At 43.3% G+C, this 60,948-nt stretch overlaps 1 protein-coding gene across 1 annotated transcript; it reads left to right on the forward strand.

The window, feature by feature from the left end:
• The first annotated feature begins 18,080 nt into the window (after nucleotides 1-18,080).
• On the forward strand, nucleotides 18,081-60,609 carry SLC26A9 (solute carrier family 26 member 9). The gene is made up of 21 exons (XM_072648029.1): nucleotides 18,081-18,134; nucleotides 29,699-29,843; nucleotides 33,640-33,779; nucleotides 34,225-34,335; nucleotides 35,514-35,689; nucleotides 37,081-37,245; nucleotides 38,124-38,276; nucleotides 39,312-39,394; nucleotides 40,199-40,346; nucleotides 41,419-41,532; nucleotides 41,800-41,877; nucleotides 43,098-43,193; nucleotides 44,099-44,205; nucleotides 45,090-45,159; nucleotides 45,286-45,378; nucleotides 45,483-45,596; nucleotides 46,075-46,356; nucleotides 47,664-47,718; nucleotides 49,647-49,792; nucleotides 52,709-52,780; nucleotides 54,051-60,609. Exons 2-21 carry the CDS (start codon nucleotides 29,719-29,721, stop codon nucleotides 54,096-54,098), a joined length of 2,376 nt encoding a protein of 791 aa, XP_072504130.1. The 5' UTR covers nucleotides 18,081-18,134; nucleotides 29,699-29,718; the 3' UTR covers nucleotides 54,099-60,609.
• The last annotated feature ends 339 nt before the right edge of the window (nucleotides 60,610-60,948 follow it).

Below are 60,948 nucleotides of genomic sequence, written 5' to 3' on the forward strand. Positions count from 1 at the left end.
GAGTTTTTTCTGGTAGACTTGGAATTTTGTAATAACGCAAAAACTTCTTATAAAAAAAAAAATCCCAAAGGTGATTCTCAAGGCAAAATGCCTTCCACACTCAGAGAAAGAAATATGGAAGTCACTCACAAAATGTAGCAGATCATGTTTGTATATGTGTATGTGTTTGTGTATCATGTTCTGATTTATTATACGATTTCTTTCATTTATTTTAGTCTGACTACATAGCATGAGTATAGTGAAAATATACTCAATAGGAAAGTAAAAAAAAATTAAAATTAAAATTAAAAAAAAAAAGAGGGACAATGTTAACAGAAGGAAAGAATCTCCTTAGTTTTGGTTGATTCCAGGAATAAGCTATTATCTGACATGCAATCATGAGGTTACCAGGTGCTGAAAGCAGGGCTTAGAGGTAATCAGGTGGGGAATTTCCTTTTTCAGAAAGGAAATAGCACATTTGGAAAATAAAGTTAGGAAGATCCTACCTAGACCATGTCCAAGGTCGTCTTCAAAACCTTTCCAAGCATCCACCATTAGCCTGCAGCACATGTCAATTGGCTTTATGATAACTTAGACAAGTATTCCTGTAATCAGAACTTCAAACAATAGTAAATTGTAGTCCCAGTCTTATATAGCAAATCAATATTGGCTGGTATCCCTCAGATAAAATACTTCCTCACACTTTAAACCATGTAAAACTGACATGAAAGTATCCAGAACAACTATCTGGGAGCAAGAGGGGTTTAGATAACCCATATTTATTCCCAAATCTTTTCTACCTTTCATAGTTTCAAACAGAACTTAATTTATCCTTCCAAATCTCTCAATCCTATTCTTCCACTTGCTTTTACATTTTAACCATAAGACAAGATAGCTCCTAAGTTATTACTTTTTACTAGCATAACTGTACTGAAATCTCATTCCAGCTTAAACAAAACAAAGAGGTTAATGACTAAATTTATAGTTTGATGGAATTATGTCTTTGTTTCACAAATTGTTATTCTTCCCTAATTATACTCACTCTGGAAGAATGAGATACTTCAGGAATTAAAACTATTGGATATAATAAATTCAAACGCAAACTTTAACTCTGACTTAGGCCATAGAATGACTACATATTCAGATCAAAACAGCTTAATTTAACAATATATTATTTTGAAGCTTTAGTAGGCCTTCTAAGAATCACACATGATTTTTTAAAACATTTCTTCTAAAAGTATTTCCCTTCTTTAAAAACAGTTTAAAATTTACTCTGATGTTCCCTAAACTCTTATGAAAAAAACTAGTTGGAAACCTTTAAAATGCTTGATATCTCTTTCTTTTGTTCTTAAGCAAAAATAAACCTTTAAAACTGGAATTCATTAAAGCTGAGTTGTTACAAAAATGTTCTTAAGTAATATGAATTTCCAAAGTATTATAACAAACTGAATTCTTAATTATTGCAGTATTCCTAGATAGAAGAGACTGACTCACAGAAAAACACTGTTGCTTTTTAAATCCTTTTTTAAACAATGGGAACATCTTAAAGTGAGTCTTAAGTAGTTTACATAAATTTCTGCATATGTTCTAATTTCAGATAAAAATAATATTAGATTTTCCAGTAAGATTATACAAAAGACTCACATATTTTGCTGGTCACTTGTTACTGACCACAGAAATTTGCTATAGAAGGAAAAAGCAGGGACATGTGACATACCAAATATGACAGGATAAAACATCCTTTACTCTGTTTGAATTCAGATGGGAGTGAAATTCTCCAATCATGCAGTATCTGTTTCATAGCCAGACTCAGGAATAGACAGGTGAAAAACATTCCTTTTTAAAGGAACACAATAGGGAAACTGAGCCAGGGGGATCCCATCCTAGACTGAGTCTAGAATTGTCCCCTCAGTGTTTAGTCAGGTGAGAAATATTCCTTTGTGGCATGTGTCTCAGATACTGATTTAATGCAGACAACTATACTCAAATTCAAACTCAAAACAAAAATAGTTATGGTCCCAAATGCCTTTTACCTAAACAGCAAGTCTCACTAATCCCAGCTTGGAGTCAGATAACAGTTATCTCCACTCTCTTGGAGTTACAATAAACAATAAAGATTTACCAGGACACACACACATAAGGGATTCCATTTAACATCTTTCCTTCTCAGATTTAAAACTTGTCCTGATGTAAAAGCCAATTATTAAAAATTCTCTCTATATATTACAACTTCTGCGCAAGTAATATTCATTGTTTAGAATTTGAATTAACCAACCAAATTCCTTTACTAGGACTGATGATCTTACCCACAGGAATGGGAGGACTGTTCTGAATGAACAGAAGGAATTTAAATAAAGTTTTCACTCCATTCCCTCCTTTTCATACACAGGAATCACTTAACAATTTTAGGTTTCAGCATTCAGACAGTAATCCCAAATAACTTAGTTAACAATCCTACAACTTCATAGAAGATAGCCAAATTGTTAAGCTTTAACTTTTTTTTTAACAGATAAAGGTGAAAATACCTGATTTTCTAAATGGCAATTACAAAACGTTATAAGACAAAGTTAGCAGGACTGATAAAGTAACATAACTGGTGTTACACAATTTTTCCAACATCTTTAACAAAATTCAGATTAAAAATTGCTTTGTCCAACACTATTTCTAGATTACAGCGGTCACTCAATTTTCACAATCTAAGAGAAATTCAGAAATACAATCCTAGAAATACAGTTTTAACACAACAATAACTGCAGATGGTATAATGTGCATTTCCAGAAATTATTGATCTTATTACTTTTAGCAATTAAAACCACTTCGAAGGTAACAATTACATTAGAGAGAGATAATAATGTTGTATGTAACATATACCAGTCATTACGTTAAGCATTTTACAATCATTTTATCATTTTGATCCCATAACAAGCATAATTATTTACAAATCAGAAAATGGGTCAAACAGAGATAAAATACTTTTTTTGCAACTGGAACAAAGAAGTGAAGCTTACCAAGAGCAGAGAAACCGACGTCCCAGTGGTGATTTTTGTAGGCAGAGTTTAGAGAATGCTCATTACAGGCCTGATTCTTCCACGTTTTCCCCCAACCTCCCACTGCAGCAGAATTTACTGAGCCCCTAAGGCTATGCAGCTGCTGAGACAGGGTGGGCGGAATGTCTAGGACCTAGGTGGCATTTCCAAGCTTTACCTAGAAAAGTGGGCTGCCCACAATCTTAGGAGTTATTTCAAATGATCAGTTCCCGAAATATTTATGATTAATTTCACAACATACAAATCTGCTAAAGTGATTTTCCCTAAGATGATCTGCCTTTCCATTGTAATTCCAGGTTGGCCAGACCAGAATGACAAGGAAAAGTCTCAAAGTTTTGTTTGTTTATTTTCCTAGCTGCAGCCCTTGAAGTCTGGCTGCTTGAACTTAAATCTTACAAGATAACACACTCATTCATAGCACACATGATACGGACAGGGACATACACCAACAGACAAACTGACAACAGGACAAATACAAACGTAGCTCACAAAAAACAACCCAGAGAGAGAAGGCAATTAGAAGCTTGCTAGAAATCCCCATCATGAATTGGCTATTATCATTCTGAGGAAAGGATGTTGCAAGAATCCAAGGTCTGATAATAAAGGGAAATCCTGCAGCCTTTGCTCAGAGCACTCCTGCGGTCTTTAGAGGGTTGGGGAGCCTTGGTGCCCCAAAGTTTCTGACTGTCTTAAAGGAACAGGCCCCATGGGAATAGGTTCAGGCCTTTAGTTCTTAGGTGGATTGTAACTGTCCTCTTCAGGACCAGAGCCCTTTCGGGAAAGTGAGGAGGGGGAATGGGGAGGAGGGAGGCAACAGAGGCTTGAACAGAGGCTGCCTTCCTCAGGTCTAAGGTAGGGGAAAGAGAGGGGGAAAGATTGCATCTAGGTGCCATCAGTTTCCCCAGATCAGAGGCCTTCAAGGGGAAGGGGAGAGAAGAAAAGGGGCAAGGAATAGGGTGGAGGGAGTGAAGGGAAGGACATACCAGAACCCCTGAAGAAGAAAGGATTTTTGCCAGGAGACAGCTAGGTGCTGAAGCAGTTCCCAGCCCTACAGGGAAGAGGCTACCTGTCTTTTGTTCTCATTCAGCCAAGTCAGCAAGCCCAGGATGAAACGTCCTCGCTGCTGGCTAGTTGTTTTGTTGCCCTTTCTTAATTTGGTTGTTAAGATAAAGTAACTTTGACCGATCCAAAAAGAGCCCTGTGGTGGCCAACATCATTTAGGGCTATCTTTAGTTGATTGACACTAGTGCTAGTAATACCTGTGATCATCAGGTTGGTAACGGCAGTTTTTGACTGACCCATAGCTAGCTGATTTCCCAAGATCGATCTTCAGAGAAGACCTAATTAATACAGAGGCGAGTTAATGCAGAGTGGTCTCTGTCCTGAGGTTATCTTTAAAGGGAATTTTTTGAGTCCTTTGGAAGCTGGGAATGGAAGAACTTACCCTGACCCCATCAAGGCCCAGGACTCTAGGAAAAACGGTTCCTATTGGTGCTGGAGTCCTGGTGTTGGCGAGATGAGGCAATGTCCGTCCTGTTCCTCAGTTCCAATCCACTTTTGGGTGCCATAACTGTTGACCTGAAAACTTTGTTAAAGAAAAGGCAACAGGCTAAATGCATACATTTTATGATTTAATTAATTAATTGATCGATTCCCTATTAAAGACAACAGTAATATAATGCATTATGGAGCCAGAAATGCTCTGGCTCCCCAGTGCAGAAATCTTCTGGCTTATATACATTTTGCTGTGAGAAAGGAACTCTCCTAGTTGAACAAATCATAAATTTAGTAAGACAAGACAATTAACAAAGTAACGTTGGTCAGGCCTTGCGATTCCAGGCTGGGTAAACATATGTCTCAGTGACAAGGAAGGAAATCCCACCACTAGTGAGTGGCAGGCTCCCTGCCCTAAACAGATAACTGACATAGGAAAGGGTAAACAAAGTTCAATAGAAATTAGGACCTAAGATGTCTATATTTTCTTTACCATTAATATGCCATAACATAGTATATGTCTATAGATAATAAGATATAAAGGAAAGTCCCATTATTCAAGATAGTGTCTTAGGTTAAAAGTCTCCTAAGGAATGTAGAGTCAGCCTTGGCTGGCTTTGGTGACATAGGAAGAGGTACCCTCTGAGTTTGCTTCAGAGAGAACAAAGAGTTTATTCCAAAATTTTATATTAAACATTATCAGAAGCAACAGGGCAGCATGGAGAAAAAAAAAACATCAAGTCAACCAGTCCTGGATTTGAAATCGAGTCACTGCTCTACCTCTTATTAGAAGATCCCCCATTCTAGTTCTAAATCCTATGATCCCACTGAAGAACCCTACAGACTTTTCTCTTGCCCCTTTAAAACACTGTCTTCTAATCCACAGAGTAGGAAATAAAGAACCAGACTGGTTGAAAAGCAGAGAACTGAATCAGAGAAGAGATTAGCAGGCTCTAACACAACCAGCGCCAATTGCCCTTAGTTCATCCCCCACCCTTTTTCTGTAGTCTCAAGGAGGGCCATGGTGTTTAGGGCTGGGAGTGACAGTGGCCTCCAGGTTTAAGGACCTTGCAGAGGACACAGAAACAGCAGGTTGATACTGGGGTTGGATCTGGGGCTAGGACAGAGACAAGACAGAGAATAGAGAAAAGGTAAGTTTGGATTGGGTGCGGAAAGTAGAGAAAAAATGGAGCCATTCCTTTGTACCTGCATTGACACTGCACCTTGTACAGTCATCATCATATCAATAGTAAAATCTGGCCTTTATATATAGCATCTTAAGATTTACAAAACATTTTCCACAAATTGTCTTATTTGATCCTCACCATAAACATAACCCTGGGAGGTAAAGGTGCTATTATTAGCCCCATTTTTTTTACAGGTGAGGAAAGTGAGGCTCTTAAAGGAGAAATGATTTGCCCATGGCCATACAACCAGTAAAAGTCTAAGGTAAGATTCAAACTCAGGTCCCCCTAACTCCAGTACTTCACACACTGTGCCACCTATTCAAGAAATGGGATTGATCCTGAGACTGGGGCTGGAACCATCCAAGAGAGTCAATGAAATCCTGTGACTCAGAGGCACGGCCCCTAGCAGAAAAGCATCTTTGCTTCCTCTCCTGCCTTGAGCCCAGCATCTGCCTCAAGACAGCCCCTGAACAGGATTCTGTCTCTGCCCAGGAAGTCACAAGCTCACAGTTATGATTCTGATCCTGAGGTGGATAGTTCAGTTCCTCTAGGAAAGATCCATAAATCTCTATCGAGGAAGGACGTTCATCCCAAATAGTAAAGACAATCCATGAACCAAATCCAGGGGTAGGTACATCGCAGAATCCATCCCAGTGACTGGGGGCTGATAGATGGATTCATAAAAGAGGAGGGGGACTGAAGCATTACCATCCCCCTAGATGTCCCAGGTCTCCCTACTTATTTTACAAGGAGGTAAAAACTCTTTCCCATCCCCATCCTATCCTCTTCCAAAACATACACACATTGTCCATTCTGATCCTGCCAGAGATACATTGGTTGTTCCACTGCTGAGTAGACTGGCTTGGAGTCCACACCAAGTAAGAGGATTGCTATCATCCAGAAGGGGCCATGACTGGGGGGTGGGGGGAGGATTAGGTTTAGATAATGCTAGTGAGTTTTCTCCCTGCTGAATATGCTTGGGAAAAGAGGCTTTACAAAGCATTTTTCTGGTCTCTGGGCAGAGTGCCAACACTAAGTGGAGGAGAAGCAGTCAGTAATAGAGATTCAGTTCAACACGTTTCCAAACAGCTCCAGTGACCCACACTTAGCAAGTCAAGTATAAGAAGGATCATAGATTGTCAAGAGCTAGAAGTTCCCTTAAAATTCATCTAGTCCAACCCCCTCATTTTACAAGTAAGGAAAGTGAGGCCCATAGAGATTAAGTGACTTGCTTAGGGTCACACCAGAAGCCTCAGAGCCAGGATTTGAGTCCAGTCTCCAAAGCGAATACTCTTTCCTTTATACCAACTGGATCTCCTAGCACTGAAAAATGGCCAGCATGTGACTGGAGGGTTTTCAACCCTCCGGAGGCAACAAGAAGTCAGAAAAATGAGTAAGGGGACAAATGAAGAATCAAACACATGTATTTTTTTAGGCATCTATGGCTTGGGCAGTACTATGCTAGGCACTATGGCCACAGACACGTGCAACATGGTCTCTACCTCTGAGGAACTAATAGTCTTAGCAGAATGGAGACAAACAAAGGGCAGTACATGACAGTCTTTAAGTACTAAACTGGGTTATTCAGACTCTCACATCTTTTGGAAGTCAAGAAAAGGGAAGTAGAAGGTTTAGTAGGAACTAAAATGGCTAGCATTATATATATGTGTGTGTGTATACAATACATATACACATATACATATACATGCAATTATATTACATATCTATAGGGGGCAGGGGGTAGAGAGGGGATGCAGGGTCCACACATGTAAACACACATGCAAACACACCTATGTGTACACACACACACCACACACACACACACACACCACACACACATCCATTTACCTCAAGCTGATACACCAAGCAATCAAGGGAACAAGTGTACATCCTGACCACCTACCCACACCAACACCATGTCTGACAACTCTATAGTCCTGAAGAAGGCGACTGGGCAATTCCAACCTGGGGCTGGTTTCAACCGGTATGAAAGGTTCTCAAGATGCTAAAGATTCTGCTTCTCCTGCCTAATGCCTAAAGATCCCCTGCTGACTGAAGTATCTTTAAGTACAAATCCTTTTAGACCCCCAAAAGTCAGTTCGTTCCTGTAGTAAGATATTATTTAAACTATTTCAAAAGCTCTTTTAATCTAGTTTTCATATGGAGATTTTTAGTGAAATGTGATATGAGTTATGACTATTCAAAGGAAAGAAACAATTGAAGCCAGCACAAAAATTTAACTGTATGACAATGTGCCAAATTAATCAACATTTCTATTTTTGTGAGACCCTCTCATCTACCCTTCTGAATTTTCATTGATTTCTGTTGTGTTCACTGGCAAGAACACAGTAATAAAAACTACTCCATTTATTAAAAATTAATAGATAAATGATAAAATGGCCAGGGAAAGCTTTGGAGCAAAGATGGGACTTGGCCTGGTTCCTGAAAGATGGATAGGATTTAGGAAGGCAGAGTGAAGAGGTAGGGAGAAGAGAAAACTTGCTAAGTCTTGGATGCTATTGAGGAAGATAAAATATGGGGTAAAGAGATAGGCAGACAGAATCTTTCCTGTTTCTAGAAGGCCCAAACAAGAAATATGTTAACTTAAGGTGACACAATGAGTCAATAGCTGAACAGAATTAGAGTTATGCCTCTTGTACACTCTAGACCAGGGCTTCTTAAACTTTTTTCACTTGGGGATCCACTTTCTTTAACATTAAAGCAGGGTTAGTTGGCTGTTGCATGACCTGAGGGTATGTGCAGCGCAAGGTGCACATGCTTTGTGCTCTGAACCAAGGCTTCCAGGAAGTTACTGGATGCATCACCAGCAAGTACTGCCAGAAACACCTCAGATTCCTTATGAATTTGATTTTAAATTAATTTTTGGTCATTGCCCATTCAGAAACCTTTTATTGTTGCCAAATTTTCGTAACACCATGCAGGGTTTAAGAAGTACTCATCTAGGCCATGAAGGGATATCGTGGGCCATGGAAGCTGTACCAGAATATAGCCAGGGAACAGAGGATGGAGCTTCAGAGTCCTACAGGACTATTATGGACCACCTTAGAAATGGAAGACTCAGATTTCCCCTTTTTTCCCATAGTAAAAAGTCCTCCCTGTACCCCAGTTATTTTCCATAATATTCAAAACACCAAAATCAGAATTTGAGCAAGGAGGAAAATAGTCATATTAATAATCCGTAACTAACTCCCCTCCCCCACCTACGTCCCCATTCTTGACATTTTCTAGGCAAGGTACATTGCCACGTGGCACCCACACCCATTCCACCAAATTTCTGGTTCTGAGCAGAATAGTACTTCCTCTTTCTAGAGATTTCATGTGCCCACATAACTCGTGTCTTCCATGCCCCACATTCCTGGACCCCCTTCCCACCACGTGCTCCCAGAACTGGGCAAAGACAAGAAACCGCATGATCCATGGCACATTCCTACCTCTAAGAAGCGATGTTTGGCCCGGGGAAAACAATTTCAACAATAAACTTTTCTCAAATACTTACAAATATGAAAATGGCCAAGTTCCTGCCCTAAAGGAGCTTACAATCTAACAGGGAGGAGATGAGACACGCACAATTAGGTAAAACACAAGGTAAAATATATTGAATGCAAAGGGGATAGTGAAATAGCATGCTCTAGGAAAATCTAAGCCAAGTGATATTAAAACTAGGGAATGATGAATAACTTGCCCTCTTGCCTACAGGCAGAAACCAGCTATTACAGAACTAAGGGAAATGTGAATATTGTTCTGATCAGGATTCTTTCCTAGAGACTAAAAATATGCATATGCTCTGCATGTTCCTGAAATCCTGAGGCTCCACTCCCCTGGACCCCCTTTGCCTCATACTTACCTGGAATAGTGAGACAGCCACAGCAGATTGAAAAGCATAATTCTAAGGTCCAACACCTGGGTTCAATTTCCAGCTTGACCATAACGTCTCTAGGCATTAGTTTTCTCATCTGTAAAAAGATGAAGCTAGACTAGATGACCTTTGAGATCCTTTCTAGCTCTTGACAATTTAGGGGTAATACAAAACAATCTTTAGGGGCTAAACCATGTGATTCAGACTCTCAATTCTTTAGGATGTCAGGAAAGTGTGTGTGAGGGTGCATGGGTAGGGGAGTTTCAGTGAAGGCAAAAATGATCAGAGAAACTCCAGAGAGAAGGAGATTTGCTTTTACCCTTAAAGGATGGGTTAAATTTGGAAAGGTGGAGTATGTATCAGGAAAACTGGGGAGAGGGGGACCTGATGAGTCTTGGATACTTCAAGATGTATGATCACAGGAAAGTCACTTAGTTGCTCTAAGTCTTGGTTTCCTCATCAGTAAAATGGGGAATAATAATATTAGCCCTCTTGTTTATCAAATTGTTGGAAGGAAGTGTTTTTTGAACCTTAGTATGATGATAGTGGTGTTTGTTGTGATCATTCCCACCTGGGATTCCTGATCTCCAGAAACTCATTGCTAAGGAAGATGAAATCACCTCGGAAACTCTCATCTCCTCAGACCATTTCCCTCCCTGACAGCAGGGCTAAATCATGACACCCTCGAGAACCTTTTCTGCTTCATTTCATGCATTGTCTTCCCCTATTTTCTTTGTATCCCCAGCACTGGGCACAGCGCCTGCTTAAATAAATGATACCCCATTCTGACGCTGATTAGTAACCGAGCAAAACCAAGTCTACTTCTGGGGAGCCATATTTTCTCTGTTTAAATTATAATTTACTTCTATTTCACTGTATGTATGTATATATGTTTTGTGTATGTATATCTATGTACATAGTTGTTTGCATGTTGTCTCACCTATTAGAATGCAGATTCCTTGAAGATAAGAACCATGTTTTTGCCTTTCTTTTTATCTTTGGTACTTAGCAGTGTCTGGCACATAGTAAGGGCTTAAGAAGTTCTTGCTGTCTATGGACTGACTATATGCACTAGAGATCCTCATGACTGTGATGGCAAGCCCTAATTTGTTTTAGTATTGTGTCCTGATGTAAAATATATTGTGACATCTCCTTTTGGTCAGCTGCCTTTTTAGTGCCCCCACTGTAGAGCATCACAGTGCCAGGGCGTAGAAGGACAGGAAAAAAAGTTGCACGCTTAACAGATTTTATCCTATGTCCCCTAATATCCTATGCCTAATAGGGCATAGCTTCCTTGTTCCTTGAGGCATAGTGAAGGCTGAAGGAGCCAACCCCCACAGTTGACACTGTCTTACCCACTTTGATCTTCCTCTCCCCAGATTGGAGCAGAAAGCCCACAACTGGCGCCCCAAGTGCCTGGGTCTCATAGGGATAGGGACTTTGCCTGAGTTAGCTACCTTGGTTGGCTCCTCAACCAGGTCATTCAGCCAGACTCCTATGTCCTCCTGAAACCCACACCCCAGGGCCAGATTGTATTCTATTGCCACAGGACAGAGTGGCAGAGGCTACGTTGTCTTCAGGCTAGAGGTGTTTGCCCAAGTCACCAGGCTGCTAAGCCTGAGACATGATATCTGCCCATGCCCACACCCTTGGCAGGGGCCCCAGACAAAGGCACATGCAGGAAGCAAACAGGTAATGGTCAAGCCAGAAAGCCCCAGGGGAGCCAGGCAAGTGGCAAGGTTAATCACCTTCTTAGTGATATATCCCTTAGTTTTCTCAACTCTCTGCTTCGATTTCCCTATTGGTACTCAGGTCTCTAAGCAGAAATGTGTCAGCAGGTTACCTAGAAATGACATGACTTCATCTCTGTAATCTGCAGAATCCCGAAACACATGGTCAGCATTGGCAAGAGGGTTTCAGGGGAGCATTAGATATTAAGGGCCTTAGAGATCGACCAGGTAGATCATTTTACATATGAAGAAACTCAGGCCAGGTAACAACCACTGACATTTATAGAACCTTCAAAAAAGCACTTGAGACACATTATCTCATCTGATCCCAGAAACAACTCTGTGAGGTAGAGACTGTAGGGACTATTATCCTGGTTTTACGGATGAAGAAACGGAGGCTCAAAGAAGGTACTTAACCTATCTATGGTTACACACGTTAATTAGAAGCAAGGCTGGGATTTGAACCTCAGTTCTCTGACTCCAAATCCAGTCACCACTTTTCTGTTATACCAAGCTGGAACTCTAAGCATGTGAAATTCCTAAGTCCCCCTCTATCTTCTCCATACAGTCATTTCCAAGTCTTTGGTAGTTGTCATATTCTGTGCAGATTTGCTTGGTGCAATGGAAAGTGTTGGCTTTGGAGCTTGAGGACCTACATTCAAATCCCAGCTCTGTGATTTATTCAAGACCTATGTGATCTGAAGTAAGTCACTTACTTCACCTCCCTGACTCAGTTTTCCTCATCCGTAAAATGAAGAGTTTGGACTAAATGATCTTCAAGGTCCCTTCCAGACTTCAAGCTATAAACTTGTGATGCTGTGACTTCTAAGGTCCTTTGCAGACTCTATGACCGACTCTGTTACTACCATGCCATCCTCTTTAAAGATGCTGTGAGGAAAAAGCTTCATTACTTTTCCAGACTGGTATGAACTAACACTTTGGCTCTGATGCTCACTGTGATAAGCAAAGACTGTTTCCTTTGTAGACAGTCACTCTGCATTGTGACAACAAGGATCTCAGTTCAAATGCGAGTCATGGCAAGTAAGTTCTTCATTTTAGGAGGCAATGAGGCATGGGGAAAAGGCTAGATTTGGGATCCAAGGCCCCGGGTTCTTATCCCAGATGTTCCATTTACTAGCTGTGTGACTTTAGGGAAGTCAACTAATCTATCTGTTAATTTCTTCATCTATAAATGAGAGGCTTGGATTAGATCAGAGTGGTTGAACACTGGGTCAATAGACTACATAAGGTCCTCAACATGAATATAATTGGGAAATATTTAACAAGATAAATAAAAAAATACAATAAAATAGATACTATTCATGTGTGGTTTTCTAAGTCAATGTGCAGCTACCAGGGATACTTATCTACAGTACGGTGTCTCCATTCCCTTTCTATTTGAACATCAGACTAGAGGACACCTAAAGTTCCTTTCACCTCTAAATCTGTGATCTTACTGATCCCTGTGGAGAATCTGAAACCACTGTTATAAAGTCTGTCTCCACCTGGCTGGAGGTCAGAGGACAAGTATGTAATTCCTCCACCCCCTCCGTAATGGAGTGGAGGGAGTGTGGCTGGATAGGTGGCAGAGAGTAATGAAAGACAACCAAAAAAAACCATTGTAAAAGAAGCCCAGAGAAGGTCTAGGAAGAGCCTAGATAGAAAAAAGTACCTGGAGTAATTCTGGAGGGGTAGGTAGAAGTGTCTGGGGTTTATGGCTCGGAGCACTCACTAGTCTTTCAGGCCCTTTTCTGACCTTGGAAGCAGGGAAATTAACCAAATAGGACCTTATCAGGGCATGAGGTAGGGAAGGAGAACACTGTCTCTTTGTGTGTCTGTGTCTGTGTCTGTGTCTGTGTGTATGTGTCTGTGTCTGTGTCTGTGTCTGTGTCTGTGTGTTTGTGTATCTCTGGGCAGCTAACAATATTAATAATGATAATAAGAGCTGGCAATTAACCAACCCTTTATTTTTAGACCAGACATGTGATTTCACCAGTTGAAGGAAAGCCTGGTGAGGGAACTCCTTCTTCTAATGCAGAACAGCTGCTGCCCTGTAACTTATACTCTTAGACAATTACCTGGGCTCCTGAGAATTTAGATGACTGACCCAAGGTCACATAGTCATTGTGTGTCTGATACAAAATGTGATCCTACTTCTCCCTGACTCCTTGGCCACCTCTCCAGACGCTACACAATGCTACCTCTCATTGTAACACTTGCAAAGAGTTTTACATACATTATCTCATTTGATCTCCACAACTGCCCCGTAAAGGTCAGAACTACTGACCTCATTATCTCCACTTTGCAGATGATGAAACTGAGACTGACAAGTTAAATGACTTGCCCATGGCCACCTGGTAAATAAATGTCAGAGTCAGGATTAGACCCTCAGTGTTTAGGCTTCCAAGTTCAGAACTCTCTGAGCATTTTTTTTTGCCTGGATTAATAGTGAAAAATAGAGGATAAATCAGAACTTTCATCCTGTCTCTACTGAGCACCTACCGTGCATGAGGAGACATGCTAATCTGAAGGGGATACAAAGAAAAGTAAGAAAACTTCTACCCTCAAAGATGGGCAGTTAGGTGTCACAGTGAATAAAGTCCCAGACCTGGATAGACTCATCTTCCTGACTTCAAATCCAGTCTCAGGCAGTTAGTAGCTGTGCAACCTTAGGCAAGTCACTTAACCCTGTTTGCCTCAGTTTCCTCATCTGTAAAATGAGCTGGAGAAAGAAATAACAAACCACTCCAGTATCTCTGCCAAGAAAACTCCAAATGGGTCACAAAAAGTCAGACATGAGTGAAACAACTGAACAATACCACCCTCAAAGAGCTTACGATTCAGTAAAGGGATAAGATATACACATAGAATTTTTTTAAATGACTATGATTAAAAATTAAAAGGTGATAAGCTATAAGAAAGGTGCAAAGTACTAGAACAGAAAGTACTAGCATTGGAGGTTTGGACTTCTCCTCTGCTGCTTACTGCCTGTATGACCTTGAGCAAGTCACTTAACAACCTCCTCCTCTGCAATGCAAGGGGACTGAACCAGATGGATTCCGTGTTCCCTTCTGGTTCTGGTTCTGGTTCTATGATCCTAATATGAGGACTGGGGTGTGGAGTTCAACATGACCAGGGAGTTTCATTCATGGTTTCCATGACACAGCACTCTCCTCCTTTTATTTTTCCTCATTCTCTTCCTCCTTCCTCCCTAAATGTAAATAATTTCAATCCTTGACCATCATTTCTTTTCCTTCTAAAATCTGTCCCTTGTTGATCTAATTCATGCTTCATGGCTTTAATCATCAATTATAAGGTTGTCATGCAATTGTTTCAGCTGTATCCATCTCTCCATGACCCCATTCAAGGTTTTCTTGGCAGAGATACTGGAGTGGTTTACCATTTCTCTTCTAGCTCATTTTACACATGAGGAAACTAAGGCCAATAGGGTTAAGTGACTTGCCCAGGGTCACACAGCTAGAATGTGCCTGAGGTCAGATTTGAACTCATGAGGATGCCTTTCTGACTTCTGACCTGGCAATCTATCCACTGCTCCACCTCGCCACCCCTCTATACATATAACACCCAAGGTGTTATTTTAAACTCCACTCACACTCCAGTCCCACATGTTTATCTCCTTGCTGGGCAGGATTGGATATTCCATCTAAATGTCCTGCCAAACTCAACGTATTCTAAACAAATCATCTTCTCTTCAAAAAAATAAAAACAAAACAAGATCTTCCCCTCCTAACTTCCCTGTGTAATTCTGACCTCTCCCATGTGCCTAATTAAATTCTAATTCATAATTATTTGTACACGTTTCTTCTCCCACCTACACATTATAAGTTTCTTGAGAGCAGTAAATGTGTTCTTTTTATTTTCATCTTTGTATCCTTAGTATCTAATTCATTGTTAATCATTTTCAGTCATGTCTGACTCTTCATGACCCCTTTTACGGTTTTCTTGGCAAAAATACCGGAGTAGTTTCCCATTTCCTTCTCCAGATCATTTTGTGATGAGGAAAATGAGGCAAACAGGGTAAAGTGACTTGCCCAGGATCATACAGCTAGTAAGTGAGGGCCCGATTTGAACTCATGAAGAGGAGTCTTTCTACCTCCAGGTTTGGAGATTTATCCACTGCACCACCTAACTGCCCTAGGGTCTAAGACACAATGCTTAATAAATGTATATTGAAACCAATTCAATTGAATAGGACCAAGGACAGAGCCCTTCAGACTCCCACTAAGTACCTCAGTCCAGATCCCTACTTTGAAGGTCATTCAATCCATTTACTATCTATCTATTCTCCATTTTATTTACAAAGATAGTATAAATCAATAAGCAAAATTTATTAGACATTTAATATGGTCCAGACACTCAGCTTATCTCTGGAAACAAAAATACAAAAGTGAGACCATCTTTGCCTTCAGGAAGTTTACATTCTACCAGGAGGAGACATGTTCACAGATAAGTAAAAGACAAAGTGATTTCAGGAGATGAGGTACTAACAGCTGGGACATTAGATAAGGCCTCTTGAAAAAGATGGCACTTAAACTGGGTTTTGAAGGTGTAGTGAGAAGTAGGAGGAAGAAGAATGAGCCTTCTAGGCATGGGAGGCAGTCTGTGCAAAGGAGCTCAGGTGAGAGATGGAGGATTAATTATATCCCAGAGACAGCAAGGTGATCTGTTTGGCTGGAAAGGTGAGCTCATGAAAGGGAGTAATGTATTATGAACCTAGAAAAGGTAGGCTGGAGACAGGTAGGGAAGTGTTTTAAAGGCCAAATAAAAGATTTTTACTTGATGCTAGATACATTAGGGAGCCACTGGAGTTTATTGCATCAGGAGTTTGATGCCAGGACTTCAGCTTTAGGAATTTCACTTTGACAGCTAGGTGTAGGATGTGCTAGAGAAGAGATAAGTTGGATCAGAGAGAGTCTGTCAAGTGCCTAGCTGAATACAGATATTATTCTACATCTTCTGGCATCTTCCTTATGTTTCTGTCAAGAAAAAGAAAAAAATTAAGCCAGGTTAAGCCTGGGGTCCCTTTCTTTAGTCTGCATCTATTTCTAGTGAATTTCCTCTCCCTCTTCACCCCCATTACCTAAATTTAGACTCCTATCATAACTTTGTAGGAAGCAAATCCTATGCTGAGATCTTTCCAGGTATCTGTTCTCCATCTACTTCTCTCTTAAAATTTCACCCTAGACCCCCACCCAGTAATCAGGCAGTGGGATGAGGTCTAGAGGGTCCTCTGGTGTTCCATGACATCCATCAAGAGCCTTCCCCCTTCTACCAACAGCCAGTCTAGTTTCTAAGGACATGGTGGAACAAGAGTGGTACCTTATCATTCTGCTGGGATCAGGAGACATGACTTGGGTTTGAGTGTCAATCTATGTATCTCTCACCTAAGAAGTAGAGATGGTATCACCTGTACCTTCTCCTCCTCCCTCCCCCCCCCCCACCTGAGTCCCTCAGAATATGTGCCTTCCTCTAGAGTCTTCTAACACTCCAAATCAGGGATTTAATGCTAATAATAACTCACAACTTGGTGGTATAATGGATAGCACGCTGAATGCGGAATCAGGAAGGTCTGAATTCAAATCCTCCCTCAATCCTTTACTAGGTATGTTACTCTGGGCAAATCAATTAATCTCTCTAGGCCTCAGTTTTTGCATCTATAAAATGAGGGGTCAGATGCAAAGGCTTCTGGGGTCCCTTCTAGCACTAAATCTATGATTCTATATAATATCTTAAGGTTACACAAAGCTTTCCTCACAGCTCTCTAAACTAAATGATAGTAAGCAACACTAGCTACGGTGAGGAAAATGCATTCCCCTGACTAACGCTGTGGCTCAGAGGGTCATTAATTCCTAAGCCCCTTACAGGACAGCAGAGTCCAGAGGCTCCACGTTAGGAGGTCAATTTACCTCAAGAAGATTCTCTATATAATAATTTGCATTTCTTTAAATCCTCATGTCTCAATTCCATTCTCATTATAACTTCATCTTCCATTTTGAACTCCTCTGGGAAAATCAAGGGGGACAAAGATAATTCTATCCATTGTACCAATGGAAAAATTAAGACCAGATAGTTTGAGGCTAGCTTAAAGTCAGAAGCAAAATGAACCTGGAATCCTGGTCTCCAAACTCTTCAGCTCAGAGTTCTCAGCTAAGCTCCAAAGCTTCCCCAGGGCTCTCTTGGGGCCTCCTAGGGTTTTTTTCTTTCCTTTTCTTCTGGATACCGGGAAACCCAAAGCAAACTCTCTTCCTCTCGGCTCCCCCCATCTTCAAAGCAGACCAGCGGAGGGACCCCCCTCCCTTACACACACGTACACCCTCTGGCCTCAATGGGCCCCATTGTCCAAGAGGCCCTTCTGGTCTGGTGACCCCAGCCCCAGGGCAGGAGGGGGGGCTCTCCAAGGAGCCTGCCTCAGTCACCCTCCCTCTCCTAGGCCTGCCGCCCTGGGGGAGCCTCCGGGGCGGGCCCCCCAGCTGAATGTGACCTATTGTCTCTGGGGTGGATTTAGGAAGTGCCAAGCTCCCATCAAACAGGCCTTCTCCCCAGGTGAAACAACAACAGGGTTGTTCACTTGGGACCTTCTCTGCTTATCTCGTTTTCCTATCTCCTCGGGCTGAGCTGTGGTATTCTGTTCGTAACCACTTTCCCTCAGAGCCAATCAGGTGTTGAGGTTGGCTCTCCTGGCTGGGGGCGAGGTTATTTATAAATCGCCTCCCTGGAATATTTGAGCAGAGTCCTTTCACACACCTCCTGGAACACCTCTCTGCTGCCTGGAGCCCTGCCCCATTCTGCTCCCTCACTAGTAAGTAACCCTCATCCCAACCCTTCTCTGATGGGGGGCAGGGGGTATCCTCCAAGGGCCTGTACAAAAGGCACTGGAAATGGGAGGGAGACAGGACACCAAGCAATGGGGGGGGGGGGGCTGAGAAAGGTTGGGCATGGTCTGGCAGACCATGCCAACTTGAACTCAGGTAGGAGGGATAACAGTAGTTTGTAGTCACTGTCACTGTCCCAGATTCAGCTTCCCTATCCCCTCCCACCATTCTCTGGGGGTGCTGTGCCCGTCTTCTCTGGCAGTGCCCTCTACTATAATCAGCACTCGGGTTACTCAGCAGAGGTCGGCAAACGTATTTCATTGCTCTGGGCCAAGGACCCCCTTTCTACAGTAACTCTGTTTATATTACATTATAGCCATTTGGGTAAAACAGGGTGAGTCTCCTATGAATGAAGACAGTGTGGAGCAGATAGTAGGTGGTTAATAAATGCTTGTTGCCTGGTAGGTCAGTTGATAGGAAGGATAATGGAAAGAACATTTGAGGAAGAACCAGGGTTTAGCTCTAATTTAACTAATTGAGTGATGCTGAACAAGGTATTTCCCTTCTGAGGGGAGAAGTTTCCTTTCTCAGTTTCCTTCTCTGTAGTCATAGAATCGTAGACATATAGAGCTGGAAAGAGCTTTAGAGGTCATCCAGTCCAACTCTTTCATTTCCAGATAAAAGAACTGAGGACCAAACATGAAGTGACTTACCCAAGGTCACACAGATGGTAAAGGGCAGAGCAGGAAACAAACTGAGGTCCTGTGATTCTCAAGTTCAATGTCCCAAGTTCCAACGATCTTCCACCATACATACTATACTATAGTAGAATGGGCTAGACAACTATGATTTCTTCCCAGTCCTAACACTCTACATGATGCTTAAGCTAGAAATGTGTGAAGGGCTTCATCCCCCGTGGAGAAAGAAGAGCTACCAGCTTATTTTCTGAAAACTTCTTGGAGAGAAGAGAAAGGGAAGGACAAAACTATTGGGTCATTCTCAGGGATTTCTGCCTTGTGCCTAGACTTCTTTCCTTTTTCTTGGGAGCATTCAACTCAGAATCAGCAAGACCCAAGTTCTAATCCAACCGAAGAAACAGGAACTTACTAGCTGTATGGCTCTGGCCAAGTCTTCTAAATTGTCTGCTTCAGTTTCCTCATCTGTAAAATGGGGATGATAATACCACCTACCTCTCAGAGCTGTTGTGAGGAATAAAATGTTATGAGGAATAAAGTGATTTGTGAACCTCAAAGTTCTATATAAATGCTAGCTGTTATTATTATTAACCTCTGACCAACCCAAATGATCCCAGCATCTTTCCTCTCCAACTTTCTCCCCACCCCCACAATCTTTCCCATTGCAAGCAGATGTTTTCTAACTCATGCAGATGATTTCTGAGAAGTCAGGGCAGACAAGGAAATGCCCGATCCACTCCCCCATTAGAAGGAGAAATCCAGGGGTCCAGACATCAGTCAATAGCCTACACAGTCAGGAGTAGAAGCCAAGGGTTCTGAATTCCAGTTGGGGGCCTCAGCAAGGCAGGATCTTCGAAAGGAACAATTGCTTGAGGGCTTCCAAGAGCTAGTGAAGAATGTGTAGTAGAGAACAGATGTAGTGGAAAGAGCACAGAACTAAGAGACATGAAGAGGCTTGGGTCCATATCCCAGTTCTTCTTTAGGCCAGTCATATGACGTTGGTCAAGCCACTTTCTGTCTCCTGAGCTTTTTCACAAATTGTAAAATTAGGTGATTGTATTCCAGAAGACAACTGTCCCTTCTAGATCCTCAAACAGAGGTTGGCAGAGTGACTACTGTACTGGACTGCTCTTGGATGCTCTGGTGACCCATTAATTAGAAGCTGGAGAGGCAAGCCCTTTGAGGTCAGAGGTTAACAGCCAGGAGCTTGCTAGAGCCAAACCTCTGAGGAATGGCATAGCCAGAGAAACAAGGCTTTGTCCCTCCTTGGACACTTCCTTTGCTAAAGCACTGGACCCTGTTCCCCAAATGTATCATACCCCAATGGCATGACCAGACTTCAGTGCTTCCTGATATCAGGACTAGTGCTATTTGTTCTTACCAGACTCCAACTCCTACTCCCCCTTTTTGAGAGAAAGAGATCTTCAATAGCTGGTTCATATTGCAGGCAATGGGCACTCCTTGTCCTCTGACTTTTTGGTTTAGTTTTTTGGGGCTGCAGACTAATTCTGAGGTCATCCATACCCCTGACTCTGGATAGAATTAGTTTGAAACTATCAAAGACACAGTTGAGACCCCTGTTCACAAAATTCTTCAGGAAACAAGATGAGGAAAGAGATATATTTTTTGGATGAGGCCAATGCAAAAATTTGTTTTCCTTGACTATTGAAATTTGTTATAAGGGGTTTTTTTATCCTTTCTTTCCAGTTGGGGGAAGGAGGGAATAGAAAGGAAAATAATAGATTTCATGGAAAAAAATTTAATTTAATTTTAAAAGAAAGTCTTCAGGAAAAAATATTCTAACAACAATTCCTTTGATCTCAGGTTGGAGAAGCCAGGGTGGGGTAGAGGTAAGAGGAAGATGGCAAAGACAGGATAACTCAAATTCTATAGGTATAAAGAATCAATCTCTAAAAATTCAACATGAAACAAAAATCAGAAGGGCATGATGAAGAGACAAAAGGAGGCAGGAGAAATCATTAGAAAAATTCCAGTTACCTCTACCCTCCCACTCATCTAGTGGGATGAGAACTTTATCTCAAACCAGCCCCTCACCCTAAATCTCCCCTGTCCCGGCCTACCCCTGATTAGCTGGATCTTCCAGGTCCCTCATTCTGTAGAGGAGTCTCCCAACAACCAGGGCCAAGGGGAAACCTCTAAGTGACTTTTCCTCTTCCCAAAACATAGCTACTGCCAGAGGAACAAGTGATAAGGGACAAAGATTGATAAAGAGAAACCCACCTGACTGGGTTATGGGTGGGGAGGTTGTAAGGGTCTAAATTCCATAGTAAGTCTCAGATTTGACCTCCATAACTGACTCTATACACTCCATAAGGGTACCTGACTCATCTTCCATTCTGCCTTGTTACATATCTCCCAAGCAGATCACATCCTTCCCCCACTTGTCCTGAGAAACTGGGGGAGAGGCTTGCATGAAATAAGGGGAAGTGGACAGTTTTTTCCAAATTACACATAAGGTGGAAGGAGGGGAGGGAAGGGAGGTTGGGTAGCTTATCCAAGGTCATACAGCAGTCAGGACAGAGCCAAGAAGAGAGCCTGGAAGTCCTATCCCACGTCAGACTACTCTGTACCCCAGAGCAAACCAGATAAGCCCGTGGCTGACCAAAGCTTCCAATGAACAAAGCTCTAAAATGAGAACAAGAAGTCAAGTAGGTTTTCTCCTCCGCTAAAAACAACTTAGCTTTTTTTCAGTCCAGAGATGACTTCATGGGTATAAGGAACTCCCAGTGTGAAAAGTCTCTTCACTGATACAGATGGTCAACTTACCTATAATTTATAATCTTAGAGAGTTGCCCAGGGCACTGTCTGGGTAAGTGATTTGCCCATGACCATGCTATAGTCTTGCTTCATTCCTCTGGCCCCCTTCCCCTACCAAGTTGTGGCTTATACAGGTTAAGTGACTTGACTGCTGTCACACAGCTTATTAGTCTCAAGCTTCTTGCTTGTAAAGACAGCCTTCTGTCCATGGTTACTTCTCCATAATGACCTTGGTTTCACAACCTCTCTGGGTCTCAATTTCCTCATCTGCAAAAGGCAGGAGTTTGGACTACATACCCTCAAAGGAGGCTTGTAGTTCTAAACCAATGGTCCTATGAATGCTCTGGTTTGATCCCCAAGGAATTTGGAAGTCCAGGTGAGAAATCTGGGACTTTAAACAGTTAAAGGGGATCTGGGTGGAGAAGAATGGGAGTCAGTGAAGAGATATTCAGTGAGAATAGGAGTAGATTCCACAGCCTGCCTCCATTCAATAATGGCCATTTCTCATTTACCCCTCTCCTTATATCCAATCATTCACCTGGTATAAAGAATCTGGAACAGGTTTGTCCCAATCCTAGACTCCTTTCCCCACCAAGTTTTGCAAGCCCATTCTGACGTCTGCTCCCTCTGAGTGAAGGAGGGGCTGAGGGCGTGGAAGACTCATGTTCCCAGAGGCCTCCACTTCCCTATCCATTGCTGGGAGTTCTTGAGCCCTTCTCCCTCCACTCTTCCCCGTCTGAAATTCTCCCCCACACCCTTTGTTTTTTAACTCCCACAAGCCTTGGGGAGCCTCAGTTCCATTCCCCAAGGCTCAGGTGGGTGAGGGGATCTCCCCTTTGTTCCTGGCACCTGGGTGCTGGGGGACCTTATAGGGACCTGAGACTGTTTGATCTACGCCAGGTCTCATTGATACACACCAATTATAATAGAGCACTTGACTTTTTTTCAGAGATCCTGACATCACCCTTCCAGGCTGCATGTTTGTTTAACTAAGGATTGAGTCCTCACGTTTCCTACAGCTCTCTACCTCCCTTATTTCCTCCCTCCTAAGGTTCCCCACCCACAGCTTGACTTTTTAAGGACCTTATCCCAAAGGCCCATGCAGCAACCCTGCACCCACCCTGAGAGGACCCTTTCTGGGACCCATATCTCCCAAGAAACAATGCCTTTCCCTCCTAGCATGGCCTGAAATGTCCTCCCTCCTAAACCCCACCCCGTTTCAAACCCTGCTCTTGTAATTAGGAAGTATGACAGGTTCTCTCTCCACTAGATTCTTGGGGCAGGTCCCAGAATTGGGGGTTTGGGACTTAGTCATAGATCCAGAGTGCCATGATTGGAGGGATGGGGACAGAATCCATGCCCAAGCCTACCCAGGACTAGAACCAGAAGCCAAATGCGGGAAGTCTAACTCTTCTGCTGGGATAAAGGTATCACATGGTTCCTATAAACCATAGAAATTCCACCAGCCAGTCAAAGACATTGATTAAGTACCTACAATGTGCTTCCCAATGCAGGCAGCACTGGACCTCTGTTTGCCAGCAGGAAGAGGCATAGCATCATAGATCTGGAGAGGGAAAGGACTTTATGTAGAATACAACCCCTTCTTTATGTAAACGAGAAAATGAAAACCAAAGAGGAAGCGAGGAAAACAGAAAGGAAATGAATGTCTATTAAGCACCTACTGTGTGCTAGACACAGTGCTAAATGCTTTAGAATATTATCTCATTTGATCCTCACAATAATTCTGAGAAGTACATGTCCCATTTTTCACTTGAAGAAACCAAGGCAGACAGAGGTTAAGTGACTTGCCCAGGGTCACACAGTTATTATGTGCCTGAGATCAGAGTTGAACTCAGGTCTTCCTGATTCCAGGCCCAGCACTCCATACTACCACTAGTCCATACTACTCCACATACATACTACTCCACACTACCACTGCCTCTAGATGTTAAGTGTTTTGACCAAGGTTACATAGCTAAGAAATACCAAAGCTGGGATTTGAACCCAGGTCTTGTGACTACAAATTAAGCATGCTTTCCACCTTACCACACCATTCTCCACATCATCTTCCTACCACATCATCTTCTTTCACTTTCTATTACAAACTGAACTTATAAAAGGACTCTCATACTTCCCTCCTATACCAACCTGATTGAAGAAGCAGAATTCAGGCAAATTACATGTGGCAAGGCATAGAAGCATGTTTTCCAGTCCCTATAATGCTAGAAAAACCTGCCACTGTTGCCATTTGGGCATATGCTTTCTCTGTGTCCTCAAAGGGAGCTCATAGAAGGAGAATTCAACAGTGAGTCATTCTTTTTTTAAAATAAATTTATTTTTAACATTCTTTTTTATTTTGAATTTTTAATTCTCTCTCTCTCCTCCTACCCCATTGAGAAGATAAGTAATATGATATCAATTACACGTGTAAGATTATGTACAACATATTTCCAAATGTTGCCACATTACTCAAAAAAAGTGAAAAAAATTATACTTCAATCTGTACTCAGAGTTCTTCAGTTTTCTCCCTGGAAGTGGATAGCATCTCTCATCATGGGTCCTTTGGAATTGTCTTAGATTATTCCATTGACTAGAGTAGCTGTCATTCACAGCTGATCCTCATTACAATAGTACTGTTACTGTGTACAGTCTTCTCCTGGTTCTTCTCACTTCACTTTGCATCTGTTCATAGGAGTCTTCTCAGGTTTTTCCGAAATCATCCTGCATCATTTCTTATAACAACACAAACAGTATTCCATCACAGTCATATACCACAACTTGAATGAGTCATTCTACTGTTACTCTCTTGAATGCTTTTCCATTATGACTCTCCTCCTTTTCACATCCCTAAAACCCACCCAGGAGCCAGAATGGTAATCAGAACAGGCCAAGGCCAAGAAAGCAACAGCCAGGGTTGGAACATGATGCTGAGAAGCCTAATGGCTGAGGAACAGGGCAGAACTTTGGTTCACTGAACTGAGCCAATAATAAGAGTATCAACAGCTAGCATTTATACAGCAAGACAATTTCTTCAGGTCAATCCCAGTGAACTAAGAAATATAACTATTTTTGTCCCCATTTTACAGATGAGAGGGAATGAAGTTATAGACTTTTGAACTGGAAGGAACTTTAGAGACAAGCTCCATCATTTTACATTAGGAAACTAAGGTCCAGAAATTACTTTCCTAAGGATACCCAAGTGGTAAGTGTAAAACCAGGCCTCAAAAGCAGGTCTTTTTGACTCCCAAGTCTAGTATTCATTCCTCTATTACCATCCTGCCTCAGGACTGAAACTGAGCTGTTTACCCATGGGGAAAATAGCCAAACTTGCTCAATCAACAAGTACATATTAAGCATATTCTTAGGAAGGCAGAATGGTATTGGGGAAAGAGTCCTAGACTTAAAACCAGAAAACCTAAATTAGAATGCTAGCTCTGCTACTTTTTACCAATATGACATTAGGACAATCCTTTACCATTCCTGAGCCTCAGTTTCCCCATCTGTAAAATGAAGGGTTTGGAGATGGCCTCTAGGTTCTCTTTCAGCTCTAAATCTTATGATTCTCTGTGCAGGATAATGGGCACTGAAGAATCATACGATTATGGATTTAGAATCGGAAGGGACCACAAGGGTCATCTGATCCAATCCCCTATTTTACAGATGAGGAAAATGACTTTCCCAAGGCCATACATAAAGGAAGAACTTGAACTTAGGTCTTCATGTTGCCAAGTCTATGCTCTATCTCATTACTTTTCAATACAAAGTATAACACAATCTCTACCTTTAAAGAACTTAAAGTCTAGTCAGGGAGATGAGATGTGGACAGATAAAAAGAAAACGAATAACATAATAGAAGTTAAAAACCAAATGAGTGCTACAGTTAGAAAGGACTCTATATGTCACTCCAGAGGAAGGGAGATTACTGTGGTCTGGGGAGGTCAGAGGAAGCTCCAAAGAAGTAGCTGAATCTGAGGTGGGCTTTGAAGGAAGAGCCAGATCCAAAAAAGCAGAGAGGAAGAAGAACGTGAGCACTCAGTGAGTGAGGGTTGGGAGGAAGGAATGCATTCACAAGCTATTTGGGGGCAATGGTGAGTGTGGTTAGACTGGAAGGCTCCAGATAGGGAACAGATAAGGCTGAGAAGGTAGGTTGGGACTAGACCATGAAGGATTTTGCCAAACTAAAGAGTCCAGACTTGATCCTGTAGGCAACAAGAAGATATTTTGAGGGGGTGAGTTATGTGTACAAAGTGGTGCTCTATGATTGATCTGGCAGCAGTGACTTGAACCCAAAGAGACTGAAGGCAGACAGGCCAGTTAGGAGGTGATTATAGTAATCTGGGTGAGAGGTGATGAGGACCTGGATGAGGGTGGTAGTGGGAATGGAAAGGAAGGGACACATGCATGAAAGGTATTACGAAGGAACTATTGACAGGTCTTGGTGACTGTTTGGATGTGGGGGTGAGGACAGGGTGGGGTCAGTGATGACTCTAAGGTTTCGAGGCTGAGTGACAGGGAGGATGATGGTGTTGTCATCGAAATAAATAGGAACTCTGGAGGAGGAGTTTGATTGGGGAAGGGGAAGGTTTGATTTTAATGATGACTAGAACTTCTAGTTTTTAAATAAAGACTAGTTTTTATTGCAAGCAAAGAAAAACCAGTTTTCTGGTCTTTCAATAAAGACTAGGAAGGTTTCTTCCAAGAGACAGTCACCTGTCATTGAAGCATCTTGGCAGGTAAATCCAAACACCTCTTAATGTTCATATAGCAATTTAAAGTTGACAAAGATACCCTGTTTTGTGTGAACTGCACAGCAACCCTACAGGGACAACTGCTCCTGCCCCCATTTTTGTAGGAACAGACACAGAAAGGTCAAGGAACTTTCTCAATCACATCAGGATTTAAGCCAAATCCTTTCTGACTCTAACTCCAACCCTTAACAGTATATCATATAGCTGCTCTATTTTCAGCTCATCATCATTGAGCCCCTTTGGGGATGTCACTGTGAGAGTGACTGGTTAGAACCACCAGAGTAGCCCCCCTATAACTTAATCTATTCTCAATAGCATGGGAGTAAATTCAAAGACCAGTAAGTTACTATGGGGTCTCAGGGAAAATAGCCTTACTTCTTGTAAACTATACTATTCCTCTTGGTTCTTTAGGAAATCAAAACATTCTGAGATCTAGGAGGATAGGACAAAGAGACTGAGTGGGAAAAGTACCCCTATGTTTTCTCAGAAGGATTTCAGACTACTCTAATAGCTTTTCAAGTTACCACTATTCATCACTCAACCAACCTCCCCTTGAACGACTAGGCCTATGAAGTCATCCTCCTACCTCCTCATTTCTCTCAAGTGAATGGATACATAGGACATCCCACTTCCATTTTCCCCCTCTCACTTCGATTTCTGCCCCCTTCCCCTACCTAGAAGGAAGATGCAGCCAATAAAAGTAGCCAGCTCTGTACCTTACTATGTGACCTTGGCCCAAATAATTTCCCCTCCCTAGGCTTCATTTTCCTCCTCTGAAAAAGAGGAAATTGGACCAGAATGTCCTCCAAAGTTTATTACAGTTCTAAATCTATGATCCTGGGTGGTTTAGTGGATAGAGTACTAGACTTTGAATCAGGAAGATCTTAATTCTATCTTAATCCTACCTCATGCATTTATTATCTCTTGGACACTAGGCTAGTCACTGAACCTATGCCAGCCTTGTTTTCCTCATCTGTAAAATGGGAATAATAACCAAACCTACCTCCCAGGATTTTTGTGAGGATAAAATGAGATATTTATAAAGCATTTTGCAAACCATAAAATGCATCTATGTCATTGATGTTCCATTGTTTCAGTCATGTTTGACTCTTTGTGACCCCATTTGGGGTTTTCTTGGCAGGGATAGTGGAGTGGTTTGCATGTCCTTTTCCAGATCATTTTACAGATGAAGAAACCGAGGGAAACAAAATTAAATGACTTGCCCAGAGTCACACAACTAGTATCTGAGGCCAGATTTTAACTCAGGTCTTCCTGACTCCAGACCTGGTGCTCTATGCACTGAATCACCTCACTGCTCTCCATGAAGGTTAGCTGTTATTATTAATGGTATGGTCTGGGTTGTTACCTTCTTGTTTCTTCTTGCCCCACAAAAAACTTCAGTATGAATTCTTTCACTCGGTCTGTGGAGAACACTTTGATTACCGGATTCCTAGTGGTAAGGGAGTGTGGTACAAAGTAAAGACCGTTGGCCAGGTTCAAACTCTGGTATTTACTACCTGTATGACCTTGGGCAAGTAATTTCCCTTCTCTAGGATCCATCCACAAAATAAGGGGGTTGGAGCCCCCCAGTTGTAAGGTCCCTTCCAGTTTGGACTTCTGTGATCCAAAGTATAGATTCCAGGGATGAAAAAAGAAACATGTGGCTTTGGGGTCTGAGGATTACATGCTTTGCAAGCAGCAGCCATCCTTGACATCAGAGAAAATTGGACCTAAAAAGGACCTTAGAAACCTTTGGGTTTCACAACCCAAACCATACCGTGGCCTGGCAAAATAATTAATTCTCCTTCATCCACTGGTACTTTTACCTTCTGAAGCTTCAATCAGTAGTTGAGAAAAAGAAGGGAATCAGGGGCAAGAAGAAGAGAAGACAGACCTACTTTTTTTCTCCCAAGTTTATAAGGTTTTTAAAAGTGGGGATATATGAAGACTGGTCAAAAAAATATGGCATAGATAAGCTACTAAGAAACATTGATTTAATTCTACCGCCTCATCATAAATACAAGGAAATCGAATTCCAAAATAGTAAAATGCCTTGGCTGGGATCATATAGTGAGTTAGCACTACAGCTAGGGCTATAGTCCAGATTTTTTGGACTTACAGTTCAGTGCTAACCATGCAATCCCAACCAACTCATTCACTTTTGACAATCATCACCACCTCCAAACAGAGAACTGATCGTGAACAAAAAATAAAAAATCACAAAACAAAAACAAAAAACCAGTCTCACCTGGCGTTACTTCAATATTCACCATGGGTAAATGGACAAGTGGCTCTTAGCCAAGGAGGGAGAGGCAACCCCCGCCTTCTATGTAGCTACTCGGTTTCAGCCCCAAATCAAATGATTTTCCAAACCAGCCACTCCTACTCCCAACCTCCTCAGCTCCCCCCTCCCCAACACCCAACTTATCCCCTTGTGGCTTCCTCATAGCATTAACCCCACCTTGCCCTTACCCCTTCCCCCTACTCCCCCCCACACACATCTTGCTCATCTCTTCAAGTCTCCACCACCCCCACCACCACCCCCATAGCCATCTGGTCTGTGCATGATCAGGGACTAAGGAGAGGAAGCACCCCCAAAGGCACCTCCTCTAGCATGTACCCATGGAGTATCAAAAGATCAAGGAGATAAAGAGGTGGTACAGAAGGGAGTGGAAAGGGTTAGGCTCGGGGAACTGTAGGAGTGAGAACTGGTGGCATGCCCCATCCAGATTTCCCCAAACAAGCTATTGTCCCAGGAAAACCTGTTGGTAGAGTCCTAGATGCCTAGTTCTGAGACCTCAGGCTGGTAGGGTCCTCCCGAGGTCACATCGGAAGGCATATTAGAAACTGCCTCCAGGCAGTTTATTTGCACAATTTCTTTTCCACTTAGTGACCGAGTGTGATCCTTCCCTCGTACATGAGAAGGGAAACAAGATTCAGAGAGAGGTAGTAACTTGGGAGTTCATTGGGAGGCAGGTGAGTTGGAAATCAGAGACTGAGGAGTAAGGAACCCAGATCTGTCCTGGCTCCCACCCTCCTGCCCTTGTCTTTACTGAAGGCTACGATTTCACAAGTGTGGAGTGCCACATATCTACTAGGCTCCGTGTTTCCTTCATCAGTCACTGGGAGGGAAGTCCGAGTCAAAGTGAGTCCTATGGAAACGTCTGAAAGAGAAGAGGGAGGCACCTTCCTGAATGGGAGGTAGTCCCAAGTTCAGGGGGTGGGGGAAACCCAGAAGACAAATCTGCAGCTAAAAAGCAAGAGGAGAGAGAAGACCACAACTGGCACTGAGGGGAAATGCCTGCTCATCATCTCCTCTGTCTCCACCAGGGCTTGTAGAGGTTCCAGACATGAACCAGCCCAGGCCTCGATACGTGATAGACAGGGCTGCATATTCCCTCCCCCTTTTCGATGAGGAATTTGAGAAGAAGGACAGATCCTACCCAGTGGGCAAAAAACTTCGTGATACTTTCAGGTAAGATGCCAAGCTCTCAACCTCTGCTTCTCTAATCGTCTCCTGCCAGCCCTCTTGCCAACAGAAATCTATGGTCCGCTGACCAGCATTCTTAGGAATGGGAGCAAGGAGGGGCAAAGAGAAAAGAACCTGGGCAGGTAAGAGCCTCAATCTTGATTTAGGATCCAAAAACCATGGGCCATGTGGAGGGTCATCCCCTCACTAGTTACTGAGTCAAAATCCCAGACAGCTGCCTGGAAGAAAAGCAGAAAGGGTTGGGACACTCTACCACCTTGGGATTCTAGTATCTCCAAACTCGCTTTATGGAATTCTCATTCCACCTCAGCTTTCTTAGGCTCTTTTCAGTTATTCCCTTGTGGAATGCTATCAGGAATGTCTTGAATTGGGATTTGCAGAATCAGTAATGGGGGAATCCCACCTCATTCCTACAACTTTCTCTAGCCGAGGGAACCCTTCACCCTCTGAGCTCCCATTCATATATTCCTCTCCTCTTGCTCCCTTCCTTCCCCCAAAAACAGATATCAAGCAATGGGCAGGAGGGTTGGATAAAAAGGGTGACAGCAAGGATCTCACTGTTCCTCATCCACTTTTTCCTCCTGGCTGACCCATCCCCATTCTTCCTTTATCTAACCTGTGGCTATCAATAAGTAGAAGTGGGTCCTAGACGCAAGGAACTGGGTGGAAAAAAAAAAAACCTCATATAGGCAGCCCCAGGAGTCTCATCTTGGAAGTATTCTAAAGTACTAAGGACCCAAATCCCTGTCCTCTCCCCACCCAGATGGCGGGCAGTCCTCAATACCTGTCATGGTTGGCTCTTTCTACTCCCTCCCCCCCCCCCAAGACAGAGAACAGCTGATTCAGTTTCTTGGATTGAGGTCACTGGCAATGACTGGGGCTGTGATGCAGGTGGAACTGGTTCAGGCTGGGAGGATCATCCCCTTGAATCTCTGCCTAAAATCCCTGGCCCAACCCTGCTTTTCAAAGGAGGCTCAGCCATTGTGGTTCTAAGCTTTGACACCAGTGCTGCAGTTGGTTCCTAGTTGAGAGCTCCTTCAGCCTGATGAGCCCTGTCAGCTTATGTATCCAAAGAAATAGGAAATCCTATACCCTGTTCTGTTCTGGACCTGATCAGAAGGAACAAAAGGAAGGCTATTGTCCTGAAAGGTGGGAAGCAGGGTGGGGAAATGAAGAGGGCTGATGAATCCAATCCCACTCCTTACCCTTTCCCACATGGATGCAGTGAATGAACTTTAGAGCATTCCCTCTACCTCCTCTCTAACTGCTACCCTCTTTTCTTACCCTGTCAGTACTCAGAAGGATCTATGTTCTAGATTTTCTGTCTTCAATTTTCTGCCTTCAGTATTTTCTATCTTCAGTATTTAATATCAATTTCTAGCCCTTTTTAGGATTCATAGGGATTAGCCTGTATGAAAGCAGACTTGCAAATAAGGCTAGCCATTTACCAGCCCTGAAGTATACCTTTAGCATATGCTCACCAAACTTGTTAAATTTTCAGTAATCAGCAAACACTACAAATCAGGGCTTGATTTATTGTTTTGTTAATCATCTTGGCCTAAGAAAGTGATGGAGAAAATGTCAATAATGCAGATTCAACTTTAAGATGTATCCATTTTTCTTTTTCTTCTTCTTTTTTTTTAAGAACCAGTTATTAAACATCTACCAGCATACTGATAGCTTTAGTTCTTCCCAGGAGAGGTCAAATAAAAATAGTATCTAAGGACACCTGGCACAAGCCTATTGACACCATAGCTGGGTGAAATTTCCAGAGAAGCTTCAAGGTTTGCTCTGCATTATTTGACCCATCTCTTTGTCTTCCCACAGTAAGCGGGGCTATCTGCTCCAGGAGAGGTAGGCGATCCAGGCAGGACTCTTTTGTTGACCAATGATACCACTGGTCTTCCACACTTCCATACTTCTGTCAACAGCACCACCATCTTTCCAGACTTTGACATTATCTTTAACTTTTTACTCTCCCTCACAAATCAAATCTCACCATTTCTCTCCCTGCCGTAACACACCTTGTATTCATCTTCTCACTAATCACACTGCCACCATCTTAGTTCCTCATTATTTCTTGTCTGGATTATTACTCCCCCTAGCTTGTCTCTCTCCATTCTAATCCATTTTCCACACAGCTACCAAGATGATTTTCCTTAAGCATGTGTCTAACCATGTCATTCCTTTATTCAATAAACTCCAACGGCTCCCTATTTAAAATTTAAGTTCATCTACTTGGCTATTAAAGCCCTTCCAAACCTGGCTCCAACCTACCCTTCTAGGTTCATTATTTACTAATATTACTATCATCTGTGGTTCTTTCTTCTATCTCCCTGGCTTTTCATTGGCTATCCTGAAGCCTTACAATGCATTCTTTCCTCCCCTGGCTGAGAGAATCCCTTAATTACTTCAGAAGTACACTTTGATAAGAAGTTTTTTCCTATTCCCTCTAATTTCCTGGTACTGTACCTTCCCTCCTTAAACTACCTTGTATTTATTCCGTATACACTAAAAAGCATACCTACTATCTCCCTCCAGAGCAGGGACTGTTTCGTTGTGTCCCTTTGTATCCCTAACGCTAGCACACAGTTTGGCACATAGTAACCACTTAATAGAGATACGTTATTGTGTACTGGATAGAGTTCCAGACTTGAAATCAGGAAGACTTGGATTCAAATCCCACTTTTAATATGTGCTTATTAGTTGTGTAAAACCCGGGGTATATCCCTTTAACTCTCTGAGCCTCAATTTCTTCGTCTGTAAAATGAGGAGTTTGAATTAGATGATCTCCAGGGCCTAAATTCTAAGCTCCTACAAATCAATACCTGCCAATTGACTGATTCCTAGATGGGAGAATCAAGTTATAAAAACCAATTTCTCCCAGTTTCTGGGGCTTTAAGAGACTTCCAAGATTTAGCAAGATACAAAGCATTTGCTGTGTTGGCTTAGGTTTTGGGTGACATCCAGAGGACCTAATATCGGGGAAACTATGTTAAGCAATACCAAAGAGTCAGAGTCGGTGATGATAAAAAAAAAGAAGCAGGTGGATGAGTCACCAGACTGAGCCTTGATTTCATCCCCAAGTATGTGATTGCATTGAACTGGAACTTGGAAAGCAAATTGTTCCCCCCTCAAATACACATGCCTCCACCCCCACCCATCAATCCACCTTCTGTCAGCCTCCATTCTCAAGTCCTTGTTCCCCAGCCAGGGGAGTTCCTGTGAAAAGTTCTCAAGGCCTTGCACAAACAGGGAAGGGATCAACTCTCCCCACCCTATGCTGATCAATGAAAAGTTTCCCCACCCACCCCTCAATGTAAGTTAGTATATTAACTAGGAAAAGAATCCAGGTGTGTGTGTGTGTGTCTGTGTGTCTGTCCCCAAATTTTCACAACTTAAAGGTTGTATAAGTCAGCAAAGGTCCAGTACTGGACAGGCAGTGGAGTCTCCTCCAGGGCTGATATCTAAGGAATGATCAGGTGACTCAAATACAATCCTGCCTAGAAATATGTACAAGGAGAAAAAGAGGACTATGTATCAGGCTACAACAAAACTCAAAAGTTTTAAACCCAAATACTGCAAGAATGTTGGTATAGGTTAAAGAATTCCCCTTCTGTCCACCATGAATCAATTATTTACATACTCAGTGCCCATAGATGAGCAGGGACAGTAATGTGCTAGACTTCTCAGCCCAGTCCTTGAAGATGTTCCTGATGGACAAGGGCAACACTGTTCCCTACTAGTCCCTCTCGTGACATGCTCATCTCTTTCCTTCTAGATGTTCCTCTGCCAGGGTCAAAACTGTGGTCTTTGGGCTTCTCCCTATCTTCTCCTGGCTCCCCAAATACAAGATCAAGAACTACATCCTGCCTGATCTGCTTGGGGGATTGAGTGGGGGGTGCATCCAGGTTCCACAAGGTAAGAGATTCCCCCTGCACTAGATTGATGTATCACATCCTCTGTTTAAAAATAATTTAAAAACCTTCTATGACCCCAAACCTTAAGGTGTGCCTTCCTTAGACTTCAGGGCCCTAAACTAGGGAGCATTGGCTAGGATTCCCCTCAGGGTTGGGGTAAAGAGTTATTACTTTCTGTACTGTATGTTCCCTGGCTTGAATCAGTATCCCTTTGAAGTTACAAGACTGTTCTTCATTGTCAAAAATCATCATGGAGCAGTAGGTCTAAGTCTAGCCTTATAGCCAGAGCTCCAGGCTTCAAATCCAAGATCTTTTACTGACTTCTTGTGTGACCTTGTTCTCCTCTCTGGGCTTTAGCATCCTCAACTGTAAAGTGAGGAAATTGGATGAGATAATTCCTTAAGGTCCTTTACAGCTTTATATTTATGATCTCATAACTTCTTCAGGCATGGCTTTTGCACTGTTGGCCAACCTTCCTGCAGTCAATGGCCTCTACTCATCCTTCTTCCCTCTCCTGACCTACTTCTTCTTGGGAGGTGTGCATCAGATGGTGCCAGGTAAGAGGCTTCCTGACTCTCAATTCCCCCTCCCCACCCTCCTTGTGGGTAAGTGCAAGGATCTAAAAGATGGTGGTATGTCCCATGTCATCCAAAAGAGGGAAACTCACCAGGTTGGTTGGTTGGTTGTTGTCCTTCGATCTTGAAGAGGACCAAAATGACATCACCATGATAAAGTGAAGTTTCAGTGTGTCCGACTGTGGCTGATCAGACCAATAGGAGCTCGGAATGCTCTACCACAGATTGGGCACAGATAGTCAGTGTGAATATTTAGGGTGGTATGTCCCATGTCACCCAAAAAAGGGAAGCTCACCAGGGTGGTAAAAAGTTTGGAAATCATCATTTAAGGACTGGTTCAAAGAACTGGGAAACCTGAGACCAGAAAAGATATTTTAATGATCTTGAATTAGCTTAAGGGCTACCATAGGGAATGAGATGACTTCTGAAGTTCCTTGTGGCTCTAGCTCTCTAGGCTCCCATGATCCCATGAGGGAAATTCTGTATCTTCTGCTTGACCTAGACAGCAGAACTGGGAACAATGGGTAGATGTTGCTGGGAGAGAGATATAGGGGGAAATTTCTGACAATTAGAGAAATTTGAAAATGAAATTGGTAACTTTCCTCACAACTTAGCAATGAGTTAATGGAGAATGAGTTCTCCATCACTGGGGTAGGGATGGGAGTGGGGAATTCTTCAAATGGAGGTCCAGGCTTTGGATTGGGATTAAATGATCTCTGAAGTCCCTTCCAGTCCAGTCCAGTTTCATTCATTTACTGCATGACCCTAAAGGCTTCTCAGTGAGCCTTTCTGTCTGATTCTCATTTTCTATAAAATGAAGAATATAATGATGCTGCCAACTTCAAGAGGTTGTACCAAGGCTAACATGATACAGTATACATGGAAGTATTTGGCTAAACATGAAGAGCTGTACAAATGTGAAGGAATTTTCTTTATTAGCTGGAGAGGAAACTGAAGCATGGTGAGGTAGAGGTGGAGGGAGAGAAGAATGTGGAGTCATAGGGAGCTAAAGCTCTATCCAAGTCTATCTTTCCCAGTAGAATTATTCAACTGTTCCATTGGCCCCTTGAGGGTTGGGGAGCCATCCTGGGGCCACTGTTGGTTATGGTGGGTATTGGTCCAAACCTCTGTCTTTTGCCGGGCTGGGTGGGGCACCACAGGTACCTTTGCTGTTATCAGCGTCCTGGTGGGTAACATCTGTCTGCAGCTGGCTCCAGAGTCCAAATTTCAAGTCTTTAACAATGTCACCAACACAAGCTACGTGGATGTAGCAGCCATGGAAGAGGAGAGACTCCATGTGTCAGCAACGCTGGCTTGTCTAACAGCCATCTTCCAGGTGAGCATGCAGGGCAGAAGTAACCCAGTGAGACTGTGCTTCTCCTGGATCTAGGAAGTAAGGGCCCAAGGAGACTGCTGACAGATATCCAGGGTATTCAATCCCTCAGGGGAGGCAGAACAAGTTGCCTCTTCAAACCAAAAACCCTTAAGCTTTCTAGAGGCTTGTTCCACCTTCCTTCTGCACCAAACCCAATTCCTATAGATGAAAGGGCAAGGGGGAAGGATGACTAAGCTATTAAAGCAGATTTAGCAATTTGCTTTCTCCTATGGGGCTGGAAGGTACCTTGAGAAGTCATTTCATTCATATCCCACTAAATGAGAATGTTTTCTGAGATTGGAGGCTGAGAATTCTAGTTCTAAGAACCTTAGAAGTTACCTAGTCCAGTCTGCTATCTATAGCATAGATATATACTCCTCTAACATTCCCCACAAGGGTTTGTCCAGAGACCTCTGGAAAAGGTCCCCAAATCTCAACCTGTCACTCAACCCAATGTCTGACTACCTCCTCTGCCAAGATAATGAAAGTCTCACAGAAATCCTTTCTATTTCTTCATATACTTAGAGGCTCCTAGGAAAAGTCCCTCCTCCACTCCCAACCCCCTCCCAGCTCCTATCATCTATATTGTATTGAGGGTGTACCTGAGCCAGAGATAGCACAGAAAGCCTCAAGAAACACTTTTTTATATGATTTTTTTTCTAAATGAATATTTTTATTATAGAAAGTTCACTTCTCATAAATATGCCAGTGCCTGTGTGTGATAAGTGACAATCTAGGATCACAGAATTTTAGAACTAGAAACTTTGAGGTTCATAGGTTTTAGAATTGAAAATAACTTTGTACATTACCCACATGGCCTCTCCTATGTATTGGATAAGAAAACCAAGTCTCTAGAGAAAGAGTGACTGGCCCAAAGGTTATACAGGTGATAGCAGAGCTAGCATTCAAAACCATGTTTTCTAAGTCCAAATTAAACATACATTCAGCTAAACTCTCCCAGTATAAAGATTACAGGGAAGGCCTGAAGCTTTTTGTAGACAATGGCTCACAGAATGGGGGAAGAGGTGAGAGAACGGCAGGTGAAATCTTCAAACCTCACTTAGGCTGTACAAAATGCCTCATCTCAGTTCCAGGCCTACCCTGTGCAAGGAACTGTGCTAGTAACCTTAAGAAATACAATACAGTCTCTACCCTCAAGGAATTTACAGTCTAGTTGGGGAGACTGGATATGTGCATTAAAAGATCACTAACCACTCAAGGATGCATCTGTGACATTCTGGGTGAGCCTCTGTTGTCCTTGGCAGTGGGACTGTGGAAGGATGCTGCTGGTCTAGGCATGGCTCCAAGCAGACATCTGCCTTTCTCTCCCCTGCCCCTTTGCCTCATCCCAGATGAGCCTAGGCTTTGTGCAGTTTGGTTTTGTGGCCATCTACCTGTCTGAGTCCTTCATCAGAGGTTTCATGACCGCTGCTGGGCTGCAGATCCTGATCTCTGTGCTCAAGTACATCTTCGGGCTGACCGTCCCATCCTACACTGGCCCTGGGGCCATTGTCTTGGTGAGTCTGGACACACAATCCAAAGGGCTGAGGGAGACACCTGAGAATCTTTCCTTCTCTTTCAGATTTGTTCTTTTTAAAAAGTAATGAGTTCCCTTCATGCATTCATTTAATAAGTATTCCTTAAATGTCCACAATACATGAGGCACTTTGCTAGAAGCTAGGATTACAGGATGTAACAATTCTTATCCTGGAAAGTAGTCTGAACTGGGGTAGGGAACCTGCATCGTGGAGGGCACATGTGGCCTTCTATGTTCTTGGGTGTGGCCTTTTGACTGAGGCCAAGTTTTGCAGAACAAATGCTTTTATTAAGGGATTTATCTGTGAAGTTTGGATTCAGTCAAAGGGCCACACTTGAGGACCTAGAGGGCCTCACGTGGCCTTGAGGCCACAGGTGCCCCACGCTGGTCTGAACTAAGGCTGGTTGATCACCTATCAGGAATTCTTATGCTAGAAGGGTCTTGTGCTCAGTGGAAAGTTAGGCTGGATGGACTCTAAGATTCCTTCCATATCTGTAATTCTAATTCTTGTTGCCTTCCTTGGTTCCTCCTTTCAGTGCCTGTCAGAGAAGTTCCTTAAAGCTAATCTTGTCCCCTCTAGTTGTAACTTAAAATCTGTTTCCTCTTGTTCCTCTCAGGGACAGAGAAAGAGACCTGATCTTCTATTCCAGAGAGTCTGTCAGATCTGGGTTGAGGAGGGAGGTGGGTATGAGCTGAATTTTGTTTCACTTGGGCCTCTCTCAAGCATTGTTGTGACCTCAGGACCGTGGCCCTGGGTGTCCAGAAGTGGACACATAGAAGGGAGAGGGAGGGGGCCAGTGAAGGCAATGACCTCTTCATCCTGACTGTTCAGCTCTTGTTTCCCTGCTCTCCCTCTAGACCTTCATCGACATCTGCAAAAACCTGCCCCATACAAACATTGCTTCACTTGTCTTTGCCCTGATCAGTGCTGTCTTTCTGGTGCTGGTGAAAGAGCTCAACGCCCGCTACATGCACAAGATCCGTGTCCCCATCCCCTCGGAACTGATTGTGGTAAGGACCTCCATTGGAAATTGAGTTTGGGGTTGGAAGCCTGGACTGATGGCCATTGGGGAAGGAGGGCATTGTGGCACTGGATTCAGAGGAAGTCAACTTGTGGGCAAAGGCCTGGATCTACTATTTCCTACCTATGTGACCTGTGAAAAGCCATTCTACTTCTCTGGGCCTCAGTTTCCTTATCTGTAAAATAAAAGGATTAGGTTAAATTAGCTCTAAGATCTCTTAGAGCTTTAAATTATGTGATACTAAGAGATCCCCATGAGGTGAGAGTATTAGATTTAGACTGAAGGTGCCTGAATTCCAACCCTGGCTTTCTCACTTGTCCTGGGGAAATCTCTTCCCTTCTCTGGGCTTCAAATATAAAATAATGGGGTTCAGCTAGATAGCAGTATCAGTCACGTGGTCCAAAGGTAACCTGTGACCCACCACCCTCCTGCATGTGGCGTGACCCAGATTAAAACATAATTGGGAACTATTTAACAAAATAAATAGAAAAGACAGTAAAACAGATAATATTTCATTTTAAAACTGACTCAGTATATGACCCACAGGGAGCCTCATGTACAGATTAGTGGTTCTCTTTTCTATTTAGATGATCTTTAAGGTTCTTTCTGAGTCTAATCCTATGATTTATCATCTCTTTTTTTTTGGAATTATTCTTTTTTAACTGTATTTGTTTTTAGTTTTCAACATTCACATCTATAAGATTCTGAGTTCTAAATTTTTTCCCTCTGCTCTCCCCCTCCCCAAGACAGCATGCAATCTAATGTAGGTTATACATGTACAATATGATCTATCATCTTAAGATCTCCTGGTTACAGGGACATTAAAGCTGTCCTCCGGGCAGTGAGTGAGAAAGGAAATCAGGCAGTGAAAGTCAATCTTGGTCCATGTCTAGCCCTCCCAGGGGAGTCTCTGTCAGGCAGTTGGGAATGGAAAGGCCTGGGTTCTTTTTATGAGAGAAAGAAGACTGATAGAGACTCAATGCCCTGGCCTTGACCCAGGTGCCATCTTTCCCTTCCTCAATAGGTGGTGGTGGCAACGGCTATCTCTGGGGGTTGTAAGATGCCCAAGAAGTACCATATGCAGATTGTGGGAGAGATCCAACAGGGGTGAGTGGAAACTGGCTGGAAGTTTGACTCTTCCACCCAGACCCAGGCCCAGCCCCAATCTAGAACCTTGGTTTTGCAGCATGGGCCAGAGCTGTATCCATGAGTCAGTTCCAGTGGGATCCTCTGTAGGACATTCACACCCCCAAGCCTAGCCCAGCTCAGCTCAGCTCTCAGTCTGTGTCTCTAAATGACAATTTTATTGGAACACATTTACATACAGTTTTATATTTATATGCAATTTTCTACACAACTTTACTAGAGAGAAAATCGGATAAAGGCTAGTCTGTTAAGAGGAAATTTCTCTGCTTTGCCTCTATCCCAGGATAACACCTTTTTAATCACTCTACACATAGATTGAGTGCCTACTACAAGCAAGGCTGTGGAGAATTAAAAGTTCATCAATTACATTCCCATAGTCCTGGGAAGCAGAGTGTGAGAGGAGGACAAAGGAAACGTTTGAATACGCTCCAGATTGTAATCCCACCTTTGTAACCTAGTGATGGTGTGACCTTGAGCAGCTCTCTAAAGACTCTCTGATCCCACAGCTTTCTCATCTTTAAATGAGAATAAAAATATTGGCTTCAGATGAGATGACAGATATAAAGGAGTTCTCTTCTTCCCCAAAATGGCGGGTTTGGCCCAAATAATCTCTAAAGTCCCCATAATTTCTCAAATTCTGAGTCTGTGTTTCTAATTTGACCATGCCTTACCCCACTCCTGATTCCCACATTCCTGCTTCCTTTTCCTCCCATACACAAGTACACACTGGCTCCTGATCCTCCCTTCCCTCTGACTCCATGACAGATTCCCCACCCCAGTCTCCCCCATGGTCTCCCAGTGGAAGGACATGATCGGCACAGCTTTCTCCCTGGCCATCGTGGGGTATGTCATCAACCTGGCTGTTGGCAGGACTCTGGGAGCCAAACATGGCTATAATGTGGATTCTAACCAGGTAATACAAGGAGAGGTGAGGAAATGAAATATGTCTTGGGCAAAGGGAGAGAAGAAGAGGACATGGGCAAAATATTGGAGATGCTATACAAAGACAACAGCTGGTGAGGGTGTCCCCCAGCAACCAGCTGTCACTATGTAGATACTGGGGAAATATGGGCTTGATTAACACTATCATTGTTTGTAGAAACACTGAGACTCATCAGATTTAATGATAAAAGGGACCCTAGAAATCTAGACTGAAGCCCTTATTTTACAAGTCATAGGATAACAACTTACAGCTGTAAGGGGCCTTAGAGGTCAAGTCCAACCCCCTTTACTTTACTGATGAGGAAAATGAAGCTCACAATTAGTAAATGTCTGAGGCAGGGTTGGAGCCTAGGTCTTTCTGACCCCAAGTCCAACATTCTACCCATTACACCATGTTGCCTCTAAGGAAACTGATGCTCAAATAAGCAATATAACTTATCCAAGATGACACTGGTAGTATGCCTCTGAGGCATAGAACCTACAGGACAGGATAAAATGGGGATGATAATTGCCCTACTCAGCAGAGTTGTTGTGAGGATAAATTTGGGTAACATAAAGGAAGTGCTTTACAAACTTTGGAGCAATAGATAAATGTTACCTATTATTAGCTATATTTTTGGTGTCCCTGGGTTATGACTCGCCATCTTACATTTTCTAGCTTCTACTCTTGGTGCTGGGATCATGAAATCATTGTGCTAGAGCTAGAAGGGACCTCAAGAGTCATCTAGTCCAAACCTATAATTTTACAGATGAGGAAACTGAGGCCCAAGGAGGTTAAGTGACTTGCCCAAAGTCAAGAGATATTAAGTATCTGAGTCAAGATTTGAACTCAAAGTCTTCTGAGTCCATTATTTATGTTCTTTCCAGTGTTGGGAATAGGTGCTGCAGTTAAGTAGCCAGATCTCAGAGTCAGCAGTTGAGTCTCTCTGCCTCACGTTCTCCCAATTCCTCACCCCACCCATGCTCTAACTCTACCCAGCCTGACTCCCCTCTGCAGGGAAGATGGGCTCCCAAATTTCTAAGCACTCCTTCTTCCCCCACAGGAAATGATTGCTCTGGGCTGCAGCAACTTTTTTGGCTCTTTCTTTAAAATTCATGTCATTTGCTGTGCTCTCTCAGTCACCCTGGCTGTGGATGGAGCAGGGGGCAAATCCCAGGTGAGCTGGGGGGATGCTGGGCAATACATCTCTCTGAAGTCAATTGGAAAGACCCTCAGATGGACTAGGTGCCAAATTGGTCTCTAGACACTTTCTCCATAGTTCCCCATATTGTCCACTGCCACCTTCCTCCACCACTTCTGACTGAGGCACTGAAGGGCAAGGACAGATTCACACAGGAGACCCAGTTATCCCCTAGAGAGAAAACCCTGACCCTCACCTCACCCTCCGCCCTCTCAGTGTTCAGAATTTTTTTACTCTTCACAGGTATCAAGTCTGTGTGTGTCTCTGGTGGTGATGATCACAATGCTGGTATTGGGGGTCTATCTATACCCCTTACCCAAGGTAAGAGCACAATTGGGGAAGGCTGAGAGAAAGGAGGAGAAAATCACATGATCACAAAGTATTAGAGATAGAAGGGACCATAGAAATGACCCAGACCAAACCCCTGTCTGAAGCATGAATCAAGGAGTCATTTTTTGGAGGAGAAAGGCACATAAAACCAAGACAGGGACAGGCATGGAACTATTCAGGGGCAGGTGCCAGCCTACAACTTGACGTGCCTCTAGGCCTACAACACCCATGGTGTTCTCACCCTCAAAGGGACACAGCTATAGGGCATTTGCCTATAATAGGATCATAGAGCTGAAAGGAAGCTTAGACATCTCTGGTTGACCCTCCTCATCTTACAAAGATGGTAACAGTTACACAGATAGGGTTTGAACCTCAGTTCCTAGGGGAATATCTTGCATCTCTGTCTCCCTGTCTCTCTGTCTCTCTGTCTCTCTGTCTCTCTCTGTCTCTCTCTCTCCCCCTCTCTCTCCCCCCTGCTCTGTCTCTCTCTCCCCCCTCTCTTTCTCTGTCTCTCTCTCTCTGTCTCTCTCTCTGTTTCTCTCTCTCTCTCTCTCTCTCCCCCTCTCTCTCCCCCCTCTCTTTCTCTGTCTCTCTCTCTCCCTCTCTCTCTCTCCCCCTCTCTCTCCCCCCTTCTCTGTCTCTCTCTCTGTCTCTCTCTCTGTCTCTCTCTCTCTCCCCCTCTCTCTCCCCTCTGCTCTGTCTCTCTCTCACCCCCTCATCTCTTTCTCTGTCTCTTCTGTCTCTCTGTCTGTCTGTCTCTATCTGCCTCTCTCTCTTTTTTTCTCTTCCCCCCTCTGTCTTTCTCTGTCTCTGTCTCTCATCTCTCTGTCTCTCTGTTTCTTCTGTCTCTCTCTGTCTGTCTCTCCCTCTCTGCCTCTCTCCCCCTCTCTTTCTCTCTCTCTCCCACTCTTTCTCTGTCTCTCTCACCCCCTCATCTTTCTCTGTCTCTTCTGTCTCTTCCTTCTCTCTGTCTGTCTGTCTATTTGTCTCTGTCTGCCTCTCTCTTTTTTCTCTTCCCCCACTCTGTCTCTCTGTCCCTCTCTGTCTCTGTCTCTGTCTCTCTGTCTCTGTCTCTCTCTCTCTCTCTCTTCCCCCCCATCTCTGTCTCTCTATCTCTGTCTCTCTCTGTCTCTCATTCTTGACCAGAGGGTTAAAAGAAGAGAAAGAGACCCTGTCCTACTGATGTGAGTCCTTGTTTGCTCTCCTTACAGTCTGTGCTGGGGGCCCTAATTGCTGTCAACCTCAAGACCTCTCTTAAGCAGCTCACTGACCCCTATTACTTGTGGAAGAAAAGCAAATTGGATTGTGTGAGTGTGTCCTCCTAGCCCCTCCTTGGCCTTCTCAGTCATCAAAGCCCATTTCTTGCTGATCATCCCGTCCCTAATTTCGCTTTCTAGTCAATGTCCAAATCTGCCCTCTCTAGAACTTTTCATCCTCCAGAGGCTCATGGGAAACTCTACTGTTCAAAGAGAGCATTTTTAGGCCAGGGCACAGCAAGACAAAGTGAAGGCAGGAAAATCAGGAGTCCCAACAAACTCCCTGCCTCCCCTGTAACAGTTATAGCCTACAATTTATAGAGCATTTTACATTCCCCCTCTCATTTGACCTTTGAAACAACCCTGAGAAACAGATTCTATAAGTCGCCATTTCACAAATGAGAAGATGCACTGAGGTTCAGTAACGCTAGTAGTGAGTAAATGGAAAAGATGGGAACCAGAGGCAGGCTCTGTGTCTCCAGATCCAATGCCCTTTTAGCCATGCTGCTTTTCATGATGATTTCTGGGCTCATCCTAACCCTTTAAATTTGTCCACCATGTTACGCTTTTCAAAATCACAGTCTTATTGGATTTACATAAGACCTCCATCAGAGAAATAGAACAGGTAGTAAGTAATACAATGAGCTCCAAGAACTCGAAAGAGTCTTCATCAAGAAACCGCAGGAATCCATATCCCAACATCTTTCCTCAGTAGCCAGTCCTTTGATTTGACAAGTATTGACCAGGTGCCATCAAGGACACATAGCCTGTAGAACTTAGGATTCATACTTCAAATACACATTTTTGGTCCCTGGAGAGCTTCTATCCAGCCTAATAGAAGAATGAAGGGAAGGGGTAGGTTTGACCCTAGGAAGTCTCCCTAGAAGAAGGGGTCTTCTCCCTGGAGTGGCCTCAGAACCCTAGACTTAGGGCAACTTTGTTATCTCTCCTCACAGTGTGTCTGGGTTGTGAGTTTCCTCTCCTCCTTTTTCCTCGGACTGCCTTATGGTGTAGCAGTGGGTGTCTCCTTCTCCATCCTAGTGGTTGTCTTCCAGACCCAATTGTGAGTATTCTACTACCCACCCTGAACCATCCCTCAAACTAACCTCGTCTTAAGGAGAATCTTGGGGTAACTGATGCCAAGCCTCTATGATGTCCATCACTCATGCCTGTATTGGACACAGCCCATTCCTTTCCTCTTACCAAGGGCAGGTACGTCCATGGCTCAAGGGGTTACCCAGGGCCATTGCAAGATGTGATCTAGCATATGTTAGCAAAAGGTGTTGACACAGGGTGCATGAGGAGCCCTATCTCTCGGGAAAATATGTTAACCACTGAACATCCCAGAGAACACAGTTAATAGCCCTCTATCTTCACAAAAGTAGAAAAAATCTGGCAAGCATCAGAGATAAGAAGAGGAGTCTGGCAGATAGGATTACCTTTCCACCACAGCCCAGACACACCCTGAGGACAAACCATAACACTTATTGGAGGGCCCAGAGGCTCAGGCTTCTTTCCTACCCCTAAAAAAGTTACAAGCACTTGACTTGCCCTACCTCGCCCCCAAGCAATGTTGTACCAGCTAGCATCACTCCCAGAGACTGAGTAGGGAAGAGTAGATATTAAAACTCAAGAAAACCTTCCCTTCTCTAGCAACTCAGAAGCAGAAATTTCTAATGCTGGTACCACATACATGTTATGACTTCATGCATGTCCCCATATCTTCAACCCCTCTTTGAGAACCTGTCTGGAGTAAATGGCTCCCTGCCTGCACCCCCTAGTTACTCTCTTCTAGACTATACATCACCATGTAATTCCACCTAGACAGAACCCCCACCTCAAGACCAGGAAGGAGGGAGTTTCCTCTCTCACCCTCCTGCTGGTCTTAGCAGCATCCTTTGAATTCTATATTGAGCATTTGTTTTTCTTTTTTCCTTCTTTATTCAGTCGTAATGGCTCTGCCCTGGCCCAGGTTGTGGACACAGACATCTATGTGAACCCTAAGACCTACAATGGCGTAAGTAGCAGTGTCCTCCCATTCCTTAATACTCCCTCTCCCTGGCCTCATCTCCTCCTAAGTCAGAGATTACAAAAAATAATACAAAGACACTTCTGCCTCCTAAACCCAGTCTCCTTGTGGCAGGTCCAGGAAGTAGAAGGAATAAAAATCCTGACTTACTGCTCTCCACTCTACTTCGCCAACTCGGAAATCTTCAGACAGAAGGTCATTTCCAAGGTATGGTACAGTACAGTGCCCTTGAACCTGGAGGGAAGAAATTTACTGCAAGGACACTGAACTGAAGCAGGGAATGAGAGAGCTCAATGTAGCTCTCCCAACAGATAGGTGTGGATCCTCAGAAAGTGTTCCTGGCCAAGCAGAAATACCTAAAGAACCAGGAAAAGGGACGCAAGATGCCCACAAAACAGAAGAAATCCCTGTTCTTGAAAAAAAAGGTGAGCTGAACCAAAGATAACACCCTATTCACACACACACATATATACCTCATCAGCTTCTCTCTCTCTCTCTCTCTCTCTCTCTCTCTCTCTCTCTCTCTCTCTCTCTCTCTCTCTCTTTCTGTCTCCTTCCCTTTCTTTCTCTCTCCCTCTCCCATTACCTTCTGTCTCTCTGACATATTATATCAATAATCCAACTATGTGGAGCTTAATCTGGGGTTCTTAACCTTGGGATTTTTTAATATGATGATAAATTTATTTTAATATAACTTGTTTCCTTTGTAATCCTATGTCTTTTATTTTATGCATTTAAACATATGATTCTGGTCTATAAGGTTCACCAGACTGCCAAAAGGACACAAAAAAGACTAAGAGAAAACCTTGATCTAGAGAATGGATTTCTCTAGCTGAGTTGTCCAAGGCAAGTCAGACCCTGCAAGGGTCCACTCTGAACCATTCCCCCTGTACTTGCCCCCAGACTGTCTCCCTGCAGGAACTCCAGCAAGACTTTGAAGTCGTTTCCCCCACTGATACCAACAACAATCAAACAGCTGCCAATGGGACTGGGATCTCCTATATCACCTTCAAGCCAGAGACCCCCACACCCTCCAAAGATGAGCCACCGGCCCACTTCACACCATCCAGTGAACCTGAAGACTCTCTGGCCAGTGCCCCACCCTTCATCTCTTTCCATACCATCATCCTGGACATGAGTGGGGTCAGTTTCGTTGACCTTATGGGCATCAAAGCATTGGCAAAGGTAAAGCCTAAATGGAAAGAGAGGAAAGAGACCACCAACCCCTCTTTTTCTTCCTAACACCTTTACTAAGTTCCCTAGTTTGGAGAAACTGAACCAATGTTAAAGGTTTCCCTAGGGGAGGGAGCAAAGCAGAACAGTCCTTCACATCTTTAAATCTGCCAAAGGTGGGCAATCTCTCTAAAATCAACTGAACATAAAACACTTCTCCAGAGGCCTCACCTATTGGCAAGGAACTCAGATCTCTGTACCTACCTTCTAGAAAAAGGGCGGATGGTGTCCGGTTCCCCCACTCCCACCCCTGTAAGGGTCTAAATCCATCAGAAGGAATTTGGCCATCCCCGCTGACCGCAGCTCCCATCCACCCCTAGACTGACAATTGGAGTAGTGGATAAATTCTGGTCATTAAACTGAGAAATCAAGGAATGTGGTAACTCAGCTCCCCTTTCCACAGTCCAAATGGGCAGGTCAGAGCAGAGTTGCTGGTGAGCTTATCTTCTTCTGATAACATGTCTAACTACCTCTGGAAGATCAAAGTCACGGGTAAACTATAGAGGTGACTAGGGGGAGGAGAGAGTCTGTGGAAGAGCTTGGCTGAGGGACGAGGGAGGGAGGAAAAGGAGAAAAAGCCTCAAAACCAAAGACTTCCTCCAATAAATTGGTCCCTTAAGCATCTATGAGTCTCCCTCACAATATCATCCAGAATGTGGAGAGGTCCAGAAAGAGACTTTAAAGGCCTAATCCCCTCATTTTACAGAGGAGGAGACTCTTAGTCACATAGGTAGTGACCAACAGAGTTGGGTCCTCTTGACTCCAAATCCAGTATTCTTTTCACTAAACCATAACACCTCATGTGCCTCCTCCTGCCATCTAAGTAGAGTGAGCAAATCAAGGTAACCAAGGCCCTCCTGATCCCTGTCCCTGTATAGCCTTAGAGACAAAGCTTGCCTTCTCTGAGTCTTTCCTTCTGTGAGAGAGGGAGAACTGCTGCTTCCACGCTCCCCAAGGGTCAGGGAGGGAAAAACCCAAGGAGCTATAATTATCCTGAAGTGCCCATCCAATGGTCAGAGCCAAGATTCCATCCTGCTTTCCAAAGCTCTCAGTCAGCTCTCCAAGGAGAAGTGCTGTGTGTCTGCTGCTATTTTTATCCTTGGCTACACCCAGCCCTTGGTGTGACTGATTTGTTCAGCTCTAGTTGAAGTATGGTTTGTGGGTCACCTGTGGGATACACTCAGAACACTCTTCTCCTTTTGTCTCTCTCTCCCCTCACTCCCCACCCCTTTCTCCTGACCTGACACTTCTGGCCCCAGCTCTCCTCCAGCTATGAGAAGATTGGTGTAAAGGTCTTCTTGGTGAATATTCAAGGTAAGAGGAGGGTAACATTCAGGGACAGTTACAAGGGGCTAGGCAGGGAAAATAGAGCCACCAGGTAGTCTTTAGGTTATTACATACCTGGAAATCATCAAGGGAAAACAAGAATAGAAACATCCTGGGAACAGTCATGTCAGAGTAAGGGCTGGGTCTGGAACCGTGCCAGAAGTGATCACAGAAACAGTTCCCATCAGCAGAGAGGAAGAGAGAAAGAAGGGGGAGAGCAAGAGAGACAATCTGTCAACAAGCCTTTATTAATCACTATGTGCCAAGTATTCTACAAGACACTGGAGATACAAAGGGAAAAGCAAAACAAGAACTTACAATCCAATGGGAGAAACACCATGTACAAAAAAAAGATATATTCAAGATATAGAAAGAGTAGTTACAAGGTTGTTTTCCTTCATTCTTGAAGAGGACCATGACCTCAGAAAGGTGATGACTTGCAAATAAATTGAATGTGAGTGAGGCAGGGCTGTGCAAAGTCACCAGCCTCACTCTTTTCCCCTGAGCTGTCTGAGTGTAGCGGCATGATACAGATCAGGAGACCAGAAACGGCCCAGAATACTGTGGGAGATCTTGGTCTTTTTAAGCTAAGGTCTCGGTTTGTCTGAGGCAACACCCATTCAGTGATTAAGGCTGGGTAAGAAATGAGGCAAAAAAAAAAAATGGTCTCTTCTATCTAATAAAAAAAAAAATGAATGTAGGAGAGGAAGACCCTTAGGGATTCTGGCCAAAACAGAAAAAAATTGCTATTTACATTCATTCTGAGCCATCAGAACCCAAAGGATGACCAAGTGGGGCTTGGCCTAGGATCTATTGCTGGCCAATCAGTGAGAGTCAGAGTGATTTAGGTTTAAGGCATTGTCTTTAAAAAAGAAATCTAGCCCATAAGCCCCAAGATAGCTTGCAAGATTTCAGCAATCAAACTTCATATTCCTTACCCATAGGTAAAGAGGGAGGGAGAGGAAGGAAGGAAAGAAGGAAGGGAGGGAGGGAGGGAGGGAGGGAGGAAGGAAGGAAGGAAGGAAGGAAGGAAGAGAAGAAGGAAGGAAGGAGCAAGCTGTGTTGCCCAATTGGAACTGGCCAGTTGGGTCCCCAGAGGGGCAGCTACATTCTTGAAGAGAACCATGACATCAGAAGGTGATGTCATGACTTGCAAATGAATTGGACAGAAGTGAGGAAAGGTTGTTGCAAAGTAAGCTTAGCATAGAAGACTGACATGTGGAAGGGCCCAAGAAAGACCTCTGTACGTGCTGGTTCTTGAGAGGAGTCCAAAAGGAAGCCAGGGCTTCTCAAAGATAGTAGTAAGAAAAGAGAGCCTTCCAGGTACGAGGGACAATGTCAATCAAGCAATCAAAATTTATGAAGCACCTACTATGAGCCAGGAACCGTGCTAAGCTCTGGGGAGACAAAAAGAGGCAAAAGACAGTCTTCCCTCAGGGAGTTTAAAATCTAATGGAGCCCATGACAATTTATTTAAAGCACAGGACTACCTCCCCATCCCCCCAACAAGGAGATTTTAACATCTGGGCATACTCACCAAAGGAGATGATTCCTTCGTATTAAACTGTTTCCTTTTGCTGGAGTTTCAAGCTTTTCCACGTGTTCATAACGCCCTCTGCTGCTCACACTAGCATTGCAACATTACAAGTGAGATGTCTGATTCCCAAGGCTTAAGATGATAATGACTTTCATTTATACAGTGTCTTCAATTTTGCAAAGCCCTCTCTCTTTTCCCAACAAGGTTCTGAGGTAGCCAGACCAAGTCTTACAGACTTACAGATGAAGCAAGAGAGGCTCTTAAACATAACATTTCTCTCCTCACTTTCTCCATCTACTTCTCCCTTAACCCCTTCTCCTTGTACCAGCCCCCCAGGGGCAGGCATCTCCTTGACAGATAATGTTTTTCCCCTTTCCAGCCCAAGTGTATAATGACATTCACCATGGAGGTATCTTTGAGGACGGGACCCTAGAACGAAGTCACATCTTTCCCAGCATCCACGACGCTGTCCTTTTTGCCCAAGCCAGCAGCAGAGCAGTGGTCACAGGACAAGACTTAAGAGAGGTATGATCCCACACATTCAGAGTATCCCATGTGGGAGTGGGGGGAGGGAAGCAGGGTACAATGAATTCATGAACAATAATAAAAGGGATACTTTCTCTGTCCTCACCAGTAACCAAAGCAAGATCATAGAACAGTAGAGCTAGAAAGGAACCTTGGAAGCTGTAAAGTCCAACTCATTTTACAGATGAAAAAACTGAGACCCAGAGAGGAAATGTGCCCTTTTCCTCTCCTCCATTCTCCCCAGGAGGGACTCCCCCTCCAGAAAAAAGTATTGAGAAAAAGGATGGAGATAAGAGTCATAGAACTTACAAGCAAGGCAGGAGCCTTGGAAACACTCTTAGGCAGAGACCCCAACCAGTTGTTTTCTTTTTTCTCTTTATTTTTAATTAAATTGTTTTTCAATCAACAAAAATCTACTTTCCCTCCCTCTCTCTCTCCTACCTTCACCTGCCACCTTGAGGAGAGGAAGAAAGAAAGCAAAAGCCCTATTATAAACATGTAGAGTCAAGCCAAACAAATTCCCTCATTTGACAATATCCAAAAATTATTCTATCTCAATCAGCACTGAGTCTGTCTCCTGTCTGTTAGGAGGTGAGCTGCACATTTCATCGTGAGTCCTCCAGAATCCTGCCAAGTAGTCACTTTCTCAAGTTGCACCAGGCGATTCTGATATAATAATAGCTTATACCCCTGTAGTCAGTCAATAAATATTAAGTGCCTTCTAATACTAGTGCAGTGCCAAGCATGGTGCTAAGTGCTAGGGATATGAAAAAAGGCAAAGGAATTCTCAGTCTAACGGAGGAGACAATGTGAAAACAACTATATACGAGCAAGACATATTCAGGATAAAAGTGCAAAGGTTGTGCCAACCCTTGAAGGTATACAAAAGGTTTTTCTTACACAAGTTCATAAGGTAGTTAGTATCAGGACTGATTTCTCCATTTCCCAGATGAGGAAATTGAATTTCAGAGAAGGTTAAGTGGATTGCCCAGTGTCACACAGCACCAGAGTTTAAATTCAAATCTTCACCAAGACCTTTCTATTTACTGTCCCACAGGATCAGGACCTTTGGATCAAGTCACTGCTATTTAGTCATTTCTTTTTAGTTATACCCAATTCTTCATGACCTCTTTTTAGGGTTTTCTTGGCAAAGAAACTGGACTGGTTTGCCCTTTCCTTCTCCAGCTTATTTTACAAATGAGGAAACTGAGGTAAACAGGGTTAAATGATTTGCCCAGGGTCACATAGCTAGTAAGTGTCTGAAGCTGAATTTGAACTCAGTTCTTCCTGACTCCAGGCTCAGTATTCTGTCTACCTGCATCACCTAGCTGCCCCATTGGATCAAGAAAAACTTTCTTTTTCTTGGGTCAAGAAAAACATTCATATAATTACAGGTTAACTTGTTGGTACTCTATAGAGAAGGAAAACTCCACAAGGATGAAGGAGGAGGAGAAGCAGGGTTGGTCCAGATAGGGGAAAAGATTTCTCCTTTGGAATTTTGACCTTGAACAGATGGCTTAGTTGAATGGCATGCATATGAAAATCAACACCACTCAAAAATCCTGAATGTTGGGGAGGTTTGTGGGGCAGGGCTGGACTTTCTCAGTTTAGGAGTCCATGACAAGGCTCTCTTCAAGCTGTTCTCTCGTCCCCTTCCCCACGTAGCCCTTGCCCTCAGCTCCAGGGCCTTACTTTTACTTCAAATGTCAATACAACTGCCGCTGCCTTCCTTAGATCTAAGAAAGGGCTAATCTGGCCTTAGAGCAACTATTTGCTCTTTGCCTTAAGAGATGGGTGAAGGTGAAACCATCTGCAGTCACACTGAAAAGCTGCCTGAGAAAATAAATAGGGCTTTTGGCTCCTACCCTAAAGATGGCAAAGGGAAAGGGAAAGAGGGAGGTGCAGAAACAGGGTTAGCAAGAGCTAGGCTGGCTATCCTAAGGCAGCCTGGTATCTTGAACCTAGTTCAATTTTTATCCCAGGTCAGAGGGAGGTGAATTTTCTCCCTAAAATAAAACACCTTTTTGATCAACGAAGTGGGGTCAATTGTGTTAGTGGAAAGGGCACTGAATTTTGGGTCAGAAAGCTTAAGTTTAAATCTCTACCCTGCAACTTACTACAGGTATATCCTAGGAAAGGGGAAAGGGAAATAAGCAGGCATATAGTGCCTACTATGTGCCAGGCATTATGCTAAGAACTTTATAAACATCATCTCACTTGATCCTCACGACAACTCTGCCAGGTGGGCTCTACTATTACCCCCATTTTATAGATGAGGAAATGGAAGGAAAGAAAGATTAAATGTCTTGTCCAAGATCCTCCAACTAGTCAGTGGCTCAGGAGAGATGTGAATTCAGGTCTTCCTGACTCCAGGCCCAGCGTTCTTTCCACAGCACCAGTTGCCCTTTCAGCAAATTACAGCCACTCTGGGCCTCCTTGTCTACAAAATAGGGAGTGGTACTACATCCATTCATTCATTTAACAAACGTTTATTAAACAGTTATGATGTGCACGTAGAATACTGGGTACTTCCTGGTAAGTGCATTAGAGAATTGCAAAACAGTGGCATGGGAGGGCTGAGGGGGAAGGTCATTGCTGACAGAAGAGATCATGGATTAAACTCTAAATCCCTTGAGCCTCATGATCATTTCATGCCAGTAACACAGCCCATAGAGGAAGGCAGGCCTATTGGCATCTGACTGATGACAGAGGAGGAGGGCAAGGAAGGGTGTGTGTTATTCTATATTCTGGGGGGAAGTAAAAAGATTATATTGAGAGAAAGAGTGGCTATGTGGGAGGGGGGCATATCATAAGTGGCTGGAAAATAGACAGGACACTTTGGTCAGTACAATGTCCTGCCTTCAAACTCAGTTTAAATGGCACCCATCCCACACTAGCTTCCTTCCTTTCTCATAGGCTCCAGTGAACACTGAACTTTCCATGTATGATTCAGATGATGGTGGATCTAACTACCATGATCTGGAACAGGTGAGCTGGGAATGGTATTGGGGAAAGGAAGAGGATTGAGGGAGGAGGTTTGGTCATAGAGAAGAATTCTCATTCTCATCTTTTAATAATGGATCTTCCTTCCTTCTCCCCATCCCTGCTTTCTAAATCAAACCATCAATATTTATAAAGAACTAACTATATGCCAGGCCCTAGGAAGCAAGGACAAACAACACAGAACCTGCCCTCAGAGAGCGTACAGCCAACAGTCATTTTTCAAAAAGCATACTATGTGCCAGGCGTTGTGCTAAGTGTTAGAAATACAAAGAAAGACCAAAAAAAAAAAAAAGAAGAAGATCCTCTTCAGGGAGTGCATATTCTAATGATGGAGATAATATGTAAATAATTAAGTGTGTCACAGCTATATAGAGAATATATGAAGGTGATCTGCAAGGGTTAGGCATTAGCAACTTGGGGGACCAGGAAGGACCTGGCAGAAAGTGGGACAGGAGCAAAACCTAGAAGGAAGCCAGGGGTGTTAAGATGCTGAAGAAAAAGGGCAAAGCACTTCAGGCATGGGGGATGAGCAGGGCAAAGGCACGATGATGGGAAATGAGGGTAGAGGGACATGTGTATAAATTTACATATATGTATCTAGGGGAAGAGAGAGAGAGCTATAGAGGGGAGAGAAAGAGAGAAAGAGAGAGAGAGAGAGAGAGAGAACATGCAATAACCTTGAGAGAAAGGTTCTCTAGCAACTCAGAGGTCAGGAAAAATTCCATGTCCATAATAGAGTACTTTAAGTCAGTTTCTTGAAAGAAAATGCTCACATAAAGGCTCCAACTAGAAAAACAAATCATGGTGATGGGCCTAAAGGAAATCAAATAGAAATCACATTTCTTATTCCTATTTCCCTCCCCTTTGTGCCTGTTTTCTATTGGATTTTGTGCCTAGACAGGGCTTTGAGCCTATTTGCTTTTGAGTGCAAACTCTGAGCTTAGAAATGAGGGAGGAAAGAAATCAAGGTGGCAGAAAAGGTGATCTAATCTTCCAGAACTCCTCAAAGGTCAGAATTGTGTAGAGATGATTCTCCTTATTTCATAGATGAAGAAAACTGAGATGCAGAGATGTGCTCATATCAAAGAGCCCTAAACTTGTGGAAGATACAGTATGCAAGCCCTCCCAGTTTGTCTCCACCTATTGCTTCTCAACCCTAACGACTCTGACCCCAACCCTCAGGGTCCACTCTCAGCCTCAGTACTCCCTTCTGACCAACAAGCATAATGCCCTCTCCTTTCTGCCTCCCCTACAGGAGATATTTGGGAGCATGTTCCACTCTGAGACATTAACAGCACTGTGAGGCTTCAGTGGGAACCCTCTCCATCTCCAGCATCTTCCATCCCCCGGGACCTTTCATGAAGGAGCGTCTAACCCTTTGAGCCTAGGATTGTGTCAGAGACCAACCAAGAGAGGCATGGCTGGGTACAGGAAAGCACATACACCAAGCTTCCTGTCTTCACCTTCTCCATCCTCTTCCTCTTTCTTTGGCTTGGACCCTCCAGAAGGACCCAACCATTGCAGCACAGAGCTCTCAGGCATGGCAGGAGCAAAGACTTGGAGAGTCAGCCTTCTCAGCCATCCGTTAGCTCCTCAGAGTTCTGACTGATACTAAAAAGACATCCACGGCCTTACACAGTTGGAAAGTCCTCTCAACTTCCTAGACTTTAGAGTAAGCCAAGACAGAAGGAAAAATGTAAAATTCTGACTTCAAGCCAAAGGCTGCAAACCCTGAAGCCAACCCTACACCACCACCACACTTGGATGCCAGTAGGTTCCAGGCAGCCCAATAGCACTGGGACTTGGACCATGGAAGGCGGGAATTTTCTACACTGAGTTTGACTGATACTTTGTGGCTTCACCTCCTTCTAGGACCAATTGCTCTGACTCTGTCCACTGGCAATTTCTGTGCCTTCATTCCCTCCTCTGGAGCCACTTTTGTTGTCTTTCTTGAATTCAGCAGTCCATTTTCAGGGACTACGTTCATTCCCTCCATTGCCTCACATTTGCCAAAGTAACTGCCCCTGGGCAGTATATCACTGCCTGCCCTTGGGGAATGACCAGGGGCTAAAAACAGTTTCTCTTCCACCCTACACGTCCTCCCTTAGAACAGGCCCTCTAGAGATCAGAGTGCCCTTGCTGAGTCCCATCTTGGATGCTGGGTGCCAAGAATGTGTAGTACTGAGTGGCAAAAACTCCAACAACAAATACACACAAAGTACAGAGCTCTGAATCTGTACCTGAGATTGAGGGAGGCTGGTACCAACCTAGCACAACCTGGTATCAGGCTGGATTCCAGCAATGACACCTGATGGTCCTTCAGATCCCATGGGCAAGGTGCTTTCTCTGCCTAAGGGAGTTGCAGTCTCCCTGAAACAACAGGGAACAGCTTGTCATTTTAACCCTTTTCATGTTTTCCACAATGATCACCCCCCAGCAAAGCCAGAGCCTGCTCCCTTCCAGGAAGCAAGCCAAGTGGTTCACCTAGGGGCCTGGAGCCAAGGGGCCACATTCATCCCTTCCTGGGGGAGAGAATGCCCTCCAAGAACAGGGCACCCTTGCCATGTGATCCTAGACAAGCTATTTACCTCTGAGGGCCTCAGGCAACTCCTCAGGGTTATATATTAGAGGGTAGAGACTGATCTTCATGTCCAGAAGGAATTTCCCATGCCAATTAAACAAACTCTTCCTCTCTCTTCCCCCTACCCACATTGAACCACAAACATGCAAGCACTATCACAACCCTGTGTGTATCCCTAGTCCTCTAGGGATAAGGCTGAGTGTGGTGACACAAGCCTGTAATACCGGCTGCTGGGAGATCTCTTGAACTTGGCAGTTCTGAATTACAGTAGGCCAAGCAGGTTGGTGTCAGCACTGTCATGCACCAATAGGGTGAGCTTCCTGAAAGCAGGAACCTAAGGATAATTGACTGACCAGATTAGAAACACAGCACATCAAATCTTCCATGTAGATCAGTAGTGGGATCAATGATCAGGCTTACATGTGGTCGCTGCACTTCTAGCCATCTTCTAGGTATATCCAGAGCCTTTAAAAAAAATGGAATAGAGAGAGGGGCATAGCCATGCTATAACATCTGGGGTCATTGCCTCATTTGGGGACAAATATTTCTACCCAGAAGCCCCTTGTCCCTCAGCATGCCCCATTAGCACAGCACTTCTGAGCAAAGGACATTGTCAAAAAGAGGGCCTAGTAGTATACTACTGTCTCAGAAGTAAAGAGGTCACCATTGGTATTAGCCATTTTCATAAAGTTTCCAGTGATACCATCCAAACAATCCCATGCAAAAGTCCCTCTGACTCTTGCTCTTACCCCTCACTACCCTACCCCACCCCCAAATTTCTCTCCACAGTTGTTTTGCTTCAGTGAGCCCTGCTCCAAAGGTTGGGCTGGCCCAGCCTGGAAAAAAAAAACCCATTTGGACTTGAGTGAAGTCTGCCCTCACCATCAACCTCAACACGTGTCTCTACCACTGATTCACCGAAGTGGGAGTGTATGTGTCCATCTAGTGAACCAACAAGCTAGAAAACCTCCTGTTAAGAGGAAAGAATGCTAGAATATACCCAGCACAACCTTAGGTCAGAGAGACTTGGCAGGAATCAACTATACCATTACGCTGTCCAAAAAAATTTAAACTCAGAAGGCAAAGGACGCTATTGTCTGAGGATTCATCACACCTGGAACTCAAAGTGCCAAATTCTCTGGACAGTACCTACTCATCCCACCTCCCTGAAAGATCAATTAAAGTAGAATCAGGATAAGCCTCTTCATCCCTAGTCCAGAGACCTCCTAGAGACCTAAAGGATTTATCTAGGAATGAAGGTCCAAGACCACCACAAAGTAAATGGAAACTTCAAGAACCAAAACAGATGATTGATCCAGAATGATCTAGGGATAAACAAGGAGGGAACGGGCCTTCCAGACTTCTGGAGAGAGCTAAGTAACTTACACCTTCAGATACATCTTATAGTGCTCAGCCAAGCCTCTCCAGCCACCTACCACCTTCAGTCAATGGTAAATGAAGTCAATGAAAAGCCTACCTGCTCCTGAGAAGAGAGCTATGCAGACCCAATTGTGAAAATTCCCTGAACTGCAACATTAGTGGCAAGAATGTAACTAAATTTCCACTGATGGCCCTTCTGGGAATGATTCAGAAAGAGAGAAAAGGGAAAGAAAGAGCAATAATCCAGAATTTCAAAGCTTTTGAATGTTCCTATTGATACTGAACTGTGAGATGCTGCCCCTTCCCCTCCCTAGGTCAGGGGTGTTGAGATCATAGATGTTTGTATAATTTATTTAATTTAATCATCATTCTTCTTTTGTTCTTTTTGGTAATAAATTTTTTAAAAATGTGAACAAATGGACATAAATTAGATGGTTTCCCTGGGAAGGCTGAATGCATGGACAACGCTCAAACAAGGTATGCTTTGCAAACGTTAAAATGGTAATGGTACAAATGGTAGACGGGGCTTAAAAGAAAGAGGCAAAGAGCCCTAATTCGGAATTCTATACTTGGACCAAATTCCCTTGAGTATGGGCAGGACAAAAGAAGAGCCCACAGGACACCCTCAAGGCTATTTATTCCTGGAGAGACCTGCACTTGCCATCACTGCTGTTGATCTATGGTGTCCTACATGGTCTATCCCAGTTGTGTGTCATCATATCAGTGTAGCAATAAGGAAGGCAAACCCTGGGAGAAGAATGTGACAGCAGGGCACCCTTGGTGAGTGATGGCCCCAGAGTGGTTACCAGTAATACCAAAGATCATAGAGGACCACCATGGGGAAAAAGTATGCAATTCATTTGTCTGTGACCTGGGAATAAACCTCAATGACCGTGTGCTAGTAACAGATCAGCCCAGAAGAGCTCAACTTTCTTCTGATCTTCCTAAACAGTAATGGATGGAACACTGAGCCAAATCAAGATGCTTGATCCTGGTTCCAACCCACCTTGTGTGTGTGGTCCTAAGGAAGTGCCACTATCTCTCTGGGCTTCAAGGATTATGACAAATGCTAATTACTTACATTTATATAATGTTTAGGAAATAATGAAGTGTTTTACATGCATTATCTCATTTGATCTTTATAACTTTGAGATATATAGAACAAGTGATGCTCTTCCCATTTCACAGATGGGGAACAGATACTCAGAGAGGTTAAGAGACAAGCCCATCACCTACCAAGTCAGTGGCAGACTCAGATCTTGTTCTGAGTAAGAACCAAGAGGAATGTCTTAGAGTCACAGTCTCCACTCTTCCTTCCAAACTTGCCTCTTCCTTCATGGGTTGGTGAGCCTAAGTGAGTGAATGAGGAACAGAGAAAGTGGGGGACGGGGGTGAGAAATCTTGGTCCTGCCACGTAGCCATAGACAAACTATTGATTTCAGTCCTGTCCCATGTCAGCCTCCTGAGTTTGGTCTAAAAAAGACAAACAGGATTTAGGTAATATCTATGTTTTTATTTCCCTCACACATGCATGGGAGCTGCAGTCCAGAACTGGGGAGCCAGTCTGTAAGTGGGCTCACTTCAGGGTTCAGGTGCACAGTTTATATACCCTTTCAACAGGGGCTGATGTCACCCCATCACCACTTTACCTCTGAATAGAGGAAATACCTCTTTTATCAGACCACCCCCAGGATTTGGGTTATTTAGACAAAACAATTTGTCTCCAGCAAATCTTCCCTCCCTTTGATGAAATTACTTGCAAGCTTGGATGGGGTTTGACCAGGATAAGAACTCAGTGAAATCTCATTATCAGTAATGTCCTTCTGAAGAAAAACTGAACTTTGGAAGGAGGCTGGGGGAAACTTTGACTCTTATTTTTCACTCTCAAGAGGGATAGGGCAAGGCAGTATTATTAGATAAGTATAAAATCATCCCCTACAACTACATGTGGGGAAGAGGGATTAGATTAGCTTTGCTTGATCACAGGAGGCAGAATTAGGAACAAGGGGTAAAATTTACAAGGAGGCAGATTTCAGCTCCTAATAATCCTCCCGAACAATTTGAATAGTCTAAAATTGGAGCAGGCCTTTGCTAGAGTGGGGAGTTTCCCTGTCATTGGAAATGTTTCAACAGAGGATGGGTGATACCAGTCCTTTGCAGAGATTTTTGTTCAAGGACTCCCTGGACTGGATCAAAGGTGTCAAACATGTGGCCAGAAGTGAATGTAGCCTACAATGCTCCCCAGTGTTGCCAGAACCAGGTTGAAATGTAATTGGGAAATATTTAACTTTGTAAATAAAAATATAATAAACAGTAGCATTACATTTTAAAATTAAGTTAATAAGCAGCTAGCAGGGATCCCTATGTACAGATTAGTAGCCCCCTTTTCTACTAGAGTTTGATTCCACTGAACTAGAAAATCCCTAAGGTCCCTTGCACCTCGATTCTACAGAAAAATCAATTTTTAAAACCTGCCTGTCTGATAGTCCTGTCCAGGTATTGTCCTGGGACCTTATGAGGTATTGATATTGTCTCCTTAATCCAGCACAAAATTCCCTTGACAAAATAAACCCCTGTCACTACCTGTGTGACCTTGGAGAACACATTTCACAGTCTCTGGAGGTCATGGGTTTCCTCGTCCGTAAAATTAGGGGGCTAGATTACATGAACCCTAAAATATCTTCTAGGTATAGATTTATGATCCTATGAGGTGATACTCTCATTCTAGGAAACCTAATCCCAACCTCCTTTGCTCCTCAGCAACACTCCACATTCTAGTTTCAATGGTCTCTGTCCTCCTTTTGAAATTCCATGCTTCAAGGAGATTAATATTCAAGTGTATGAACTACTAGGGATCTTTATCAATTTGGTATCAATGGATCAGCTAAGGTAAAGAATTTATAAGTTATCAACAAATTAATCATGTCAATGAAATTTCACACTTGGTTAAGGAACTGTCAGCCCATACCTAAACAAAAGACAGTGTAGATGGCTGTACCCTGAAAGGCAAGAATCAATAGGGAAATAATTCCATTCCAACAAGTATTAAATTGCAGACAGCAAAATTGCCCTCAAGCAATTCAGATTTTGTTTGTGAGATTCAAAGTGAAATAAAAACATGCAAATAATTTAAGGAAGAGAGAGTAAATAAGTGGAAAAGATCAAAAAAGGCTTCCCAAAGAAGGTGTCATCTAAGTTGAACTTTAAATAAAGCTAGTGATCCTAAGAAGTAGAAATAAAGTGAGATTTTATTCTAGGCATGTGTCACAGACTGTGCCAAAGTTCAGAGGCAAGAGATGGAATCCAAAGGTTAAAATGCAAAAAGTGGGTCAGTTCTGATAGAATGGAAAGTTTTTTAAGGAGATTAAATAAATGTGAAAAAATTAGCCAGAGGTGGTCTGTGGAAGTCTTGAGAAACTGAGGAACTTGTATTTTTTCTTAGAGGCAACTGAGATATTTAGAGAAGTGGAACAGTTAGACCTTTGCTTTAGGAAAATTATTCTTTCATACACATGCATGTTGGAGAAGTGATAGACTGAAAACCAGAAGTCAAATTAGGAGGTCATTGCAAGAAATGATGAGGGTCTGAAACAGAGTGGTGGTCATGGCAATAGAGGAAAGGGTGTGAGTTTTGTTATAAAGAATCATGTTCTGTCACAACATGACTAATGTGGAAATATGTTGAACATGATTGTACATGTATAACCCATATCAGATTGCTTGAGGTCTTAGGGAGGAGAGAGGGGAAGGAGGGAGAAAAAATTAGAACTCAAAACTTTACAAAATGAAAGTTGAAAACTATCTTTACGTATGTCAACCATTTACCACAGGTTTGGTCCAAAGAAATAAACAGAATCGGTTTCCCCCTTTACCGAAGGCCTGTTCAATAAACAAACAGAATGGAGTTCACCTTAAACAAATGTTTAATCAAGGAACAAAGAGAGTCAGGCTATACCTGTGCTTGTATGAACTTATTTATTCTCATTGAGCCAGAGAATCATGTATTTATGGGAGTCAGAAAATAATTCTGAACTCAGAGGTAAGCAAGCTGAAGGCGATCCTTTCAAAGACTTAGAGCAATTCCAAATCAGGATGCCTATGTCAACCAAAATTATAGGCACCACATGTATTAACCATAATATGTGAAACGAATTTTCTTTCAAAAAATAATTAATTGATTGATTTTTAGTTT

Source organism: Notamacropus eugenii, chromosome 2 (genome assembly GCF_028372415.1).
Source record: "Notamacropus eugenii isolate mMacEug1 chromosome 2, mMacEug1.pri_v2, whole genome shotgun sequence".
NCBI lineage: Eukaryota > Metazoa > Chordata > Mammalia > Diprotodontia > Macropodidae > Notamacropus > Notamacropus eugenii.

Coding starts and splice junctions, on each gene's coding strand:
- SLC26A9 (XM_072648029.1), top strand. CDS start 29,719: ATGAACCAGCCCAGGCCTCGATACGTGATAGACAGGGCTGCATATTCC. Junction 40,347..41,418: donor ATAATGTGGATTCTAACCAG/GTAATACAAGGA, acceptor CTTCCCCCACAG/GAAATGATTGCTCTGGGCTG. Junction 43,194..44,098: donor AGAAAAGCAAATTGGATTGT/GTGAGTGTGTCC, acceptor CTCTCCTCACAG/TGTGTCTGGGTTGTGAGTTT.